At 44.6% G+C, this 70218-nt stretch overlaps 3 protein-coding genes across 10 annotated transcripts; 1 reads left to right on the forward strand and 2 right to left on the reverse strand.

Moving 5' to 3' along the window:
- Positions 1 to 1274: 1274 nt before the first annotated feature.
- Positions 1275 to 8853, reverse strand: ZNF394 (zinc finger protein 394). Of its 2 annotated transcripts, none has more exons than XM_060078675.1 (3): positions 8332 to 8853; positions 7427 to 7550; positions 1275 to 2671 (listed from the first exon to the last, which is right to left on the reverse strand). In XM_060078675.1, the coding sequence occupies exons 1-3, from the start codon at positions 8740 to 8742 to the stop codon at positions 1275 to 1277; spliced, it is 1932 nt and encodes a 643-aa protein (XP_059934658.1). In that variant the 5' UTR covers positions 8743 to 8853. The 2 variants fall into 2 exon arrangements, with proteins under 2 accessions (XP_059934658.1, XP_059934657.1); XM_060078674.1 differs by having other exon boundaries at positions 7427 to 7553.
- Positions 8854 to 14171: 5318 nt separating this feature from the next.
- Positions 14172 to 34024, forward strand: ZKSCAN5 (zinc finger with KRAB and SCAN domains 5). Of its 5 annotated transcripts, none has more exons than XM_060078672.1 (7): positions 14172 to 14246; positions 15391 to 15907; positions 19359 to 19497; positions 23532 to 23614; positions 23888 to 24023; positions 28000 to 28608; positions 31711 to 34024. In XM_060078672.1, the coding sequence occupies exons 2-7, from the start codon at positions 15494 to 15496 to the stop codon at positions 32835 to 32837; spliced, it is 2508 nt and encodes an 835-aa protein (XP_059934655.1). In that variant the 5' UTR covers positions 14172 to 14246; positions 15391 to 15493; the 3' UTR covers positions 32838 to 34024. The 5 variants fall into 5 exon arrangements, with proteins under 5 accessions (XP_059934655.1, XP_059934654.1, XP_059934652.1 ...); XM_060078671.1 differs by having other exon boundaries at positions 14180 to 14246; positions 15388 to 15907; XM_060078669.1 differs by lacking the exon at positions 14172 to 14246 and adding an exon at positions 14731 to 15128 and having other exon boundaries at positions 15388 to 15907.
- A 7147-nt stretch (positions 34025 to 41171) lies between these two features.
- LOC132476619 (zinc finger protein 789-like) lies at positions 41172 to 54743 on the reverse strand. 3 transcript variants are annotated; one of them, XM_060078697.1, is made up of 5 exons: positions 54667 to 54743; positions 52051 to 52128; positions 48112 to 48238; positions 45438 to 45551; positions 41172 to 44322 (listed from the first exon to the last, which is right to left on the reverse strand). In XM_060078697.1, exons 2-5 carry the CDS (start codon positions 52117 to 52119, stop codon positions 43310 to 43312), a joined length of 1323 nt encoding a protein of 440 aa, XP_059934680.1. In that variant the 5' UTR covers positions 52120 to 52128; positions 54667 to 54743; the 3' UTR covers positions 41172 to 43309. The 3 variants fall into 3 exon arrangements, with proteins under 3 accessions (XP_059934680.1, XP_059934679.1, XP_059934681.1); XM_060078696.1 differs by having other exon boundaries at positions 54525 to 54729; XM_060078698.1 differs by lacking the exon at positions 45438 to 45551 and having other exon boundaries at positions 54525 to 54729.
- Between the last annotated feature and the right edge of the window lie 15475 nt (positions 54744 to 70218).

Raw genomic sequence — 70218 nt, forward strand, 5'->3', positions numbered from 1 at the left:
ATTGTGGCTTAATTTGCATTTTTCTTATTACTAATGTAATTGAGTATGTTTTCATCTTCATGGGCTTAATTCCTATTTTGTCTTTTCCTACTATAGTGTAGTTAAATTTATCAATCTTTTATAGTTAGTGCTTTTTGAGTCTCGCTGAAGATTGCTACCAGTTTATCAAAAATGTTTTTTTTTCTTCCTGGGTACACTCATAATAGAATGTAATTTGGCACTTGCTTTGGGGGAAAGAAATTGGGAAGGTGTATTGAAAGCCATAAAATAACTAAAACACTAATCAAGGAATTCTACTTCTCTGAACCTAGCGTTAGATTCTAAAGAACAATCCAAATCCTAAAATTACACTGACATTCACTACAGCATTTTTTGCAACAATGAAAAATGAGACAGACCTGAAACTTCCAACAAAAGGAATTGTTACATCCACTTGATGGAAAATGACCAGCTATTAAGCATAACGTTTAGGAAAACCATGTAAAATCCTTAAGACATAATACTAAAGAAGATATAAAATATAAACACTGTGATTTTTGTTATATAGAAAAATATGCATAGAAAAAGGATCAGAAGGAAATACACCAAAATACCGGTATCAAATGGATTGTGGTGTTGGGATTTTGGGTAATTTTTCCCCTATTGTTTTCCCAGATATCCAATAATGTACTTGTAGTCCCTTAATTTAAAAAAAAGTTCCAAAAATTTGGATGCAATGCATATTATCAGTGGGTAGCACTAGAAAGATAATCAGATAGATTTAGGCTCTAATCCAAGTTCTTAGCTGTGTATAACGCAACAAGGAAAGAATGGGAAAGAAAAAGGGACTCTGCAAAATTAATTTTTAAAAAAGTCAAATATATAGAGTGCCTCTTGTAGGCACTGAACTGTACAAGGTGTTCTGGAGTATAAAATATCTACCATCTAAGTAGAAAGACAATTCTAGTGACTGCAATACATTCTCAGGGAAGCAACAGGAGGGACAAGATTTGGTCCAAAAGCAGAGGTTCCAGAAGAGTGACAAGGACAGAACTCTCATGGTTCCACCCTTGCTCTGCTGGAAAGTGTGTTCCGGTGGGGCTCCTGACTCACGCAGTCCTGCTTCAAGGCAGTACGCTACCAAAGGGCGTCCCTAGACTCTAGCTGAACTCAGTCTTTCTTGGGTGTAATGCCCAGGGCAGTATGACCCACGATTACTGAAATACTCCAAAAGCCAAAGAATGTAGTTTCTGGAAAGAAAGAAAGAGAAACAAAACAGCTCATGCAGAAGCATGTCAAAATGATGGGGCTTTATTTCTATGGATTCTTTGGTGTCGGATGAGGTGTGAACTCTGTCTAAAGCTGTCCCCACATTCAAGACATCTGTAAGGCTTCTCTCCAGTGTGAGTTCTCTGGTGTTTAACGAGGGTTGCACTCTGACTGAAGCTTTTCCCACATTCTTGGCATTTGTAGGGCTTCTCCCCAGTGTGGATTCTCTGGTGTTTGGAGAGGTCAGAACACCGTTTAAAGCTCTTCGCACACTCTTCACACGTGTAGGGTCTCTCCCCCTGGTGTGTCCTCTGATGTCTAAAATGGTTGGAGATACGGCAGATTTCCCCACACTCGTGACACATGTAGTGCTTCTCCCCCATGTGGACTCTTTGATGCCGGCTGAGGTGTGAGCTCTGTCTGAAGCTGTCCCCACATTTGGGGCACGTGTATGGCTTCTCACCTGTGTGTGTCCTCTGGTGTTTAACGAGGGTTGCGCTCTGACTGAAGCTTTTTCCACATTCTTGGCATTCGTAGGGCTTCTCCCCAGTGTGGATTCTCTGGTGTTTGGAGAGGTCAGAACACCGTTTAAAGCTCTTCGCACACTCTTCACACGTGTAGGGTCTCTCCCCCTGGTGTGTCCTCTGATGTCTAAAATGGTTGGAGATACGGCAGATTTCCCCACACTCGTGACACATGTAGTGCTTCTCCCCCATGTGGACTCTCTGATGCCGACTGAGATTTGAGCTCTGTCTGAAGCTTTCCCCACACTTGGGGCAGGTGTAAGGCTTCTCTCCAGTGTGAGTCCTCTGGTGTTTAACGAGGGTAGCGCTCTGACTGAAGCTTTTTCCACAGACAGAACACCCGTAGGGCTTCTCCCCGGTGTGGGTTCTCTGGTGTTTAAAGAGGTCAGAACGCTGTTTGAAACTCTTCTCACAGGTGTCACACGTATAAGGTCTTGCTTCATGGAACCGCCTCTGGGCCTCAAGTAGGCTTGAATGATGGCAGTTTTCCCCACTGTCAAGAGATTCATGAGGTTTCACGGTATCTAACCTGTGTTTGCAATTGCTCCCACATTCATCACCGGTAATGGGTCTCTCTGCTGTCTGGACGTGCTGAGCAGGAACACAGTTTGAACTTCTGGCACTAGTCCCAGATTCATTGTTTTTGGAGTCTCCCTCTTCTCTGGGAGCACTCTTGAGATCTGAGATGCTGGTGACTCCCTGATCTTCAGGAGGCTTTTCAAGTTTCAGCAATGAGGGGTCGCCTGATGGCTTTTCTATCCTGTCCTCATGGGCAACCCCACACTCAGAAGACAGGGGCCCCTTCTCCTGGGACCCTTGTAGCTGCCCTTGTGGCTCCACTTCTTCTAGAATTTCTTGCTTTAGAATCAACTCTTTGTTCTCAATTCTGGTTTCCAAACCTGAAACATTAAGATACAAATTGCTGACATTTCATCCTTGCGCAAGAGTGAGTAAGAAAGTGCTAGCAGAAAAACATCGCCCCCGCCAAAGCCCTTTTAATGTCCTCCTTGAAACCACTCCTGAAGTTAAATTATTTTAACTAACCTGTCGGATGTGCTCACATTTACCTGTACAAACCCCGTTTCTTTCCTTTTATACTTGTGCCTCTGCCGGCCAACCCGTCTCTCCTGCCCCAGCCCCACTGCGCTGTCGTGTGAATCACTATTACACGAGGCACTACTGGAGAAGGTGTCGACACGGACGGTACAACCTTTATCCCATGCATGCAGGATGCTTTACTAAGAGAGATTCGTGGGTGAGTTACAGTAACAGACACGCCAGGTGCCTCCAGTCTGAAGGCAGGCTCTGGGTAGGCAGTAAATCTAGGACTGATGGAAAGTCTGTGAAGGATTCCATCCCCCAGTCCAGAATTCTTGCAGTTTACTCTCCAGGAAGGCTGAACCAGATAAATTCGGGACTGGGGACATGAGGCACAGCTGAGAACAGGGGACAGGTACCACCTTCCCATGAGGAGAGTCAAGTGAAAATGGACACACTGACGGGTGGAACCTCCATGCACTGTCCTCTGTTCAGGCTCAAACTGTCAGCCCCAAGCCTGACATCCTCCCGGCAGAAAGGGCAGGGATTTCATAGGCTTTAGTCCCTACTGGATTCCCACCTAGAACTGCACCTGGCTTATCTGCAGACACGCAATGAAATATCTGTTGACTGAATCTCTCTATGGGAAAACTTAGCAGCTTGGGCCAAAGACCCAGAGACACTGACATGTGGGAATTCCCAGGTAAAATAGCGCCTGATGCCTGACCCTGTCCTGAAGATCACAGTTCACAAGTCCTTCCCAATAGAGTTTCCAGTCAGAATGCTTGGGTTTAACTGCTAAACACAAACAGAAAGTGAAAGGTTACCAGCATTTCAGGAAAACCTCTGATAGAAATGCCAATGAAACATGCAATCCATGAAATGAGAGAAAACTGAATAACCTATAATTAATATTCTCAGATAAATAAGAGACAATACTGCACCCAGGAAACAAGGAAGCTATAAGAAAAGGGATATGGCTTCCCTGGTGGTGCAGTGCTTAAGAATCTGCCTGCCAATGCAGGGAACATGGGTTCAAGCCCTGGTCCGGGAAGATCCCACATGCCATGGAGCAACTAAGCCCATGTGCCACAACTACTGAGCCTGCACTCTAGAGCCCCCAAGCCACAACTACTGAGCCTGAGTGCCACAACTACTGAAGCCACAGGCTTTGAGCCCGCGCTCTGCAACAAGAGTAGCCACCGCAATGAGAAGCCAGCGCACCGCAGTGAAGAGTAGCCCCCACTCGCCACAACTATAGGAAGCCCGCGCGCAGCAACGAAGACCCAACGCAGCCAAAAATAAATAAATAAATAAATCTATTTTTAAAAATAAGAAAAGGGATATTTCAGGACTTCCCTGGTGGTCCAGTGGTTAGGACTCTGCCTTCCAATGCGGAGGGTGCAGGTTCAATCCCTGGTCAGGGAGCTGGGATCCTGCATGCCTCGCAGCCAAAGAGCCAAGACATAGAACAGGGGCAGTCTTGTGGCAATTTCAATAAAGCCTTTAATAAAAGGGGTCCATATCAAAAAAATCTTTTAAAAAAAGAAAGAAAGAAAAGAAAAGGGATGTTTAAAGAACAAGAAAAATCTCTTCAAAATATTAATGAGAGCAGAAATATTTCAACCTAAGAGTTGGAAAATAAAGCTAAGGAGATTTCCTAGAAAGGGAAAGAAAAGATAAGGAAATGGGAAGGAGGCAGGGAACCCTACAGGATCAGCCCATGAGTTCCAACATTCAACTGGAAGAAATCCCAGAAAGAAAACAGGAAAAAATGAGATAAAAATAAATAGATAAAATGAAAGAATACTACAAAAAATTTCTCACAACTCAAAGACGCAGGCGTCTATATTGTCAGGGACCGCCAACTACTCAGAACAATGAATGAAGAAAGAAACCTCACACCCAGCCACACCCATTGTGAATTTCATACCAGCAGGAATAAAGAAAAGCTCCTAAAGGCTTCTGCACAGAACAGATCACACACCAAGGATAAAATATCACAGTGGCATCAGATTTCTCAATTGCAACATGGCAAGCTAGTTACAAAATCCACCGTCTTCAAAATTCAAACGTAGAGTCATTTCTAAAGTAGAATGCTACATACAGCCACACCATGATCTGGATGTGAGAGAGGAATAAAGGTGTTTAGACATGCATTGAGTTCCCAAGTATATGTTCTCTGTAATATACTGGAGGTCGTTCTATATCAAATGGAGGGCGTAAACCAAGGAAGAAAATTGTATGGGATCCGGGAAAGAGAAAAAGGTGAGAGTGAAGGAACGTTCTAGGACAACAGCTGTGTAACTGACCTGGAGAAGCCCATCCACCCTGGAGCAGAGGAAGCTTGAGGAGGAACTCTCCAAGGGGAGAATGAAACCGATGGTCCATCTGATGAATCTGAACTTACCGAGAGGGGTTTACATTTCTAACAGAGAGTCTGTGGGTGAACTAGTGCTCAGGAGTTAGAAAAGGAGGCACGTGTAGAATGAGGCATTATTAATTCTAGGAAAAACTAAAAGCTGTAAAGGAAAAGACTTACAGTCATATATATTAGGTGGGTGAATATAGATAATATTTATATAGGCATAATACTGAAACATTCCCTTAACAAAAACAGACTGATTTAACTATGCTGAGAGAATTATGGACTGCTAAATGTGAGCATGCTGGGGGGACAGGACCCTGTCTTCCTTAGCAGGCAGTCAAGAGATAATAACTGAAACTGAGAAAAAAAAAACCCAGCAGAATAAGCATCTTATTTAGAAATATGAAAATAAATACCACTGCAAGGGGTGAAAAGATTTTAAAGTTGTTGTCCCTGCAAAGTTGGAATCAGGATTGAGAAGGGCCTATTTTCCTAAGAAGATTCGAAAACCACAAACCATAAAGTAAAAGATTGAAAAATTTGACTATATTAAAATTTCAAAATTTTATATAACAAAAACGCCATGGTTAGAAAGACAAGCCACCTCTATAACCAATAAAATAACAAAGGATTAGTATCAAAAACATAAAGAACAGCCACAAAACAATTTAAAAGATAGTGGAGGAAAGGAGAGGAGATAAGGATACGCCATTCATTAATCCTAACAGTATTACTTATTGAGCACCCACTCCGTGCCAGGCACTATTCTTGGCACTTGGGATACAAATGAACAAAACAGACAGAAATCCTTCCCCCTGTGGAGCTGACATTCCAGAAGGGGTGGTCAGACAATAGATGAACATAAAGTCAAATATACAGGATGCCAGAGGGTAATAAATGCTATGGACCAGGTCAGGCAAGGCGAGGGATCTGTGAGGTGGCTGATGGCAGAAATCATGTATTAACATGACGGTCAGGTCAGGCCTCGCCGAAAAGTGAGATGTGAGCACAGGTTTGAAACAAGTCAGGGAGTCTGTTTGGTGGAGATCCGGAGGAATAATATTGCAGGCAGAGGGAGCAGTCAGAGCAAAGACCATGAGGCAGGATGCCCACCACGCTCAAGGAGCAGCAAGGTCAGTGAGGCTGGGGGCTGGGGGCTTAAGTGAGGGGAGAGCAGGCGGGAACAGGGCCACGTCCCATCAGGCACCACAGGCTTTTACTCTGCGTGAAATGAGGAGTATTCAGGTTCTGAGCAGAGGTGTGATGCAAACCAACATTCTAAAAGGAACACTTGGGCTACTGGGTTAAGACATCGTGCTGTCAGCTGAACACCAAATGTTGCCAAGGGTGTGGAGAAAGAAGAATTCTCATATACGGCTGGTAGGAGTACAAATTGGCTCCCATCATTTTGGACAGCAAGATGGGCAAACATCCCTAAGTATATTCTCTTCAGAGACTCCTACATATGAACACAGGGAGAAAGAGACAGGAACGTTTGGTATAATACTGTGTGTAATGGTGAAAAACTAGAAGCCTTAACGTCCGTTGACAGGAGAATGGATAAGTAAATATTGGAATAGTCATACAATGAAATATATAGATGTTAAAATGAATAAACTAGAGCTACACGTATCAACATGGATAAATCCCAAAAATGTAATGTTGAGAAAAAAGCCAAGGTGCAAAAGAACCATACAGTAATATAATTTAAAATTATATTACATGTAAAAATACTATATACATTTACATGTTTACATATTTATGTGTTTACATACATTTATATAGAGAGAGTGTGTATATGTGGCTACATGTATATGTAGAAAGAATATAAAACAAGCATGGAAATGGTAAGTCAGGATATTGGTTACCACTGGAGAAGGATCAAGGGAAGAGCTTTCAGGGAGGGTACACAGAGCTTCACCTATAGCTATAGCTGTAATGTATTATCTCTTCAGAAAAAAAAAAATGAAGCCATAGCCAATATTAAAATTCGATAAACCTGGGTGGTGAATCCTCAGGTGCTCATTATATGTTTTTATACTTTCTTATGTATTTTTATTAAAAATGAACCAAAATAAAAAGCTGACTCTATCACCTAACAATACAGAACAGAGAGGTCTTGCCTGGGTCACAAAAGGGACTCGAAGGCTCTCAACCTGTGTCTGAATGGCAGGCTGGCTGGGGGATTTACTGAAGCAAGCCCTCCATGAATCACACAGCTGGAAACAAGCAAAGGCAGGGCACTTACTTGGCGAGACTGCGTTCCCATAATCCTTCGGCGCACTCTCCCTGTAGAGGTCCCTCTGTGCTGGGCCCAGACGCTCCCACTCCTCCCAGGTTAGAGACACAGCCACATCCTGGACTGTCACCAACTCCTGAAACAACACAAGACCTCCCTCAGCACCTGCCGTCCCAGGATGGCGTCACCAACAGTGCCAGGATGAAGCCGGACTCCAGAGAGGAGTCTGCGAGCGCTGAGAAACCAAGTCACGACCAACGGAGTCTTTGTCAGTGAGCCTTGTACTGATGCGGGAGTTGCAAAGTGACCAAAACCAGAAGCTGGCATTCTCCTGCAATCCTGAAAAGCTTTTCTATGAACTGTCTACACTAACCTGGGGGGAGAGCAAAACATTCATTTGGGTTATACTGCTGTGATTTATCAAAGCAGAAACCTGATATGGATTGAAAATATACAGGTTAACCAGAGTCCCGAGTTGCAGTGCTGGCTCTCAGACGCTGTTTCCTCACCTGTGAAATGGATACAAAGATCTATCTTCAGAGGAAGGTACCTCACCAACAGCAGTAATGTGTTTTCCCCTGAGCCTCTCCTTTCCTTGTAAAGGAAAACCACACTCCTGTGTGTCTCCTCTGCTCTCAGTACTCTGAATATTCACTACCACACTCATTCACTTCTGACACCAGATGTGTGCATTTCCACAGGTCAGGCAATTCTGCGGCACCAGCTGGGTATCCTGCAGTTTAACAACTCTGACCCTACCTACCTGGAGATGGTGTGACATCCCATTAGGTTAAAGGGCTCATGTTTCATACACATCCTAAAGTTCACACAAAATGTAATAAGGAAATAACTTATGAAGCCCACAGCATCCCTCACACCTCCATTCCCACCACCAGAACACGTTCACTCCTCACCTGGCGTGAGGTCCCATCAAGCTCTCTCTGTAGAGCCCAAACCAAGGCGGCAGCCTCCTCCCCGCTCTCCGGGCAGTGCTTGCGCACCCAGGCCTGGAGCTCCTGGGGCAGGATGGTCAGGAACTGCTCCAGCACCAGCAGCTCCAGGATCTGCTCTTTCGAGTGCACCTCGGGCCTCAGCCACCGACGACAAAGTTCCCTGAGTCGGCTCAGCGCCTCTTCGGGTCCGCCCACCTCTTGATAACGGAACCGCCTAAAATGCCGTCGGGAAGTTTCGGGATCCGGACAGTCCCCTGGTGAGTCGGACTCCTCACCTCCGGGTGAATCTTCCTCCACTTTCACTATCCAAGGTCCGTCACTCAGGGGCAGAGCAGCGACCCTGCCTTGACTTGCGGTCCAGATCCAACTCATCCTTCTGCAAGTGCGCACTTTCCCGGAATTCTGCCTTCAGGTGAAACGACAGCAAACCCAGCAAAAAGCCACGGAGCTCATCGGATCTCCCCAAAGCAGCGGCTGCCCACCGTCCCGTCCCTAACAAGCCCCCACCTTGCCCAGCCCCCTCCTACCCGCAGCTACCCCTCCCAGAAGCTGCCAACTCCTGTGACAAAAACTAGCAGGAATAGCCCCAGCAGGAAGTGCGTCTCCGACTCCCTGCGGTGCCCACCCCTCCCGGGCATTTCCGGGGCCTCTCTAGGCTCCCCGGAGGAGTGAGGTGCATCTCTGTGGTTCGCTGTCCTCACCCCTCAGAGATACTCTGCACGAGTACCTTGCAGTGTGGCGTTTATTGTCCTTAAGGTTACCGAACTAAAGGATATTCTTCCTTTAAGAATGAAGGGGCTTCCCTGGTGGCGCAGTGGTTGGGAATTACCCTGCCAATGCAGGGGACACGGGTTCGAGCCCTGGTCCGGGAGGATCCCACATGCTGCGGAGCAGCTGGGCCCGTGTGCCACAACTGCTGAGCCTGCGCTCTAGGGCCCGCGCACCTAGAGCCGGTGCTCCAAAACGAGAAAGGGCACCGCAATGAGAGGCCCGTGCACAGCAATGAAGAGTAGCCCCTGCTCACCGCAACTAAAAAGAAAGCCCATGCTAATAAGCAACGAGGACCCAACGCAGCCAAAAATAAAAATAAAAAATGAATGTCGGGCCTCCCTGGTGGCGCAGTGGTTGAGAGTCCGCCTGCCGATGCAGGGGATGCGGGTTCGTGCCCCGGTCTGGGAGGATCCCATGTGCCGCGGAGCGGCTGGGCCCGTGAGCCATGGCCGCTGGGCCTGCGCGTCCGGAGCCTGTGCTCCGCAACGGGAGAGGCCACAACAGTGAGAGGCCCGCATACCGCAAAAAAAAAAAAAAAAAAAAAAAGAATGTCATTCTTTAACACATTATCTGTGAATAAAACATTATATGTGAATAAAGCTTTGTAAATTTTGTTTTAGGGAAAGTTCAAGTTCCAACTGTACAATAAGTGGTCATTCATCCACTGGGTATTCATTTAATGCAAGAAAGGTTTGTTGAGTATCTTCTACATGCCAGGCATCGTGCTTGACACTACAGACACAAAACTGGGAAGACATAGTCCCCGTCCTCCGTTGTTCAGTCTCCTAAGGGAGACAGACACTTAAACAAATCCTTGCAGGACAATGTGGTAAATGCAGTACTTTGAGGTGTATGCAGTGTCTATTTGTATAACCAGAGGTGGAAATAATCAACCATGCCTAATGGAGAGGGTACAGTGAAAGACTTCACAGAAGAGATTAAGCTTCACAGAAGAGATAAAGCTTAAAGAGTCCATGTGGACTGAGGACATATTTTAATTTAAAATTTATTATTTTAAAATTTATTTATTTATTTATTTATTTTTGGCTGCGTTGGGCCTTCGTTGCTGCACGGGGGCTACTCTTTGTTGCGGTGCGTGGGCTTCTCATTGCGGCGGCTTCTCTTGTTGCGGAACACGGGCTCTAGGTGCACGGGGTAGTTGCATTGCACGGGCTCAGTAGTTGTGGCTTGCAGGCTCTAGAGCACAGGCTCAGTAGTTGTGGCACATCGGCTTAGTTGCTCCGCTGCATGTGGGATCTTTCTGGGCCTGGGCTCGAACCCATGTCCCTTGTATTGGCAGGCAGATTCTTAGCCACTGTGCCACCAGGCAAGTCCCTTTAATTTTAAAATGGATTAAATTTATAGGCAATAAATCTATAGTGGATTGTATCATCCCCTCCAACTTTAGATTTCCTATGCCCAGCTTCCTTGCAATGCTTCACAGTTAGTATCCATGTTGCCAAGGATTTTGTCCTATTCTAAGCCCTACTCCCCTGTTCTATCATTTACTCCCTCTTCCTCCCTTCATTTTAAGTATCTGCATGGACACTGCCACCCCACCTCTTCTTTTCTGTGCCAGTGTTCAGAAAAATAAACCATGCAACTGAAATGAAGGATACTATACATTAGTATTAAATTAAATCATCTGCATTATTAAATCATCTGCATTATTTAACAAATGAAGAATTATCTAAGTTATATTATGGGTAAATTCATTTAAAATATCATTTATTTCAATAAGCGTTGTACAATTAATGTCCTGATTTATGAATGCAAAGTCCCAGGCAGGGTCAGGATTCCATATGACATATCTGTGGACTAAAGTTTAAATTATAAACTAATGATTTAACCATAGTTTGTGCAAAAGCACAAGCAATGAACCCCTACTTTAGGCTCTAGCAGGTAAGTGGCTGTATTAGTCTGTTGTGATCTGTTTTGATTGGACATTAACAGGACAAAAAAAACAGGAAAAGGCAGATTTTGGGGGATTAATTTTTATGTCAAATCCACTTACACAGAAATAATTCACTACTCACAAGGCTCATATTCATCATTTTACAAATTTAGAGCAACATGTAGTAATTTTTAAAGTATTTATTTGGCTGCGCTGGGTCTTCGTTGCTGCATGCAGGATCTTCCTTGTGGCCTGCGGGATCTTTAGCTGTGGCCTGCAGGATCTTTTAGTTGCGGCATGTGGGCTCTTAGTTGCAGCATGCATGCAAGATCTAGTTCCCTGATCAGGGATCAAACCCAGGCCCCCTGCATTGGGAGTGCAGAGTCTTAACCACTGGACCACCAGGGAAGTCCCAACATGTAATAATTTAATGACATAACTTGTCACATGTTTGCATCTGATCTCTCCAGGCGGTTTGAAAGTCCCTGGAGAGCAGAAACTTTGCACAAGTCTACTTTTTCATCTGTGTGGGAATGCTATCACAGTCTGGCAGGAAGTCAAAAGCTCTTTTCCCAGTATTGCAGGACAAGGCTTTGAGTAGGATCGGGTGGCCAAGGATGGCAAGGGAATTGGACAGAATGCAAATTCACAAATAAGAGAACCCTTTATAGTATAGGCAAATCTAGCTCCAGACAATATCCACCTATATAACTAGTAACGGAATACAGAAGAGAATATCATGTTCTATGAAGGCAGTACAAGCCTTTTTCATCTCCTCCCAGTGAGAGGAGATGTAGGTCTCCTTACTAGCTGATTACCAGTCCGGGCTCCACTAGTTCCTGCTTCTGGGTTGTGTGACTGTGGACTCTGATCATGATATAGTGATTTGCTTAGCTCTTATCTCCCTTTCTCCTGTAATGTAACTTTTGCCTTCATCTGCAGAATGTCAGGTGCTTTCATCTGCTCTCACTGATATCACTGAATGACATATTTCTCTGTTCCCCATGGCTTTTCTGATGCTTTGTTCAAAAAAGTTAATTGAAGAATGCTAGCTGCCTCATCTTTTAAAAATAATTAAGAGAGGAGAGAAAGTGAGAAAAGGAAAACAGGGCAGGAATAAATAAGATGGAGCCAGGGATAAGATAGGATTAGAAATTGCCCACTGTAAATTGCTGTTTACTGGCATAAGGTAGCCCACAGTTTGGCTTTGAGAAACCTCAGCAGCCAAAGCAAGAAGAAAACAAGATCAGTTACGTGATTTGCAGTGTATCTCGGGTAAAAGAAAACTACTATGGTGGCTTAGGAGAAATCCAGCTATTCTTGGTACCAAGAAGGAAGAGAATTTATACCCATAAGAGCAAAGCTTGGGCTTCCCTGGTGGCAAAGTGGTTAAGAATCCGCCTGCCAATGAAGGGGACACAGGTTTGAGCCCTGGTCCCGGAAGATCCCACATGCCGCGGAGCAACTAAGCCTGTGCGCCACAACTACTGAGCCTGCGCTCTAGAGCCCTTTCTCCACAAGAGAAGCCACCGCAATGAGAAGCCCGCGCACCGCAACAAAGAGCAGCCCCCGCTCGCCACAACTAGAGAAAGCGTGCACGCAGCAACGAAGACCCAACGCAGCCAAAAATAATAAATAAATAAAATTTTAAAAAATAAGAGCGAAGCTTAACTTAGCATACTTAATTTGCAAGACAAGCCAGGTTACAGTGACCTGGGTATTTCCTGCTTATGCCTCTGAAAATCATAAGCAAAACTTAAATTGTTACCCCAAATTGATATGAAGTAACCGCTAACCAATTCCCTTTCATTTAAGAAAATTTTAATATTGTAACCAATCGCTGTGAAGAATAAACAGTCACTGCCTCCACACTATATAAGATACTTTAAAACAATATACTTCTGAGCCTCATTCCTTGTTTTGGTTTGAGTGCTCCCAGCTTGCTAACTGTCTTTTTGGTGTGTGCACAATAAACTTTTACTAATTACCACTTCAATGATTCATTGGTTTTACTTTTTTTTTTGTCTGAACTTTTGACGATTCTAAATGTAAAAAGGGAAATACAGATACTACATTGCACCAAACATAGCGCAGTGTCAATTTAAGCGTCTCCAGGTCTCTCTGGAGATAGTAGGGGATTTTTCTGTATTTCTTCATTCCCATAAGGTAGACCACGGCGCGAGCAAGGCATTCTCAAAACTCCATCCCTGATTTGAGTGAAAATTCACAACATACGCTAAAAAAAACAACGCCTGGAGTATCCAAGGATATATGCCACTCAGAGTGGAGTCGGTGAGCCTCATTCATCTTCGTCACTTGTAAGACAGTGACTCTTGTGCCTGTCGAAGAGCTTTGCAAACGGATACAAAAATGAGACTATTGGGCCTCCCTGGTGGCGCAGTGGTTGAGAGTCCGCCTGCCGATGCAGGGGATACGGGTTCGTGCCCCGGTCTGGGAGGATCCCATATGCCGCGGAGCGGCTGGGCCCGTGAGCCATGGCCGCTGGGCCTGCGCATCCGGAGCCTGTGCTCCGCAGCGGGGGAGGCCACAGCAGTGAGAGGCCCGCATACCACAAAAAAAAAAAAAAAAAAAAAAATGAGACTATTAAAGATGGGATCCCGAGAGGGTAAGTTGCTTATCTCTAGTGAAAATCTGTGCTTCGCGGCTCCTCTTGCTGCAACCTGTTGGCTTCGGAGTTACCATGAACCTCAAATCCCAGCACCCGGCCCTCCTACCCAATAAATGCAGACGTCGCCGTTAAAATAATAAAAAGGATGGGATCCCCTTGGCTAGAGAGGGCCTGAATAGACGGCTTCTCTCACTTTGCAAGGATGCAGAGCTTCATTCCCCACTCTCCCCAGCCCGGAGGGGTTACTCTCTCTCCCGACGCGCTCAGCCTTCCACTGGGGGCGCCGAGGAAACGCCTCCCTGCTCTCCCGCATTCTGATAGGCCCGCAAGACTGAGGCTGCGAAAAGAGTCACGGCCCTATTGGCTGGGGGGCGTGGCCCGCGCGAGGCTTCCTGGGAGATGTAGTCCCCGGAGCGGCTGGGGACTCAGGGGTCTGACATCAGAGGAAACGGCCGCCTGAGCTGACGGCGGTGGTAAAGCGGTGGGTGTGTCTGGAGACGGGGTGAGGGGAGTGGCGAGGATTCAGGTGAAGAAACCGAAGAGTCCATTCAAGAGAAGTGAGGGTTGCGGGCTCGCAGAAAGGTACGGACGTACTTCGAACTGGGGCGCAGAGCGTTGGGGGTGAGGGATCGCAAGTTCCACGGCCAATCAGACACTAGCAACTGTTGTCTTAGCAAGCGCTCCGGACACCTAAGACCCCGCCCCCTGCCCCCACTCTAAGAAAAGGGACGGGCTCGGGCTGTTTAAATGGCTGTGGGGTTGGGTGGGGAAGAGGGTGGCTGGGTTTTCTCCCCGGCTCTAGCGTTGTTGTACTTGCGGCTCGGTGGGCGGGGAATGGCCGCGTTACTGGAGGTTGGACTGGGATCCCGGGCCGGCGCCTCATCTCCCCGCCGGTTGGCCCACAGCCCCTCTGGGGCGGGGCCTGGGGCGGGCACTTTCCTCCCGCGGTGAGGCGAGGACCTCCGGGATTCCTAGAGAGGACTCGGAAGTGCTCTTGGGGGTGGGATTTATGGCTCTACCCGCCGGTCAGGGAAAGCTTGGACTTGCTTACTTCCGGCGAAGAAGTGTTGCGAAGTGTCGGCTTCGGCTTTCTCTCTGTTTGTAAGAAGAAACCCGTCTTCCCAGCCTTGGCTGCGGGAGCTTGGTCTTCCAGGGGAGCTCCCCGGGACTGTGGCCTTGAGGAAAGGGAATGGCCTTTGTGTACAGACGAGGGTCCTGTCCCTAACCTTGACCGGGCCGGTTTCCGTGGATCGGGGTCAGGAGCGATTGTGGGCAATCCAGGTGCAAAATCTGTACTTAAAACCTTGGCTCTCTTCGGGACCCATGAAGTTTCCCGTTGGTCTGTCAAGCTCTTAGGGCTTGAGGGACAGGACCAATTTTGACCATTGTAATGTTTTTGACCTCCGTTCTGACTTAAGTTTGGCTTGTGGTAGAGAGAAGGAGCGGCTGCGTCTGGACTAGTTAGTAAGTCTCGTCTTGTTATTTACATGAAATTTAATGTTCTTCACCACAAAAATTGTATTTCATGAGGCCGTACGTCAGAGTTTTATTGCTCTCCTTTACACTTTTTAAATGTTGGAAATATTCTCCGTTGGTCATTATTTTGTGGGTGGAGTGATGGCTGTCTTGTAATTTTTAAGGAAATTACTCTGTTGGGTGATCATCTTTAGGATAGATGACCTCTTTGTCACCTCTTTGCTAATAACGATTTCCAATATATCAGTAGGTTGCACGCTAAGGAAAGTGTCCTTCAGAAGATCTCAAAGAGCAGAAAACAAGTTTGGTCCGTGTAACCCAGTTTACCTGGAGAGAGATCCCTCTGAGTTGGAATGATAATGACAGGATCTGGGGAAGTTATAGACTTAGACCCTCCCGCGGAGACTTCACCAGAGCAAGAAGACCTTCTGATAGTGAAGGTGGAAGAAGAAGATTGCACCTGGATGAGGGAGTACAATCCGCCCGTGTTTGAGACTTTCTACCAGCGCTTCAAGCACTTCCAGTACCATGAAGCGTCAGGCCCTCGGGAGGCCCTCAGCCAGCTCCGGGTGCTCTGCTGTGAGTGGCTGCGGCCCGAGCTGCACACCAAGGAGCAGATCCTGGAGCTGCTGGTGCTGGAGCAGTTCCTGACCATCCTGCCTGAAGAGTTCCAGACCTGGGTGAGAGAACATCACCCGGAAAATGGAGAAGAGGCTGTGGCCGTGGTAGAAAATATAGAAAGAGAACTAGAGGAACGCAGACAACAGGTGAGTGAAAGAGGAGACCTTCGGGCAATGAGGAAGGAGAGGAAGAGAGTTGAGGAGCTGCTGAGCAGGGGTGAGATCCTGAGCGCCCTGGTGCTTCATTCATATTCTTTTGTTCTCCTGGGATTAGGTGCACTATGGAGATTTCCTGCCACTCCAGCAAAGAGAAGCAGTATGCAGTTTGTTAATCTGGAGAAGACAGTCTGCGATTTTATTTCTATTTTAAATTACTGTATTTATTTTTTGAGTGGTGACATAATACAAAATTCAAAAGGTACATAAGGTTATAATGAAAAGTAAGTGTCCCTCCCACCCCTAATTCCCCAGCCTCCTGAGTTATCCTCACCAGAGGTAACCATTGTCCCATGATACTTGTCTATCCTTACAGAGATACACTGTATTCTGTGTATATTAGAGTATATGTGTATGACTTGTTTTTAAAAAAACACAAATGTTTTTACATCATTGTGCACTTCTGCCTCTTGCTTTTTTTCTTATAGTATATCCTGGCTTGTTCTATGTTAGTGCAAAGAGAGCTGCCTCACTCTTTGAAACTGCATTGTGTTCTACTGTATGGATGTACCATAATTTAACTCCTGTTGAAGGCCATTTACATTGTTTCTTTAGATTGTTTCTGAATCTTTACTGCAACAGACTTTGCTGCAATGAAGATCCTTTATATACATCATTAGTTGTAGAATCAAAGCTTAGAAGTCAAATTGTTGGCTCAGAGCCCGTACGCGTTGCATTTGTAGTTTGGACAGCTGTTGAGAGATTGCTCTCTGCAGAGGTTATACCAGCTTATATTCCCAACAGCCATATATGAGAGAAAATTTTTGCTTGCAGCCTGATAACACGATGTTATCCAACTATTTGATTACTGTCAATCTGAAAGATGCAATATTTCTGTGCAATTTTAATATGCATTTTTTCTTATTAGTGAGTTTGATCACTGTACATATTTTAAAAGGCTGTGCATATACCCTTTTCTGTGACCTATCTGTTCATATTAACCTGTTAGAAAAAGTAAGCACTGTGTCTGCCATCTGAGTTGCAAGAGTTATTTTCCCGCTTTGTTGTTTGTCTTTGCTTATGGAGATTTTTGCTTTGCCGGGTTTTTTTATTTTTATGCAGTCAGTTTAAATCTTTTAATTTATGGTTTCTGGGAATTGTGCCATAATTAGAAAGCCCCTCTCCACTACAGTATTATAAGAAACTTATCATTTCTTCTCTATGTTTTTTTAATGGTTGTTGTTGTTTTTGTTTTACCCTTTGAAATGATAGATCCATCTGGAATTCATTTTGGTGTAGGGTGTTTGGTGTGGTTATAGCTTAACTTTTTTTCCAGATGTCTGTCCAGTTGCCCTAGCAACTTATACAGCAATCCCTTTTTTTTCCTTCTCTGATTAAAATGCCATCTTTATTACATACCAGATTTTTACATGTATTTGGGTCCATTTCTGGTCTTTTTATTCTATTTTATTGATCTGTTTACATATCAGTATTTCAATTATCTGAGTTATATAGAGTGTTTTGGTCAATATAGGTCTGCCCTCCCCCTTCCAAATTTTTTTTTCAATATTTTAATTTTTCCATATGAACTTTAGAATTATTTACCTTCTACCACTCCAAAAATCCTGTCGGTAATTTTTACTGGGATTGCATGAAATCGGATGTTAATTTAGGGAGGTTCCGTATCTTTACATTGTTACGTCTTCTTGTCTTTTCTTACTCATTTATCACCTGACTCTGTCTACCTCCCTCTTGTTGCTAGGCTCACATTTCTGAAACTTTAATTTTTTTTTTCATAGCAAAGAAACAAAAATCATGGGATCCTAGGTGTACAAGACTTTGAAGCTAGTTAGAGAATTTCCCTCATTCTTCAGAGCCATTGCCCTTCAGTGTAAGGTACCAGTCTCATTATTCTTCCCCTCTGGGTCAGGGGTACTTCAATACTCCAGAACATCCTCAGGCTCTTCAGCTGGGTTAGCTCACTCCATGAGACAAGGGGACAACAGAGGGAGTTGCTGGGGACCTGCCGCCAGACCCCGCAGCTGAGCTGAATGATTGTCTTGCAGACCGGAGTGTTTGAACCTTTCTATTGCTTCTGTCAGGACAGGAAGTAAAGGTTCCTGGTGCCATCTGGTTATTCCTTTTTTAAACCTTTTTGGGACATTAGCGGACAAACCTTTCCCTACTTTTTTATGGTAATAAATATTCAAAATCATAGTTTAAAACAGAAAGCATTTTTAAATGGATGACTTACAGCAGATATTACGCATTGACCCCTGTCATTGGGATATGCACCCCATCTGTGGAAGGAGCACAGAGATCATTTCTTGATGGTAGGTCAGGGATCTGAGGCCCAGAGAGGGGGGTTTTCCTGAGGGCCTGCACAGGGCCTGCACAGCTTTCTCTCTGCCTGCCCTCTGTATCCCTGGCATTGTTTCTCACCTTTATCTCCAGGTAGTTCTTGTCTCTAGCAAGCCTTTTCTCAGGCTTTATCCTCTACCCCTCCTCCTTGGTTTCTCTGTCCTACTTTCAGGGGTCCTCAAGGGCTGCTTTGCTTCTTCGTTGCCCAGGGACCCTTTGACGTACTTGGCATCATCTTAACTCTTGTCCTAAGCAGGTCCACAAGGACACACACACTTCCGTGTAGAGTCATATTTGCCACAACTGTGTTGCCTCCGCCTCTTAATGTAACACTCCTGTGCCACGTTTTGCCAGTACTGGGAGAGTTAAAACTGAAAGTGCTTTGAAACATAAGGGACGGCGGCGGGGTTGGGGGGGGCAATTCTATCTCAGAGCCGGATCTTACTACCTGCTAGGATGGCACTGAGCTAGTACCTTCCAGAAGAGGCAGATTTTAGAGACTGGTTGTGTACCCTAGGGTTGTGCAAGAACAAAGAGCAGAAAGACAGACACACCGCTCTTGTGGTTGGTCTGTCCTACTTGAACCTGGTCGTCTGGGACTTTGAGGGTGACTTCCTGTGTCCTGTGTTGACCTTTCCAAGCTCGTTTCTCACTCTCTCCCCCCTTCACTAAACTTGGCCCACACTGGCTTTCTGCCTGAGGGTCTTTGCTTATGTCATTCTGTCTGCCTGGGACACTCCTGACTTTTCCCTTGACTTCAGTGACACTTCCTCAGAAGAGCCTTCCTTGGCCACCCAGTCTAAAGTAGGTCTCCTCTGTTTTGCCTCATGGCACCACTTTCTTCTCCTTTTTCACATATAACACAGTTTGTAGCTGTGTATTTATTGGTGTGTCGATATGTCTAATGGAAGTCGTGTTCAACTACAACGTGTTTATGCAGCAATTGGGTAATTAGTCCTAGCTCGTTGTAGATGCACGTGAAATACTTGGCCAAGGAGTGAATGAAAGAGTAACGTGACCTTGCTGGGTTCCTTCATAGCCTTTCCTGTAATGTGCTGACTGGTGTGATTGTGGTTGTCAGATCGTGGCGTGTGCTGAAGTGCTTCCTCCGAAGGTCGTGCCACCTGGAGCCGGGCCCGAGTCCTTCAGTCACCAGCTTCTGCCCGTGGACCCGCAGCCTGAACACGAGCCGCAGAGGCCTCATCTTCTGGAGGAAAACGGTGAGGATCTGGGCTTTAGTGGAACGGGTGTGGGCTCCCTGGCCGTGTGGGTAAGCGGTATCTGTAGAGAGACCTGGGGCTGGGCAGCCTCTCCGCAGTCAGTGGATCTGGAGGTTGGGAAGGGCTGGGGGCCTGGAATCGGGTCCCTGGTCAGCTCACAGGCTGGCTAGGAGTCGTACCAGTAACCAGTGTCCTTCGAGAGCTATGCTGCAGATGACGACAGCTCTAAGTACAGGTACTGTTAAAAGATGTACAGAAGTCTTTTACAAAAGTATTTTCATGGTTTTGCAACAGTTTTCCAGCTCTATCTCATTCATTTTGTTGTCCTAAGGCTCAGGTAGACAAAGCTCTCCAGTTCCTCACTGCACTTCTGGCTGTTCAGCCATTCATGTGAAATCTGATTTTAAGCCATGCTTCATGAGGACCTGTAGAGTGTCTGTTCTCTCTTTCTCTCCTTCCCTCCCTCTTGCCCTCACTGTTATTAACCAGTATGAGATACATCAAGGAAGAAAAGTGCACAGCTGAGTATCTTATTTATGATGATATATGTCCACAAGTCTAATATCCCTAATCGGAAACTCTTGCTATCAGATATATTTTAGAATTTAGAATTATTCAGATTTAGTAAGATGATCTGATTTACATATAGTGCACTACCATCAGGATTTGAAGGGTGACCCCATAATCACACATTAATTTAGTATTTTGGCAGTGAACTGTATGCCTAGTTACAGTAAGTGGATTAAATAAAAACTTCAAATAGCTTCATATCAGTTCTGGTCAGGTTTTGCTGTCAAATTAGTTCAATGGCCAACTTAATGAAAAAAAAAAAAAAAACTTTTGGTATTTAAAGCTTTGGGATTTCGGAGTGTGGAGAAGGAATTGTGAACTCGAATTTCCTGTTTGGCCCCAGCCTTTCTTCCGGGCTCCTCTTAGTGGTCAGCCTTGAAGTCTCACTGCTCTAAGCTTTTGCAGCTTTCCTCTCACTGTGGTAACAGTAACTATTACTTATGTGGTGTTTACTGTGTCAGGAGCTGTTCTAAGCTGCTTTACCTGTATGAACTCATTTAACCCTCAGTGTAGTGCCAGGGAAAACAGTCTTCACCATTTAACATCTGGGGCCAATGGGTCCTTTCTATTTTTTTTTATATTTTTAAGTCATTTTATGAATACTTACAGAAGAATCAAAAGATAATGAAAAATAAATCTTAAAGGAACTTTAGTAAGAATTAAACCTCTTTGTATCAAGTATGTTTTGATAATATAAAAATCATAAAAAATGAGAGAATACCGTCACTCAATACCACCCCTTTAGCAAAATGAATATGTCCTTTTAGCAAGATGGGATGGTCCAGAATCTTGTTGCAAAATATTATGTGATGAAGTCCTTCCTGTTGAATGATCGGATAAGGTGTCATAGCTCCTTTTTGGAATTAGAAATGTAGCATTTATCATTGTTTCTTGAGTGTGGGAAGATTCATCTAGGATACTGTCATTGGCAGACTCTGTCAGCTTTCTCCTGTGCCTTCAGTTTCATACTGTCTTTAGCACCTTGCTCTCTGTGTCATCTTATCATTCACCTACTAGTAATGAAACGTCTTCCACGGCACATTTTCTTCTCTTTGTCGATATGGGTGGGTGGAAAGTGAGAAATTCTGAATTCTCGACTATGGTCAATGAAAACTAAAAAACAAGTGTCAACAGCCTTAAACTTTCTTGAAGATAATGCAGAGCTCTGGGGAATGTATTTAATACTTTGAGAACAGTGAAGAACAGTGGTTTATTTCACTATTGCCTGATCCTGAATATTTCTTTCATTCTCCCATTTTCTTATAATTTTAGTCTTTTCGTGCTAACATTAAGACTCATTAATGAATAATTAGTAAAAATGAAAAAATTCCTAGGATGATGAACTAGAAGAGTGCTTCGATAGAAGATCATTCAGATCCCAAAATGTATCCTAGATTTGTAAAAAGGTCCAATGGATCTGTATGGAAATTACAAAATAAGAGTTTTCTTTTATTTTGTAATAATACTAACATTTTCTTTTTGTTCTTCAGAAGACCTCTAAAAGAATAAAAGTCACGTCATTCCAGTCTTTAAAAATAGTTGAAACTGTCCAAAAAAAGGGAACCCCCAAACCCAAAATTGTACCTAGTAGACCTAGCTGGCATTCCAAGGGTTAATGCTCACAGTAACCCCATGGACTAGGTATTATTGTTACTCTCATATTAGAAATTAAGAAGCTGAGGCCCTCAGAGGTTAAATAATTTGTTCAAAGTCCCAAAGCTATTACACGGCAGAGCTGGGATGTTACCCCAAGCAGTCTGGCTGTAAGTCTGCACGTTTACCCTGTCCTGAGCTGCGCTGCCTGCTTTACCTCCAGGCTCTCCCAGTGCAGAACCGTGTCCCCTTCTGATCATTGTCATCTTCCTTCACACGCAGAGTCTCGTCGGATCAGGCTGCTCGTCTTTGCTCCCTCAGTGCTGCTTCTCTTTGCCCTGTTAGCTAGACCCTGGCCACTTTCCTTATTCCAACAAAAAAAATACTGGGTTGGTTTGTTTTACACCCTGGAAGATGCTGCATCCTTCATGCCTTTGATGGCACTGAGAGCCGGCTTTCCATCTTTGGGACTCATTTGATCTTGAGAGGGCCAAAGTTGTTTACTTAAAAGTTAGAAACAACAGGTTTCACAGGAACTTCAAAAAAAATAAGTGGGATTATTTAGAATGTAATTATTCTCATTTTTCCAATTATGACTGGAACATAATTACTGTTTGTGTATAGCCTATGTTCATCCCTCTCTTTCACGTCTTACTTTGACTGTAACCACACTCCCGGGTTCAGATCCTGTGTCTGTTTTCGGCTTTCATTTCTAACCACGATCTCCTCTATTTTGGGTCTTTGCTCCTTACTTCCTAGTCCTTGGACACAAGCAAGCTACATATGCACATACATCTCTGGGACCGGGGACACCATAGAAAGGTCTAAATCGTCGTGTTAAAGGTTGATACCAGGTGGATCTCCAAGTCAGGGTGCATGGAGACAGATCCAGATGCACCATGAATCTTGGACAAAGGAGAGCAGAGGTGACAGCAGAGGGTCAAATGTGCACTAGCATCTAGAGACCAGACCCTCCGGGCCTTGCACATGTGATTCACTCTACCCAGAAAGCACCCTCATCCCACCTCACCCCACCCCACCCCTGCTTCTAGAGTCACTTCCTGTGGAAGGACTTTCCGGGTGCTCTCACCTCCTGCTCTCCACTCTGTAGATGCCCCTACCTCTGTGTTCCTGCAGGAACTTGGGTGAACTTTGAGGATAATACTCTTTACCCTGTGCCAGGAGTAAAGCTTCCATGTCTGCCCTCCCCATCAGACGGTGCGGTTTTGGAAGGCAAGAATTGTTTTATCTGCCTGTTCTTAGAACACACAGAGTAGACTTAATACAAGCTAGTTGGCTGACTATAAACCAACCGCAGTCATTTTTTGAAGGGAGAGAACGTGAACTAAGGCCTTGCTGATCAAAGTGTGGTCCAAAGAGCTGCAGCACCAGCATCACCTTCGAGCTTGTTAGAAATGCAGAATACGGGGGCCACCCTGGAACCACTGAGGCAGAGTCTGCCCTGTACCAAGACCCCCAGGTGATTTGTTTGCACATTAGAGCTTGGGAAGCCCTGGGCTCTAGGCAGCGCTTCAGCTTCACGGAAGAGTGGGCCTTTGGAGGTTCTTTGAGGTGACTAGGTTTGACCTGGGCAGAGCAGAGAGCATCCTTTATAGGGGAATGGTACCATCCCCAGTCAGCAGCAGGATTAGTCTGGCCATCACAGGGAGTCTAGTTTTTTTCAGGGGAAGGGTGAGTATAGGGTAGATGTGGGGGGCCCAGAATGTAGAGGGTCTTGAAGGCTGAGCAGAAGAATTTGGTCTTGATGCCACAGGGCGCCATTGTGGATTCTTGAGCAAAAGCGGAACATGATGGCAGTTGGAACTGGGTAGAGAGATTCTCACTGACACCTCTTTTTCTCCCCCCCTCAGCCCTTCCTGCTCTCCAAGTTCCCTCCCTTCCCCTGAAGGACAGCCAGGAGCTGACAGCCTCACTTCTCTCAGCTGGGTCCCAGGTGAGCCGGTGTCCCTGTGCCCACATTGAGGACCCACGTCTGATTTTGGACAAGTAGCTGCCTTAAGCCTGAGTCTTTATCAGGGTTCCGTCTCTTTAACCAGAGACCGGGCCCATCTTGGGTTTGTGCTTTTCTGTCTTTTTCTGTTCTGCTCCCCCATCCTCTGTGAAGCACAGTCCCTCCCATTTTTCTTTCCTTAAGGCTCCCAGTTCCTCCCCTCGCTCCAAATTTGAACGTAGGGAATGGGAATTTAGTGGAGATCTCGTGTTTCAGAAGTTGGTGAAAATTGAAGATGTGGCTGACGTAGCTGTATCCTTCATCCTGGAGGAATGGGGACATTTGGACCAGTCCCAGAAGTCCTTCTATAGGGATGACAGGAAGGAGAATTATGGGAGTATTACTTCCATGGGTAAGAATGATTTCGTCTGCATGGATTAGGACATCTCCATTTTGTTTTTAAGAATATTTATAGCACATCCTGTAAAAGCATGTATGTTTTAATCACTGTGACTTTGCATATTTTTTTTTTGTCTGTGAAAGAGTAAATCACCCTTCTCTCTTTTTTTCTTATTCAGCTTATTCTGATTATCTCCATCATAATAAGAGGAAGATTGAGGACTGTTAATGCTTTGGGGATAGTATTTGCAATCCAGCAAATGTTATATTTAGCTTAAAACTAACAGGATTGGGTCTTAACAGAGTTGTAGTAGTGATTGTACTCTGTTCCTTGACAAACTGAATCATTGTTAACTGAATAATTCTCATTTGTGAAAGCATCTCAGACTTTGCTGAATAACCGTTCAGTGAAGTAGTTATTACAGTGTCTCAATAGCATTCATTCTTTTCCTTTCCTCTCACGCATGGGTGGCAACTTGTTCACTCTATTACCATTCTCACATCACCGGTACTTGTTTTATGATGTTTGCCTTGGCATCTGCATTTTACATGTCTTATCCCTTCTTGAATTTTGCACCCCAGATAAGATTCTGAACCTATTTCTAAGTTATGATCTTGGAAACTAATATTTGATTGTGCTGCCTGGAGCAATTGTAAAAAATCTCAGCACTGTGGCAGACATTTTGAAGCTTATGAATTTTATCTTCTTTTGAGTGAATTCTTTTGGAAGAATCACTATCAAGCACACTGGTAGACTTTAGATGGAATACATATACTATAATGCCAAATTTCTTTTGAAAAACATCTCAGTTTGTATCGTTAAGGGTTTAGTTCACTCACAGGCTTTTATTTAAAAAGTAAAATTGACTTCTCTCTCAAATATTTCCATTTCCTTTATTACTGTTGATATATATTTGTATTTTCTTTGATTTATTTGCATATGCCCTCTGCTTATTTATCTATTGGGATCTTAGTGGTGGTCTCAAGGAATTATTTATGTAGTATAAATATTATCATATTTAATGCAAATTTTTTTCATTCTCTTTTAAAATTAATTTCAAATACCTTTCTTGTCTGATTTGAGTTGATTAGTATTGTTTTATCTTTTCCAATTACTTTATAGGTATTTAATGGGTTTCAGAGTTGCAGAACTTGGCGCAGTTTTTCTGTACTAGTCTCCAAGGGGTTTTGAATTGTTACTTTCTGATTTTTTTTTTTTTTTTTGGCCGCACCACGCGGCATGTGGAACTTCCCAGCCCAGGGATCAAACCCGCACCCGCTGCAGTGGAAGCGCGGAGTCTTAACCACTGGACCGCCAGGGAAGTCCTGATTTTTTGTTTCTCATTATTCATCTTTTTCTTACAATATCTTTACAACTTGAGTAAACTCTTCTACACTAAGAACATGTTCAGTGGTTTCTGCCTCTTCAGCTTCTTTGGGAAGACCACATTCGAGAATTTTCATGCTGTGGGTTCCTAACAGCATCAGAGATGGTCACGATTTTTAAAGTATCCATCAAATTTAGAAGTGAGATTTTTAAAAATTAGTGAATGAATCGTGGAGACAGCCGTTTCAATGGAGTGGCTGGGATGTTGGGGAACAAGAGACAGTTTCTTGGAAGATTGCACAGGAGAGAATTTGAGAAAGCTATTGTAGATAAACTTTCAAGAACATTGTCTGTGAAGGTGAAACAAAAGAGGGCTGGTCACCGACAGCATACCTGGAGTAGATGGATGGGTGGTTTTTGTATGTTGTCTTTGTTAATGGGAGAAGTTTTAAGCACACTGAAATGTCACTGGGCGAGAGCTGGTGGGGAGTGAGTATGAAATACTAGAGCGAGGAAGAGCAGGTAATTGGTGTAGGGAGGTCCCTGGAAAGCAGAATGGCCTGGTGAGGCCCCATGGGGAGGAAAGATCGACCTTGGTGAGGGGGAGGGTCCGCTCTTCAGCTCTGAGGCAAGGGGAGGACGGGAGAATCAGGCTGCCAGCACGCTTACACTTGTGGTTGTAGGATGTTCAGGGAGGTCTTGACTGGATAGTTTAGACTCTCCCTGAAATAGGCGACAGAGTCACCTGTTGCGAGTGAGCAGGTGATGGTGTTGGTGGTGGAGCAGAGGTTTGAGTGCAGAGAGGACTTTGGTTCGCACGCACGTGGTAAAAATTATCCGAATAGTTTAAGTGGGTTTAAAGTGAGAAGTGAGTCTCCCGACCCTCAGTCCCTCAGTTTCCCGCACAGAGGCAGTGACTGTTACGCTTCCTGATTGCAACTCTAGACACAGTCTGTGTGTAGACAAGTTTATGCCAAAACAAACACTCTTTTATTTTTAAATACAGTGATCTATCTTGGAGATCACGATGAAGACGTTTTGATGTAGCTGCTGAGAAGAATGAGTGGGAAACCAGCCAGCCTTAGAAATGTAGGATGCCAGTGTGGGGTACCAGTGAGGTTGACAAGCGTGAATTTGTAAAGCACCGAATCTGCTGATTGGGTGTTTTGGAACCAACTGCCTCCTCACCCCCCGCCCCCAATGCGTTACTAAGCAGCCGGGCATCGTGTTGAACAAGGAACACAGCTCTCTGTCAAACATACAAATAAATCAGGAGAATCAACGGAAAGCTCCTCATGTACTCAGAGAAGGGGAGGGGAAAGAGGAAAGAAACAAATCTGTAAGCCAACTGGCATATCAACCTGTATCATCACCTTCTCTGGAAAAGGGCGATTGTGAATAGTCCCAAAGAGATACACAGAGCTCATCTGATTTTTTTCAAATTCACCCCTGGAAAAAGAAAGCCATGAGCTTATTTGCCTTGCTGAACGGGAGAGAGCTCTAATAAGAATAAAATGTGTGGACATAAGTAAATGAGAATAAAAGAAAAAGAAATATTGTGATAGCTGAGATTACTTGCCTAGTTAAATGCAGGAGGAAAAAACATCTAAAAAGTTTGGTTTTGTGATAGAGTTCTTTTGCTTATATGTTTGTTTCCACTCTTAAAATGTCTCTTTAGGAAGGGAATTAAGTAAAAATAGTTAGAAAATAAATTTAAAGTTGCCTTCATGATACAAGAATTACAACTTCTCGCTATATCAAAAAACGGATAGTAATAGTATCTCCCTCAAAGGGTCATTGTAAGGATTAAATGCCATAAAACTGAAAAACACTTGAAGGGATAGTGTCTGGTCCATAGTACACACTCTGCAAACATTAGTGGTTAATACCATTTTTATGTAATGTTTGAAAACTACTTTTCTTTCTACAAAACAGCCTTACTGGAAAGTTCTCAGTAGGCCATGATCTATCTCTCTATCCTTTAAAAAGCATTCCCTATTTTTTGTTAACTACTGAAGGTTTGTCCTTGCTAACTATATTAAATGTCAGTGTTTTGAGTGAAATACATGCTGCTGATCCAGTTACACAGGGAACCGATTGCAGCCTCTTAAATGTCTCTGTTCATCAGTGACCACTGAGTGGTGAGCTAGCTCTCGACAGTTGTAGGACTTCTCTGGGTACAGAAAGAACGCCTTTTCCCCTTTAGACTAATTCACACCAAACTGAGATTCTTTGGGGATTGAAAAAGCTAGAAAGATCCTCTTTCTTCTCCAGGCTATGAATAAACAAGAAGAGGAAGGTGAGGACTGGGTTAGCTGCATCACCCAGTATCAGATTTTACTGAGAACAGTTGACATGGCACAGGTGTTCCCAAACAGGTACTGTACGGATGTACTGTACCCAGAGGATGTGATTGTCATTAAATGGAATGACTGCTCTCCCAGTCTCATCCCCTTGAACCATTCTTGCCGGCTCTGTCTTCCCTAACCTGTCTCAGTTTCCTGCTTCAGTGTTCTTCATCCCATCCGTGTATTGTGAAGTCATTTTGCAGATGGCTTTACAAAGTCACTCCTTGCTTGCACGTGTTGGTTTCATGTAATTATCTGCTATATCTGAATGCGGGGAATAAGCTAATGTTTCCATTTTCCCTCTATTATCTCAGATTACGAGTCCAGGAACAACAATGTGGAACTCATAGTAAAGCAGATTTCTGAGGAAGCCAAATCGCCCTGGATGACCTCAGGAAGCCCTGAAAGAAATGTCCCCCCGAGTCAAGAGTTTGGAGGAGTTAGCAACCCTCACAGCGTTGTAGAAAGGTGGCAGGTCAACCCCCCCATGGGGAAATCAAGGCAGACCCCTTCCCAGAAAAGAGATCTCGGCGCCATCACAGACGTGAACCGGAAGCCAAACACCAACGGCGAGAGAGGGCACCGATGTAATGACTGCGGGAAATTTTTCCTTCAGGCCTCCAACTTCATCCAGCACCGGCGAATCCACACGGGAGAGAAACCGTTTAAGTGCGGGGAGTGTGGGAAGAGCTATAACCAGCGCGTGCACCTCACCCAGCACCAGCGCGTGCACACCGGCGAGAAGCCTTACAAGTGCCAGGTGTGCGGGAAGGCCTTCCGTGTCAGCTCACACCTGGTCCAGCATCACAGCGTGCACAGCGGGGAAAGGCCCTACGGCTGCCCCGAGTGCGGGAAGAGCTTCGGGCGCCACTCCCACCTGATCGAGCACCTCAAGCGCCACTTCAGAGAGAAATCCCAAAGATGTAGGTGTGAGCAGTTTGTCTTCGGAGCATAAACGAGGCAGAAATTGCCTTATCAGCTTAGAACTGTCGGACAGATGGGTGGTGATCCTAGCAGCAGTAGCAGGAAGGGACAAGAAGTTACTGTCTATTTTATTATCACGTACTTTATGGGGTTTTAAAAATTCTTATTTTTTTACTGAAGGTAGTTGATTTACAGTGTTGTGTTGATTACTGCTGTACAGCCGAAATTCAGTTATACATATATATACTTCTCTTTTTGATATTCTTTTCCATTATGGTTTATCATAGGATATTGAATATAATTCTCTGTGTTCTACAGTAGGACCTTGTTGTTTATCCGTTCTCTATATAATAGTTTGCATCTGCTGATCCCAACCTCCCAGTCCATCCCTCCCCCACCCCCCTCCACCTTGGCAACCACCAGCCTGTTCTCTATGTCTGTATCACTTGTACTTTAATTAATTGTCAGATTAGTTGGCAAAACTCTATGCCATCCCCACCATCACCACAACTTTTCTTTCCCCAGAGGTGCTGCTCTCAGCAATCTTACCTGTTTCTTCTGATAATTCCACATTTTAAAATAATATGGCTGTTGCTTGACCCATCAATTTTAGACATTATCTTTTGACTTTCTATTTCATAAATGAGGACTTTGGCTCTCTTACATGCTTCTTCCCTCTTCCCCCTTTTCCCAATTTAGTTATTTCACTTACTTTAAAATGATAAAGTAATAATAGTATGGTTGACTCTTGAAGAGCAGAGGGATTAGGGGTGCTGACCCCCTCGCAGTCCAAAATCCACATGTAACTTTACAGTCAGCCTTCCGTATTGCTGTTCCACATCCTCGGATTCAACCAACTATGGGTTGTGTAGGACTGTAGTACATATTTATTGAAAAATATCTGCATATGAGTGGACCTGTGCAGTTCAAACCTGTGTTGTTCAAGGGTCAACTGTACAGGAAGTTTGGGGGAAAGAAAGTGGGAGGGGAAAAAAATCACCCATAATCCCACCATCCTAACTAGTAGAACTGTTATTACTTAGTGTGCTTCCATTTTTTTTTATAAGCCTTTTTTATATGGGGCTACTCATAGGGTACAATCAAATATTAGACACACATATTTTCTAGCGTTGCTTGGCCCTCCTGTTTGTTATTTTTGACAACCTGGCATTATGTAGAAACATCATGGTGTACTCAACTGTTCCCTAGCTGAAATTCTAATTTTTTTTCTCTTGTCCTGATAACTGTGCTTATGCCTTGTCCTATACTTGGGAATATTTCCTTATAATAGATGCCCAGAAGTGGGACTAGTGGATGAAAGGTCAAGGACATTTTTATGGTTCTTGATACATATGGCCAAATTGCTTTTTTTTTTTTTTTTTTGCGGTACGCGGGCCTCTCACTGTTGTGGCCTCTCCCGCTGCGGAGCACAGGCTCCGGACGCGCAGGCCCAGCGGCCATGGCTCACGGGCCCAGCCGCTCCGCGGCATGTGGGATCTTCCCGGACCGGGGCACGAACCCGTGTCCCCTGCATCGGCAGGCGGACTCCCAACCACTGCGCCACCAGGGAAGCCCCCCAAATTGCTTTTTAAAACTATTATACCACATATGAGAGTATCAGTTGTACTAAATTTCTTCCAGGGCTATCAAACTTTTTTTTAAGCAAATTGTGTAAGCAGAAGAGAATTCTTTGCTGTATTCATTTTCAGTAATTTAGTTATGAATCAGGCTGAGTAATTTTCCTGCTTGTACTTACTTTTTTATCTGCTCACATGACTTCTGTAAGGATGAGATCACTGTAAACTGTGCTGTGAACTTAAAGGCTTTTATTAATATTCTTCAGAAAACTCGAAGATTGGCCAAAGTGTTTATTTTTAAATTATGCCTTTGGTGTCCCCAAGCCCAGCTACTTGTCATTCACATTAACAGCTGCTGTCACCTATTCCAGCATGGAATAGAAGCTTATGAAGCTCATGGTGTCTTTATGGTCTGGGTCAAGCTCAGCCCTCTCCTCAGCCAGTTTGATCCCATTCTCCTTGGTGACTGCCTCTTGGCGGAAATCCATCCAATAGCACTCCAAACCTGGGAAGCAACTGCTTTAAAATAGTATCTTTTATATCTTCCCTGTAATTGTTCTTCGGCCTAGTTTCCTAGTTAATACTTCTCCCATTTTTTTGATCGAAGGAGGGATACTTTGTGTGCTCATCCAGCTGTATTTATTGAGCGCCTCCAGTGCTAGGTGCTTGGGATTCAGCAGTAAGCAGAACAGACACTGTTCGTGCCCTTGTGGAGCTGACGGTCTGATGGGAGGAGCATTCAAGGTGATGAGCATTCCCAAAGAAGTGTCGGGTGCCCTGGGAGGGAAAAGGAAGCTGGGGTGTTGGCTAAGGGCATAGAGCAGAGGTTGATGTGTCACCCTTCGTATTGACAATATTTTCTACTGGCTCATTTCTCTTTTTTCCTGGCTCCTAGCCGGGTATTCTTCCAACTCTGTATCCTCTTCATACTCCTTTCTTGTAGTTTTCATCAGTTCTCACTGTTCACTTGTGTATCTTCATTTTTAAAATTTATTTTTTATTAAAAAATTGTTTTTTGGCTGCTGCCACGAAGCTTGCAGGATATTAGTTCCCCAAACAGGGGATTGAACCTGGGCCCACGGCAATGAAGGCACGGAGTCCTAACCACTGGACTGCCGGGGAACTCCCCATTTTGTGTATCTTTGTTCTGTCTCATTCTGTCTCCCTGACTCATGTTGAGGTAATGATCCCTTCCACATTTCCTACCTCCTCTCCCATTTCAGAATTCCCTTCTCTCTTTCCTATGTAATAAAAGTGTCTGGCTTTCCCCTATGATTCCCTAACCTCAGTCGTTCTCACCACCCTCCCAAGTAAGCTTTCTCTTCACTTTGTTCTTTTCACTGGACAGGCACCCAAAGGTTCTTTTCATTTCTGTTAGCATCAAGCACGTCCATGCACCCATCACCCTGCCTTTGTTACTCCTATTACAGCGTAGTTTCATTTGATTATCCTCTTTTGCCTGATAGTTTATTTTTCTTCTGTAAAAGAACTGATAACGTGTGTGTTTCCTCTTTATCTTTTCAGGCAATGATAAAAGAAGTAAGAGTACAAAATTGAATGTTAAGAAGAAAATTTCAGAATTTTCAGAAGCAGACCTGGAACCAACAGAAATAATCCCAAGAAATGTTTCTCAGGTTCAAGATTTTGGAGAAGGCCATGAACACCAGGGCAAATTGGATAGAAAGCAGGGAATTCCCATGAAAGAGATACTAGGACAACCCTCTTCAAAGAGGATGAATTTCAGCGAAGTCACGTATGTCCACAAAAAGTCCTCCACCGGAGAGAGACCGCATAAATGTAACGAATGTGGGAAAAGCTTTATACAGAGTGCACATCTTATCCAGCATCAGCGAATACACACTGGGGAGAAACCATTTAGGTGTGACGAGTGTGGGAAAAGCTACAATCAGCGTGTGCACCTAACTCAACATCAGCGGGTCCACACTGGGGAGAAGCCCTACACCTGTCCATTGTGTGGGAAAGCATTTAGAGTGAGGTCCCACCTTGTTCAGCACCAGAGTGTGCACAGTGGGGAGAGGCCTTTTAAGTGTAATGAGTGCGGGAAAGGCTTTGGGAGACGTTCACACCTTGCTGGGCATCTCAGGCTCCACTCAAGAGAGAAATCCCATCAGTGTCATGAATGTGGAGAAATCTTTTTTCAGTATGTTAGCCTCATTGAACACCAGGTGCTCCACATGGGCCAGAAGAATGAACAAAATAGCATCCGTGGGGAAGCATACAGCTGGAACTTAACGGTGATTGAGGATAAGAAGGTTGAGTTGCAAGAGCAGCCTTATAAATGTGATGTGTGTGGCAAAGCCTTTCATTACAGTTCAGAGCTCATTCAGCATTACAGAACTCATACCGCAGAGAAAACCTATAAATGGGATATGTGTAGAGAAAGCGTTGGCCAGTGTTCCCACACAAAACAACATCCAAAAAGCTATTCCAACCTGAAGGCCCATCAATGTAACGAATGTGGCAGAGGCTTTGCTCTGAAGGCACATCTTAACCAACATCAGAGGATCCATACTGGTGAGAAACCCTTTCAATGTAAAGAATGCGGAATGAGTTTCAGTTGGAGTTGTAGCCTCTTTAAACATCTGAGAAGTCATGAGAGGACAGATCCCATAAATACCTTAAGTGTCTAAAGGTTTCTATTGTAGAACAGCTCTTACACGATTTTAGAGAAGCCTTCCTGAAGACAAACCCTACTCCTATAATGAATGTAATAACAACTTCAAGCATCTCCTCCAACTTAACCATCAAACCTATGGATCTGTTGAGATCCTTCAGTTAGAACTTAGGACACTGGAGCATCCACAGCAGATAGATAGCTGCTTTTCCACTGAGAAATGTGTTCGTTTGCATCTTCAAGCTTGAGAGTCTAGACAGGAGAGAACCTAAGGATACAGTGGACGAAGGGAAGCCTTCAGATGGCAGTCATTCTTCATGCGACTCTCAGAACATTGACAGTGGGAAAAGCCTCACAAATGCAGTAGGAATAAGCTTCATTTGTAGTTTCTGCCTTGTTTGACAGCTTATCTATTCAGGGAAGAGCACAGTGAAAGACAGAATCCTTCAGCATGATCTTGGTTTTGGTACCTCAGCAATGAACCTTTTCTAGATGTGGTGATGCCAGCCACTGGAATGCTCCAGGCGACGTTCTCATCTTGAGTATTAAACCTTTTCAAAAGAAATTGACTTAAGGTATTGATATTTTGGCAAAATTGAGGTTCAGAGCCTGGATGGTATGTGTTTTCGCTGCCTTATTCAACCTACAACTTCTCCATGAAACACAGTCTACCTTTTTGTTTTGTCTTGATTCTCCTGGCATCATGGTTAGCTAGTAGAAAGAGAAGTTAAGTTTGTAAATTCAGGAGAAACTGTGTTGGTCAGTCACAGCCTGGGGAGAGGGGAGCGGGACCTCAGGGGAATAGAGAAGAGAAGACTGGCCAGACTGTGGACTGGTTATTCTATTACCCGCAAGAATGAGGGCAGCTGTATCCATAGAAGGAATTGGACCGAGTTGAATCAAGAATTGTCCAAGCAGTAGATGTACCAATTCCCAGTTGCCCGGGAGATAGATCTCCCCCATAGGATAATGGCATAGAGAAGGAGTTTCAACTTGAGTTGCAGCTGGATTTGAAAGTAAACGTTAGTAGATACAGGGAGGTCCTGGTCTGGTGAGCCCTGCCTGTGGGAAGGTCCGGGTAGGGGTTGTGGGGGAAGGATGATGACATGGAAAAGAGGGTAAACTTGAGCCTGTTTGCCAGAGAGGGAGAGGCGCTTCTTGGCGCCACCGAAGTCCTGCTTCCGCTGACTGCCTGGCTTACAAATAAACACCCAATAAATACCTGTTGATTTTGTGTGCTGTACACTGGTGCCTGGTCCAGATCCCCTTTACTAGGCTGCCATACCCATCCCCCAGCTGCTCTGAGTTTTGTCTGCCAAGTGCTCACAGCTCACCCTGTTCTCCGGAGACTCTGAGGGAATTGCCCTCAGGTGATCAGAGCTGCCCCATCCAGGAGTTAGCTGTCCTCCCCACCCCCAGCCAATGACGGATTGATATGGGGGTACAAAGGGCTGATTCATGTGCCTCAAGGAGGGAAATTGGTGCAGTTTATGCTTCAGACCCACCCACTGTGGATCAGGCTGAGGCTAGACTTTATTAGGCTACATCCATGCTCCTGTACCATCCCCTCATCCCCTCCACGCCCTCAACAAATCACATGGCTCTGAATCCTTGTCTCAGGCTCTGCTTTAGGGAACGTGATCTGTTGTGTGGCACCATGAGTGGTCCTGTAAGAATGGACTATGGAGCTAGCCACTCACCATGAGGCAACGAGGACCGCGTCACTGATGGTGGGCACTGGTAGTTTCAGGCGTGTGGCGGCCATTCAATTGGGAGACATTCACTTTGGTGAACTGGGATGGAATTCAGGTAGAAGGGGATGCACTGACTTGGGTAAGGTTTGGGGAACAAAATGAAAATAATGTAAGGATTGTGGAATCGAATGGCTCTTGCTGAAAGCCACTGATTGCTTGAAGAGAGAAAATAACACACTCAGGACAAATATCCAGCAACTTAATGCAACCTGTGAATGTCAGAGGGCCTCGTTGGTAGCCCTCAAGGGGACTCTTGTTGCCTGCAAACAATTACAGAGTTAAAGGTGATTAAGACTTAAAGGTGTTATAGGACTTGAATGAGAATGACAACTTCAGTGAAGCCTGGTGTTAATGTCTGTCAAGCATTTACTGTGTTCTAAACATCATGCTTAGTGCTTTATGTGGATAACCTCAATCCTCACATTATGAGGTGGTTTCACTTTTTAGCGCCCTCATTTTACAGTTGGGAAAAACTTGAGGTTCAGAATAGTTAATTCACTTGCCCGAGGTCACACAGCCAATAAGTGGCAGAACAAGCATTTGAACCAAGGTCACTTTGTCTCCAAAAGCTAAGCTCTTAAGCACCAAACTTTACTATGTCTTAGATAATTAAACATCAAACATTACAAAGTGATGAAACGCTGTTCTTTTCAGTTTATGTGACAGTTTTGATCCAAGATATGATAAAATCATACAGTAACAGAATCTTAGAATTGTAAAGGGTTAAATCATTCCTCCCACCCAATGGAGGAATCGCCATTCAATTGTAGGTATGTGCAGGCACCAAGTGCATAATTACTTTGTTGAGCTGGAGAAAACATTTCCTGGCATCTGATTATCCAGTTTCTGCATGAAATCCTTCCACTGATGGGGAGCTCGTTGCTTCCCAGGGCAGCCTCTTCCATTTAAAAACAGCTCTGATTGCCAGAAACTTCTTAGTGAGCTGAAAACTATGCTGATCCGGGATCTTACACCTCCTGGTTGCAGAAAAAAGAGTTTTATGATTTGAACATTCGACTGTGAAGTTCTTTTCTGCCTTTCAGCCATCACATCCATCATCACCTTACCTTCTAAACCTCTGAAAGGAAAGGGAAACAAAACGTTAGGGTCATGTATTTTGTTTCCTCAATTTTGCGGCAAGTTAGAGCAAGATCTGTTTGCTCAAGACGCTGTTTCGTTATCGTTTTTTAACATTAAAATATTGTAAAGGACTAAAGGCAGGAAAGGAACAGGACAGTAGAATCTGCATTCCAATCACATCAGTAAATGCGTGCCCGGAGCACGTTGGTTGAATTCTACAGAAATGTTTGCTACGGTATTGGGGCTGGGAGGAAGCCTGTGATTGATTCTATCAATTTTTTGTTGTTGTTTTCACAAAAGTATCAGAGCCATCTGAGTGCGACCAGGTCAATGTCATCAACTTGGAGTCCTTTCCCTGCAGAAGGAACAATTAGAAAGAGACACCAATGTGCTAGTTCTCAAAACTTGTGACTTGCACCTTCCACCCAGGAGGCTAGACTCCCCATCAATTCCTTACTTCTTTCCCATTAGTGAGGACGTGCCGCTAAATCTTGGTCTTTTTCCTCAACTGAGGAGGAGGTTAAATTCCCTAGATTTATAGAGGAACCACCGAGACAGCGAGACCTCCTGGATTCCTAGAGAACACCAATAGGGTTGGAGTTCCGGAACCGTGACGAGATTCCGGTAAGCTTTCCGGAACTCATTCTATTTGTGCTACAGGTTGTTGTATCGTCTGCAGGTTCTTGGTTCCCGCACCATCCCCGCGACTCGGAGTATCCGGCTGCGGGTAGCGTAGGGGACAAGAGATGCGTAGTTACTACCCCCGGCAGGATATGGGGAGATGCTCCTCTCCCACATTTCCCTCACCCACTCCCAGCCCAGCTTTGTGCTTTGACTTAACCTAAATGATGAGATCGATTAGGAAAGGAATTGGAGACAAAATCAAGACACTAGCGTTTTCTGAGGTGTCCACAGGGTCGGTTTCTCTGAGCCCTCTCCTGGGCTTGCCTACGGCTGACTTCTCACTGTGGCCTTTCCTCTGTGCCTGTGCTCTCCTGGTGTCTTTCCTCTTCTTATAAGGACACCATTCCTATCCTTGAGGACCCCACCCTTATGACCTTATTTAACCTTAATCACCTCCTTAAGTGCTCTGTCTCCAAATACAGTCACACTGGGGGTTAGGGCTTCCAGTGAATGGATTTTGCGAGGGGCACACAATTCAGTCCAGAACAGCTGGGAACTATCTTGTCACCATATTTTCCCATAGCACCTAACACAGCGCCTTGCAAAATGGTAAATGTAGGTTTTTGTTAACAAAGTGATAGAAGACCTGATGGGAACTGGGAGAGGAGTTATAAAGTCATTTAAATCTATTGTCTTAGCTCATCTTTGTTTATAAAATTTCTGAGCTCTATTCTGGAAGGTCCTAGTTCCTGCTTGGAACTTTAAAGTCTCCAGGACAATGGCACAGAGGTAAAAGGGAAGATCCTGGGGCCTCTGGGGTGGGAACTGCAGGGGCAGGGTCTGTGCTCTCCCAGTAACCCCAGCAGTGTAACAAGCATCTGTGGTTCCTAGAGAGGGTTCCGGGTGGGGCTGTCTACCAGGCAGGTGCGGTGGAGTCAGCCGAGGTGGAGCGGGTGAGCCCTTGCTTCGCACAGGCTTACCTTCTGGCAGGATTCTGAGCAGTCCGCGGTAACCGGTATTGCCCCAGCGGGTGTCACAGTGGATGTAGGATCATTGGATGATCACAGCATGGCTTGGGGGCCTCCGTGTCTATTCATCTTGGTGAGCAGATATTGCATTGCCACTTTGAATGATTGGACTAGAACATGTCTTGGCATCCTGTCCCCTTCAGAACCCACGCTGGATTCTTTTTGGTGAGCAAAGGGCTTATCATAATTGGGCCCCCCATTTTAATGATTTTTAATTGTCCGAGCCCAACTTGCCAGATTATATCGCTTAGCTTTTGGTTACAGCCCAATAATCCATCCAGTTCTTTGTTGAAATTCTTCAGTTCTTTCGGAAAAGAAAATGCAGGAAGTATTGTTCTAATCTCAGATTTAATGAAGAATATCTTAAACATGTATTAAGTCAGTTTAATGATAACAGCTCTAACAAATAGACCTACAAAGGTCTAGCTGCTCAAACACAATAGCAGTTTTCTTTTTTTAATGAATTTTTAAAATATTTGTTTATTTTATTTATCTATTTTATTTTGGGGGCTGCATCGGGTCTTAGTTGCGGCATGGGGGGTCTTTGTTGAGGCGTGTGGGATCTTTCGTTGTAGTGCGGGCTTCTCTCTAGCTGTGGCGCAAGGTCTCCAGGGCGAATGGGCTCTGTAGTTTGCGGCATGCATGCCCTTTCGCTGTGGCGTGGGCTTAGTTGCCCCGTGGCACGTGGGATCTTAGTTCCCCAGTCAGGGCTCGAACCTGCGTCCCCTGCGTTGGAAGACGGATTCTTTACCGCTGGACCACCAGGGAAGCCCCTAGAAGTTTACTTTTTACTCCTATAACAGTGTAAGGCAGATATACATGACTGACAGGAAGGCTCTCGTCTGAGCAGTCAATCTGATGGCAGCCCTGGCATCTTCAGACGTGGCTTCCGAGACCTCCTTGGGGATTTTCTAACCTAGTCAACTGGGAGAAGAGAACACGGACGTGTGAGAGGGCTTTATTGGGCCAAGCCAAGAAGTGGCACACATCATCTTCACTATAGTCCATTGGTTAGAACTCGGTCACCTAGATGTATTTAACAATACAAGCTGCAAAGTGTAGTCTAGCTGCGTGTCCAGGAAGGAGAAAAACAAATTTTTGATAAACTGCTAGCAATCTGCAACAAGACTCAAAAATTACTAACTGTAGAAGATTGATAAATTCAACTACACTATATTAGGAAAAGACAAACAAAATGGGAAGCACAGCCCAGGAAGATGAAAAATGCTCAGCTACATTAGTAATAAGAGAAATGCACATTAAACCACAATTGGATACGATTTCACAAAAGATTATCAAATCTTTCAAAATCTGTCAGTACCAAGTACCGATAAAGATATAGAATAGTGGAAACTCTCATCTGCTGTTGAGTGTGTAAGTTGTTACATTTATTAGGGAAAACAGTTTGCCATACTTTTTTTTTTTTGGCTATGCCACATGGCATGTGGGATCTTAGTTCCCCAACCAAGGATCGAACCTGTGCCCCCTGCATTGGAAGCATGGAGTCTTAACCACTGGAACGCCAGGGAAGTCCCTGGCCATACTTCTTAAAGTTGAACATGTATATATCTTATTTCGAGGTCTTTTCACAGGGAACCAAGAGGCATGTTGACATGCTGTTTTATAAAAGCCCCAAACTGGAAACATCCTGAAAACCCATCAACAAAAGAATAGATTCATAAATTGTGCTGTATTCCTGCAGTGGGATACTTATTGTCAGTGAATGTGGTTGAACCACAGCTACACAGAAAGATGCATGATTCTCAAAACACATGTGCAGTGAAAGAGTATGACTCCATGTATGTAAAGTTCTGAAAAAGCAGAACTAAGTAATACATCATCCAGACATAGATAGGTGGTACGTCTACATAATACAAGGGGATGATTAACATAAAACTCAGAATATTTGTTAACCTTTGGAGAAGAGGGAGGGAGAGGAGATTGGACAGAATATAAGAGGCTTTTGTGATTCTGAAAATGATCTATTTCTTACCTAGTATGAGGATGCATGGGTGTTCTTTTTATTATCATTTACTGTCATGTATCCTGATACTTTTGAATTATGATATTATTTCACAATAAATATGGACGTTTACTGTAAAATATTGCTAACACACAGACAAGTATAGACAACAGAGATTGATTTTAAAGAACATTCACATATGCACCAGATTAATCAATTCTTAACATATTTGCTTCATACCTTTTTAAAAAAAATATATATATATATTTATTTATTTGGTTGCACTGGGTCTTAGTTGTGGCAGGCAGGCTCCTTAGTTGTGGCTCACGGGCTTCTTAGTTGCGGCTTGCTAGCTCCTTAGTTGCAGCACAGGGCTCCTTAGTTGTGGCATGTGAACTCTTAGTTGTGGCATGCATGTGGGATCTAGTTCCCTGACCAGGTATCGAACCCGTACCCCCTGCATTGGGAGTGTGGAGTCTTATCCACTGCACCACCAGGGAAATCCCTCATATCATTTTAAGAAATAAAATAATGTGTACTGTAAAGACTCCCATTCCTTTCCCTCATCAGAAGGAATAACTATACTGAAATTGTGTCCTTCTTTTCCCCATTTTATACCACAAGATCTTGTATCCATAAACAATATATGTAGTGTTGCAGGATTTAAAATTTTATGCAGACATATTGTATTCTGTCATGTTGGAACTTGATTTGCCATTTTAAGATTGATTTATGTTTCTGTATATAAATAGATCCAGTTTATTCAAACTGCTGTAAATTAGTTCCCGAGAGAGACTTGGAAAAATGTTAAATTTGGTAAATCTGGGTAGATGGTGTAAAGGATTCTCTGTATTATTTTTGCAATTTGGAAATTATTTCAGAATAACAGTATCATTACTGAGTCATTTATATTGGCAGTATGTACTTGGAAATGGAAGTGGGGGAAATATCCATTTATGACAATGACACAAATAACTGACCATAAATTTACTTGAAAAAAATCTAAGAACTTACCTGAAAATGTATATTTTGACAGGAAGTCATTACTATTTTATTCTAAAATGTAGAATTTCATGTAGTATTTTCCTTTATGCTTCCCCTCCTCATTTCTACCAGCTAAGAAATGTTGTCAGAAAGAGAAGCCACCTTGATAAAAGTGTGAACTTGAACAAGATCTAGACCCACACAGGTATTGTCAAAGGTGAGCTGCATACTAGTCATGTGACCATGTTATGTGACATTATAGTGAACTGTAATCCAAGTGTGTAAAGAGGAGAAAATGAAAGCACTGAACAATTTTTATATCTTATTTTTAGTCATTTGAATTTTAACAGTCGGTTTTTTAATTTATAGTTTAGCATTATTAGCTAAAGAAGGAAATAACATTTGTATTATTTTTCACCTTGATTTAAATATGGTGTAAAAAGCTTCACTGGTCTTGTCAAAAAAAGGTGCACCTTTTCTAGGCCAGTGGAGTATTCTAGACTCTTCTGACCTTTGCAGTATGAGCTAATGGTTCTCCTGTGTGGCCAGGCATGGAGGACAGTGGGTCCAGCCCATTAGCTAAATAGAAAAGCCAAAACTTGAGCGTTTCTTCTCCATTACCTTCCCTGGAGGGCTAGTTTGGAGCTCCTGCCCTACTGCTAAATAGTGACAAACATGACCATACACTGACGATGACATCGCTGATCTGTGCTCCTGGCCCGGTGACCATCTAGCCTCTGCGGAAGGCAGGAAACCTGCCCTGCACGCCGGCACTCTTGAGCTGGGGACCCCTTTCTCCCAAGGCAAATTAGTTCAGCAAGGCTTCCAGACCAGCCCCACCCGTCCCCTCCTTTGTGTCCCAGGAATTCTACTGAAAAAAATATTTTCAGCAAATAAAACATTTTATAGGGGCCATTTATAAAGGGAAAGGAAGGCCATTTAATTGAGTTGTCGAGAAGGAAGTGGCACCAAATACAAGCTCCCTTGTTCCTCCATTAAGAAGTCCATAGGGTTTCTCCAGCAGTGCTGTCCAATAAGCCTGGGATGATAGGAATGTTCTATAATTGTGCTGATCTTGAAATGTGGCTTTTGATTTGAGGAAGTTTTTTAACTTTTTAAAATTTTAATTTAAATAGGTTCATATGGCTAGTGGCTGCCATATTGAAGAGTGCAGCTCTTTTCTCCTCCTTGGGACAGATGTGGCTGAAGGTAGGCATTTCCATGTTACCTCTGGATCCTTAGCTATGCCCTCTCTCTTTCTGGAAAGCTGGAAGCATGTACATCATCTACACAAAATAGATTCAGTAGTCTGAGCTAGACTGTGTACTCAAGCCTGGATCTGCTTTCACAGGTCCTCAACTCCAAAGGTGGTTGTGAGCAAGAATTCTCTCATTGGCTTATTTCCTCTTGTCAGAGGCCTCGACTTCTTAATTTTGTTCGGGGAAATACAGTTTGGCAGCCTTTCCTTCCCGCCAATTCCTGCCGCTTGGTACCAAAGAACTGATACCGAATCCAGTATATAATCTAACACTTATTATTTTCCTCCTGCAAAGCTGAAGTTTCCTTTATTTTATGCGGTGCCACTTGCTTTCTTCTCATTCCCAATAGAACTTTGTTTTTATGTGCTGGGTAAGAAATCATGGAACTGGTAAGGACAAGAAAATAATAAAATCAAGGGATTTGATTAACATGACAGGGTCTAACAGCAGCAATTTACTCGTGGGGAGAAGAGGTGTTGAAATACTGGTAGGGGAGTTAGAAGGGACACAGAGAAGGGCAGACAGCTAATAAAGCAGCTACCACGGAGAGTGAATGTGCGTCATCCCATGGAAAGGCTCTGAAAACAGTGTGCAACACATGCTTCACAGCTGTTCCACCCTAGGGGAGAGGGAGATCTGGTATTCGCCAAAATCCCATCAAGCGTGGTTGAGGGCTGCCCCCAGAGCAGTGGTCTTTCGTGGTTTTCGAAAAAGCCCGCAGCCCAAGAGACACAGATAGTGCAAGTCAGATGAAGCACACAGCAGGGGCAAAGCCGGGGTGGGGGGGCAGGGCACTAACAGCATCTGCTCTGAACATTGACTTCGAACTCTCAGTAGAACCTAGTAGCACACTAATTTTAGTTTCTGGGTAAATTTCGGTAATTCTTCATATCTCAGTAGTACTAGTGGGTAGCCCTTACTTTATTTTTAAAACGTCTATACAATCTCAGGTGATTTTTCAGTATGAAACCAAGAAAGGCATTCTTAGATCATTCACGATCCAGAAAACGGTCTCCAGCCTGGGGGACCACAGAGTAAAACTTCTGTGCCTTCCATCTGCCTTGACTTAACTCGGGGAAATGAAGGTAAAGGGGACCCAGGGAGACTGGACACGACAGCCTATGACATTTCTATTAAGTAACTTTTTTTAAAAAATTTAAATCCAGTTCAATTGTTTTGTTTTTTGGCTGTGCTGCACAACATGTGGGATCTTAGTTCCCTGACCAGGGACCGAACCCATGCCCCCTGTGTTGGAAGTGCAGAGTCCTAACCACTGGACCGCCGGGGAAGTCCTCTATTAAGTAATTCTTTTATTTCTTTTATTTTATTTTTGACTGCGTTGGGTCTTCGTTACTGGGCACGGGCTTTCTCTAGTTGTGGTGAGGGGGGCTCCTCTTCGTTGTGGTGCGTGGGCTTCTCATTGTGGTGACTTCTCTTGTTGTGGAGCACGGGCTCTAGGCGGCAGGCTTCAGTAGTTTTTGGCTCGTGGGCTCTAGAGCGCAGGCTCAGTAGTTGTGGTGCCCAGGCTTAGTTGCTCCGCGGTATGTGGGATCTTCCCAGACCAGGGATTGAAACCATGTCCCCTGCATTGGCAGGCGGATTCTTAACCACTGCGCCACCAGAATTACCTATTAAGTAATTCTTGACTGTAGCAAGAAGGTTAGCTACAAAGAGAGGGTCCCCACAGAAAAACCATTTCAGTTCCTGTTTATTAATTTTCATAGAACAATTGAGTTACACCTACTTACAAGAGTGGTTAAGTTCTGGTCTTTAAATGGTAGCTTTTCTGATTACTATCACGTAGGTATCTGCTCTCTGTGAGTACCCTGATGCTTAATAAAGCTTGTGCGCCAACTGAAAGATTTTCCACATTTGTCACATCTGTAGGGTCTCTCTCCAGTATGAATGACCTCATGTCGATGAAGATTTGCCTTAAAACTAAAAGTTTTCCCACATTCGCTACATTCAAAGAATTCCTCCTTGGTATGGATTCTTTGATGCTGAATGAGATCTACATTCCGACCAAAGGATTCATCACATTCACTGCATTTATGAGTGTTCTGTTTATTGTGAATTTGTCGATGGATCATAAGGGTTGAATGCCGGCCAAAGGCTTTTCCACATTCAATGCATTTATGGGGTTTCTCTCCACTGTGGATTAACTGATGTCGAATAAGGGTTGAATTCTGACTAAATGTTCTTTCACATTCGCTACATTTATAGGGTTTTTCTTTGGTATGGATCCTCCTATGTTCAACAAGGTACGCCATCTGACGGAAACACTTTCCACAGTCATGACATTTATATGGCTTTTTTTGTGAGTGACACTGTTTGTGGACAGTCAGAGCAGACTTCTGTTTGAAGGCCTGCCCACATATGTCGCACTCAAAGGGATCCTCTGAACTGTGAATTCTTTGATGTCGAACAAAATTTGCCTGACGCTGGAAGGCTCTTCCACATTCGCTGCATTCATAAGATTTTGCATTTGTAAGAATTCGCTTATGCCTCAAAAGCAGTGATCTCTGATGGAAGGGTTTTCCATACTCATCATATTTGCCCTGCTTTGTCCTTGCCTGAGCTTTCCGATCTTGAATAAGGTTAAGGTTTTGAAGGAAGTCCTTACAGCATTCATCACCAATAGTAGGGAGTGAAAGTCGGTAAATGTCCACAAATTCGTTACATTCAAGTAACTTTTCTAAGGGTTTCCTGGCCATTTTCTGCTTTACCAGTGACATCTTACATGACTCTAAATCTTCAGAAATGTTCTGCTTTGGAGTTAGCTCTTTCATCTTGAATCTGGCTTCAGGACCTAGCCAAAAAAAAAGAAAGTATACAAATGACCTAACCGCCATAGAAGGAAAAAAAAAGGAAGTAAGTCAGGAAGGTTGTGATACGAGAGACTCAAACGAGGCTAAGAAGTGCTCACCTAGTTAAATCATCATACTACAGAGGCCAGTATTCTGATTTCCTTCCATAGGACCCACAGCTTTCATATCAGAAAGAGCTCTTGACATCAGCTAACCAGCTAAAATGTGCACAAGAGTGTATGTCAGAGAATGTGAGAATTGAATAAATCCATCACCATTAGTGGGATAACAACTTACTCTCAGTACCCAGCAGTGTCACATAACTAGGAGAGAGGTAGCATCTTGTACTTTCTAGATAAGCATGTTTTTAATAATTCTGGGAGAAACAACTTCTTAAAAATGGAGAAAGTGTATAAGATCGATTAGAAAAGGAAACAAAGAGAAATAAGTACAAAACCAATGGACTAGAGCAGTGGGTTTTCAACCAGGGATGGTGTTGCTGGAACCTAGAGGGTGGAGGCCAAGGACGCTGCTAAACATCCTAGGAGGCACAGGACAGCCCTCACCGCAAAGAATTAAACAGCCTGAAATGTCAACGGTGCCAAGGCTGTGACACCATGGAGGGAGGCATGTGAAAAAGGGTAGAAGCAGCGATCAGGACACAGTACGTAGGAAAAAGGAACATCAGTAAACACCGAGAGAATCTGGAAAACAAAATGAGAGCAAGGGAACAAGAGCAAGTATAGAGAAAGGGTAAGTGATGAGGGTAGAAAAAAGGAGCATCTAGGATAGCACAAGAGCTGTCAGAAAACACCAGACAGGCTGCTTCAGAGAAGCACTTTAACTGCAGTAGAAAGAGGATGAGCTTTGCAGACGTGATGTCAAATCCCAACTATCAACCTACTAGCCGTGTGACAGACATCACAGTCCCTTAGTTTCTTCACCTGGGAATGGGGCTGATGATCACACCCACCACCTGCAGGGGGCAGAAGGGATAAAGAGCAGGAGAGACGCCAGACACCCGGCTCGGTATCGGCACCGGCACAGGAAGGGCCTGGAGAATGGGGGTCCCTCCCTCTGCGTGACCCCCACAGGCCCGGGGCTTCTCCTCACCCACCTGGGCAAGCACTACTGGAAGCCTTCCTAGTCCCAGCTCTTGGTAGATCCAGGATCCACGGCTCTTCCCACTGCTCCAGCTGACAGATCACCTCAGGTTTGGGAAACTGAACTCCTACTCGTGGGGAAGTAAATGGGATGTGCTGGTTAGTGAGCAGCAGATGTCCCAGAGCTCATTTTACCCCTTGGGGTCTAAGCGGTGGGGGGACAGTGACAAGCAGAGATCAGGACAGTAATGAACAGGGCTGGTGAGGAGAGGACTTGGCACAATCTTTATTGAAAGCCTGAACAATATTCACACTCTGGGATGTGGTAATTTCACTCTTAGAAATATAGCCTAAGGAAAATTAGAGATGTTCAGCAGAGTTCTAACAAACAGTGCAAACTGGAAATAAAGTAAATGTCAACAGTGGAATGGTTAAAGTGTAGCACGTGAATATAACAAAGGCAGAAGTATTAGGCAGATACTGAAAATCGTGTGTTCAAAGAATATTTCTTTTGGGCTTCCCTGGTGGCGCAGTGGTTAAGAATCTGCCTGCCGATGCAGGGGACACGGGTTCGAGCCCCAGTCCGGGAAGGTCCCACATGCCGCAGAGCAACTAAGCCCATGAGCCACAACTACTGAGCCTGTGCTTTAGAGCCCACGAGCCACAACTACTGAAGCCTGCGCACCTAGAGCCCATGCTCCACAACAAGAGAAGCCACTGCAATGAGAAGCCCACGCACCGCAAGAGTAGCCCCCGCTCGCCACAACTAAAGGAAGCCTGCGCGCAGCAATGAAGACCCAATACAGCCAAAATAAAGAAAGAAATAAAATACATTAAAAGAAAACTGAAAGAAGTTTCATATTAAAAAAGTATATATATTCCCCCCCCCCAGTGCATCTGATACATTTTTCAAAGAATGTTTCTTAAAATAGGAAAATGCTCCCTAGATATTTTAAAGCAGAATACCAAACTCATGTAAATTATGATCCAAATTTTGTTTTTAAAAACTACGTGTGTGTCTGTGCGTGTGTGTGTGTACACATCTTCCTCTACTTACAAAAGGGTAACTTCCTGATAAACCCAATCTAAACTGAAAATATCCTAAGTCAGAAATGCATTTATTACACCTAACCTCCCGAACATCATAGCTTAGCCCCACTGACCATAAACACGCAAAGAACACTTATATTATGCCACAGTTGGGCAAGATCATCTAACACAAAACCTACTTTACAATAAAGTGGTGAAAAGCTGTTGTAACTTACTGAATACTGTACTGAAAGTGAGAAACAGAATGGTTTTAAGTGTACTGGTTGGCTGCCCTCGTGATGACATGATCACATAGCTGTCTGGGAGCTGCGGCTCTGAGCCCAGCATCACCAGAGAAAACGGTCCTGCGTATCGCTACCTGAGGAAAAGATAAAAATTCGAAGTGCACTTTCCACTGAATGTGTATTGCTTTCACACCATTGTAAAGTTGAAAAATCTTAAGCTGAACCATCATAAATAGGACTGTCTGTATAACATACATAAAAGTAAACCAAAATGTTAACAGGGTTAATGCTGGGCAGTGGGCATGCAGATGATTTTAATTTTCTGCTTTATGAGGGTTTTTAATAACATAGGGAAAATGCTGATACTATAATGTTAAGTTTTAAAGGGATTACAGAATTATACATAGACTATGCTCAGCTAGCTTTTTTTTTAAAAAAACAGCACAGGAAAAAAAAACCAAGAAGGAAATATTCCAAAATATTAACAGTGTTAGCCCTGAATGTTTTCCCCTTCCCTTTATGCTTTCCTCTATCTTCCATATATTCAAGTATGCTCTTGTAATGCTTTTAAAACAAAAATAAACAGTAAAACATCCAGTGGTGGGTGGACAGTCTCACAAAAGGTGGTCAAGACTCTGTGCCAAGAGTGTCAGCATGGGAGCCAACACTCCCCAGAGAGAAAAATTCATTCAGGAACCTCCCACCCTAGGGAGACTCTGCATCAGAGTAAGACAAAGGCAGGCTCCTGGGAAGATGGAAGCTGTGAAGGTTCAGAAGTGAAGTCAATGAAGAATCATTTCCTGGGTACCCAGTGATGTTGTAAACAAGGAGGGAAACCATTTTCAAACAGAAGGAAGAAAAAGACTCTTCAAGGGAGCAAGATGCTAGACTTGGAATCTGCAGTGACCACAGTCTTTTCAGCTCCTAGGAGTCTTAACAGGTGTGGAGGATTCAGGTCGGGGTGGGGAATGGGCTAATTGTCTCTGAACTCTAAAGCAAAAGGAAACTATTCATTGTCCACAATCCCTCATTTGAAAACTCTGAGGCCAGATGTGTTTCATGACTCAGAATTTTTCCAGATTTCTGAAAGGTGCCTTGGTGGGTATATTTTCGCTTATGCACCGCCCCCAACAGGGGTTGGAGCTGAAACCTTAATCAAACACACTGATATTTCTGATGCCATATATATATATATATATATATATAAAGACCAAATGAGAAAAAGGATGATAAATAGCTTCCTGTACAATAAAAATCAGATTTAACCACCTGATGACTTCAGGTTGGGTCTTATAGCCAAATGAGTTATGAAAAAACGTCTGGTTTTCAGAGCTTTTTCTGCCTCTGGAATTGGAGATAAGAGACTGAGGAGATGTGCAGACACTCAAAGTGAAATGTTAAGCTGACTCATTACCCAAGGAGAGCACGCTTCTGTAGTTGTCCAGCATCACGTCTCTGTAGAGGTCCTTCTGAGCCCAGTCCAGTGTGTCCCACTCTTCCCTGGTGAAGTACAGAGCCACGTCCTCAAAGGACAGCAACCCCTGGAAACACAGCGACTAACTGCAGCTGCAATTCTTACAATAACTTTGTGAGCTACAGTATTATAATTACAGATGGTCAGTATCTGAGGCTTCTCTGGCCGTTTGGTCTCTGCTGCAGTCACTCAGCTCTGCTCTGGTAGCACAGACGCAGCACAGACAACAGGAGAGCAAACGGGTGTGGCTGTGACCCAATAAAACTACTCCCGGCTCCAGATGAGTTTGCCGACCCTACTCTGTACAACCCTATCTTCCACATCCTGCATTTCTTCTGCCCGCATCTCTCAGGAAAGAGAAGGCTCACTCCCATGAGGTCACTGAGGACGGGGCAGCGTGCAGGCCATTCACACAGGGATGGACAGGCTAATGGGACACCGGGATGGGCAGGCTAATGGGACACAGGGATGGACAGGCTAACGGGAACCAACCAGGCGGGCTGGAGCTCGCGGGGCTGGCTGTCGTAGGCACTGCTACCCACTAGGTGTGAAGGGGGAGGACGGGAGGGGACACTGGGATCCAGAAAGTTGTTGGAGAAGCAAGACCGGAGCAGGGGGCAGCGCAGCAGGGAGGGACCGAGGGATAAACCCCCAACAGCGATCCCCTCCAGGCCTCTGGTCCCCACCCCATCCCCCTGCCAGAAGCCAACCCGAAGCAAGAGTAAGGGAACCCGCGGATGGAGAATATAAAGGCCAGCCTCCCAGGGCGCAGACAAAGTGGGGAACGGTGGAGAGTGTCTCCACGGGGCCAAACACAGACCGCTGAGCACCGTGCCCACGGCAGAAGTTTCCACCTGCAACTGTGTATCCAGCTCCTGGGGGCCGAGAGGCCTGGCGTCTGCCCCCCACACTCGCTGTGCTTCAGGGGGTGTTCGTGCGGAAGGGCTTCAGCAATAGGAACACCGGCCCCACCTGAGATGCTTCACGCCGCTTCCCTCTGCAGACAGACCCTGAGTCTCCCAAACAACAGGCCTTTCTTTCCTCCTGCCCACACCTGGTCCAGGGTTAGGGTCTCAAGCCCCCTCCCCCATCCCGAATATCCTCTGTCCCTAGGGCTGCCTGCAGACGCCCTCATCTGCCACACCACCCGCTGCCTTCTCTGCACCTGCGTGGAGGCTCCCAGGTGCTGGGATACAACGGTTCAAACCCCCAGAGTTATCTCTGTGCGTGGGGTTTTCTAGCTGGGTCCTTCGTGTGGCCCCACAGTTCTCGCCCTCATGGTCCTCACCAGTGGTCTTCTCCCCCTTTATCACTCCCGTTCCTTCAGGAAGCATTTACTGAGCACCAAGAAGTCGCTGGCCTCCGTGCCACACGCCAGTGACAGTACACGCACAGAGGTGACAGCTCCTGCCGGGCCCAAAGGACCAGCCCCTCGGGCTGAGCACTGCTCGACTCTAAGGGCCACTGTTCACATGGCAGCTGTGACAACGGGGCCCCCAGAGCTGCTAAGTGCACAGCCTGTGCGGCCCACGGAGCCCAGCCCCGCTTCAGGGAGTGAAGGGTCCAGTGGGGAAGCGGGGGAAGTCAACACGGGGACGATCCAGGGGTACACGGGGGGCGACGGGGGCTCACCCCACCCCCTCCTCTCAGGAGGCACTGCCCGTCACATCCCAGAAAACAGCGCCCGGGGCACATGGCCCTCACCTCCTCCCGCCTCCCCACCGGCTCCCAGACATTCCCTGCATTGGGCCTCACCCCTCCCCTCTTCTCCCTCCTGGTGAGCCCTCCTCCTCTGCCCGATTCCATTCTCTCCTGTCTCCTGCGGGGTCTTAATCCAATGACCACGACTCTCCTGTCTTTGCCCTTTTCCCCCTCGTGATACTGTGATTTAAATAAGAAATATATATTTGGTCTTCCTCCCTACTTCTGGCAGAGTTCCTAAAAACCCTTGGATTTTCCTAAGGGATAAGAACAGAGGAGCATCTTCTAATATTTGGGCTTTTGTCCTCGGTTTCGGAAATAGCTCCAGGGCCATACAGGTGAGAGGAACGTCTTGTTACTCTTAACAAATCCCTCAACCACCCCTGAGTTCATGTTAATGTGGAAAACTCCTAAGGATGGGGCTGGATGTCAGGGGAACAAGCATGCGATGAGAGGGTTAGAACCTTCACCCCTAGCACCTGAGGGGCGGGGAGAGGCTGGGGTTCAGTCAGTCACCAAAGGTCAGTGACTCGACCCATCAGGCCTACGTAATGAACCCCCATAAAAACGCAGAAATGGAGATGCTGGGGGATGTCTGCCTGGAGAGGAAAGCCCTGCACCCCTTCCCCACTCCCCCTGCCCTGTGCCTCTCTTCCATCGGGCTGATCCTGAGTTGTCGCCTTTTACATGAACCAGGATCTGCTCAGTAAACCGTTTCCAGAGTTCCGTGAGCCACTCTACCAGATCAGTGGCATCTGCGGAGTGGGTCGTGGGAACCCCGATTTAGAGCCAGTGGGTCAGAAGCACAGGTGACAGCCCGCACTTGTGATTGGCGTCTGAGGTCGGGGCGGGGGGCGGTCTTGCGGGGACTGAGCCCTTACCCTGTGGGTCCGATGCTAACTCCAGGGGGACAGTGTCAGAATGAGTTAAATTGAGGGCACCCAGCTGGTGTCCGAACAGTCAGAAGTGAGGCGTCATGAAGCAGAACAACACAGCCGCGTTCCTTCCCAGACTACCACTCCTGCCCGTGGCCCGCAGGATGCTGCCGCCTCTCCTGCCTTTACAAAGATGCTCCTGGTGCCTTGCTCCCTCTTGCTTCCGTCCTCTCTCCTTCCCTTACTGGGCCTTTTCTGTAAAGAAAACCCTACACACTCACCTCCAGTCACCCCACACCCACCCAGTGGCTCTTCTGAAGCTCTCCTCCTGAGCTCAGCCCTCTGCCCACATGGGAACACAAGGGAGAGTAACGGGGTTAATGCAGGACCTCAGAGAGATTTCACAGAGAGGAGTTTTGAGCTGAGTCTCAGCATATGCAAAGGTGGGTGGCCTGTGGACAGGGAGAACAGGATGCACACAGGCCGGGGGACAGAAGGGAGTCCACATCTCTGCGGGCGGGTCCTCTGGCCGTCAGGGAAGGCAGGAGATGCCACCAGAAGGGCAGACAGAGCTCTGTGATCCCTCAGCAAATGCGGACACGCTGGGCCAATGGGTCAAAGCGCTGCCCCTCAAACTCCCTCTTGCCTCCCTCCCGTCCAAGACTGTTCTTTCCAAATGGTCGCGATGGTTCCTCACGTGTCTCCTCACTTTTCTCCTCAGCTTCTCACAATCGCCCTCCATCATGTTACGAGTTCAGTAACTAAGCTTCCAGTGTACCCTTTGATGACAACAGATCAGAATTTATCCTGTGTTGTGGGACTTTGTTTCCATAGCTCCCTCTCCAAGTGGCTCGTAAGCGCCTTAGGCGAGAGCTTCTCTCCCAGCACAAAGGCAGTACTATCTGGTATACAGTAGGTACACAATAATGCTCACTGACAGAAACAAGGAGCAACTGTGGTGACAACAGCTAAAACTTACAGAGTGCTCCACATGTCACTAGATACCCTGCCGATACTCCACGTGCCCCGTTTCATTGAATCCTCACAACTCTGTGACAGCTACTATCATTATCCCATTTTCCAGATAAGGAAACCGTGAGAGATCAGGTATCACATCTAAAACAGAGCCTGCATTTGAACCTGTCTCGCCCCAAAGTTCAAGTTCTTTACATCCTACCTTCCAAGAAGGAAAAACCTCAGCTGATAAAGATGGCTCAACCTGAACAGAGGAGTTAAAGCCATGTGAACGCCATGGCCCGGCGCTGAGACTACACCAAGGAAGGGGAGGAGGAACCCTGCTCACCTTCCACAGGACTGGCAGGAACACGGCTTCCATGGCCTGGCCTCTGAGGTGGTGCAGGCTCCCGGCCATCAGGCTGAGCTGAAGGAGAGGAAAAGAGCACACGTAAGGCCAGCCCCGATTTGATGCTCTCTCACCAGGCAGTCCTGGACAGGGAATTCCAATGGGGCCAGTGAACCTCAGCGAGCAGAAAGTCACTGTGTTTGGTGTTGGAATATGTGATAAAATGAAAACAACTGCTAGAATACTCTTGTTAGGAATTTCCGAAGCTAAATCAATTTCCAATCTTTATCCAAGGAAACCTGTGGCTCTGCCCTCACCCCCTCCCTAGAGTATATTCAGCAGCACCTCGTTGAGAGACTCAATACACCAAGGGACCAGACTGCAGGAAAAAAGAGAACTCTGACCTGCAACCTGCAGCAACCCGCCTGGAACCCAAACCACAAGCAATGCAGCAATAGGCCCTACATCAGGACTTGGTCTACAAGTACCAGCTTATCTCTAATATGTATCCCTGTCCTCCATCCAGGGCTGACAGGAAAAGCCAAATATGCTCCCGTACCCAATCACATAGAATGTTCCACTTCTTTTATTTAACCTGCCACCAGCTTTTCCAAGCCAATAACCTCCAAACTCAGCATATTTGAGTCTTCCCTCTTTTCCAATATAAAACTTCCCCTGCTTGCCTTTGAGTCTCTGCCACACACACGTGATGGTGGCCAATTCCCTTGGCCATGAAGGGAATGAAGAGCCTTTGCTTGTTCTCTTTTGGGTGGTCTTCATGTATTTCTACATCACACAGAATCAGCTCAGATAGTGTAAAAATGATTTTAGGGCAGTTAGAGATTTTAGGCTACATATGATATACAAAGAGCTAATTGTGGTCAAAAGAAAATTCAGAAGACTTTACTTGATATGAACATTTTATGGAGCAAAACCCAAACTCTGAACAAGGAGACTTCAAAACGGAAAGTCTTGGGCTCTCAGCAGTTACCGCTCAGTCTATAAAGCCAGTGAAGGGGTGGCAGAATAAGCCACCCCAAAACATACCACTTTGGAATACTGAGCTGTGGGACTTAAAAACTGGCTGTTTAAAAAAGAAGCAACAGGGCCTCCCTGGTGGCGCAGTGGTTAAGAGTCCGCCTGCCGATGCAGGGGATACGGGTTCGTGCCCCGGTCTGGGAGGATCCCATATGCCGCGGAGCGGCTGGGCCCGTGAGCCATGGCCGCTGGGCCTGCGCATCCGGAGCCTGTGCTCCGCAACGGGAGAGGCCACAACAGTGAGAGGCCCACATACCGCAAAAAGAAAAAAAAAAAAAAAAAAAAAAAAAGAAGCAACAGGGGAACTTCCTGGCAGTCCAGCGGTTAGGACTTGGGGCTTTCACTGCAGGGGCCTGGGTTCCAACCCTAGTCGTGGAACTAAGATCCTGAAAGCTATGTGGACTCACTCATGCTAAGCCCCATGTCAGCAAACCAACACTTAATACTTAACCTAACTGCCGTTTCAGCCTCTTCCAGGAATAGAACCTCCCTCCACTTTCCCTATGAAGATAGTATTTAGGCCTGAATTCTACGCCATCTCAGGGGTAAGTCATTTTTCCTTGGGTATCTCCCATGTTTACATGAGGTATACATGTTAAGAAACTTGTTTGTTTTCATCTTTTATTCCGGGGGTCTCAACTAAGTACTCAGAAGGGTAGAGAGAAAATTATTTCCCTCCTATACACATGAATGAGGAAGTACATTGTTTTCTATTGGGACTGGTTACTAGAAACTGACATTCCTTTTAGAAGAGTAGCACCGGACAAGTTTACTTGTTTGTAGGTGATTGGCTAGGAAGCTGCAAGGTCACCCTGACATGAAGAAAGCTTGTTTCCGTTAAGGACAGAGCCAGCATTTTGGGGAAACTAGGACAGTTTTTAAGTTTTGGTTCCGCAGCTATGGGTGGTTGGCCAGGGGACATACCCAAACTGTGGCCTCCACTTTGCTTCTTTTTTAATATAGTAAATTCGGTGTTGTTTCTCTCAGGGAGTACACAAATGATGGGATACGGAGGATCTTCCTTTTTTAATTGTGCTTCTCTGGCTACCGGCGAACCTTGCTTTATTTAAGTACATCTTTAAGAAAGTCCCTCACACACCGTTCACGTTCCCTAAAAACACTGTTCCTAAGCGCTCCTGCTTCTTAAGCAAGGAGGCACCCCCCAGACGGTCCTGATCAGGGGAAGGGACCTCGACCCTTTCATTATCTGAACTAGATTATCTTCTGTGAGCATTGTGCATTTCGAAGTCAGAACCCATAATTCAATTTGTTAATCTATAACAATACAGTGCCCTGAAGATCCGGGTGGGATGGGGGGGGACGGCACGGGGGGGAGGGGGGTGTCTCTCCATCCCTCACACCTTCTATGGCGGGGCCACCGAGGCTTCCCCGCGGCACCCAATCCTCCCATCACACTAGCTCCTTTCTCCCCAAACCTCGCTGCCTCCGACTCCAGCCGCGTCGCCTCCTCCAGGAAGTCCTCAGGATGCACCTGCGGCTGCCATTGGGGCTGGGATCCCCTCTCGAGGTGCTGGGCTGGACCCGGAATCAGGTCCGAGCCTCTCAGCTAACCCGCACCTGAGGGCGCGACGCGGAAGGTCCCTGTGCCTGTTGGCCGGATCACTGGCGCACGCCGAGCAGAGCGGCCCCACCCGAGTACCTTCTAGGAACGGCGGAGGCTTCGCAACTCTCTGATAGGGGGTAAGGGGTGGGGCGGGGGGTGGGGCGGGGGGTGGGGGGAGTGTGCGAGTAAGGGGGCGGGGCGCTCATGTCTCTCGCAACCTCCGCTCCTGGCCGAAGCTAATCAACTGCCGCAGAGGGCGTTGACTAGGCCACGTGACTTCCAGGCCCCGCCCCAACCCGTTCCAGCTTACCCTGGAGGTCTGGAGGCTAGGGGCTTTAAAAATGCCAATACCAAGTCCTTCCCCTTCGCACCAATTGTAGCAAAATCTCTAGGAGTGAGCCCTCGTGCAGTTGGGTATTTTTTTTTTTTTTTTTTTTTTTTTATTTTTTTGCGGTACGCGGGCCTCTCACTGTTGTGACCTCTCCCATTGTGGAGCACAAGCTCCGGACGCGCAGTCTCAGCGGCCACGGCTCACGGGCCCAGCCGCTCCGCGGCATGTGGGATTTTCCCAGACGGGGGCACGAACCCGTGTCCCCTGCATCGGCAGGCGGACTCTCAACCACTGCGCCACCAGGGAAGCCCCCAGTTGGGTATTTTTAAAAGCTCCTCCTGGTAGTCTAATGTAGAGTGACCAACTTTTTAGAGAGCCGACCCTGGACACAGCCCTACCAGGCAAAAAAAATATGTTAGTATAATGAATTTTAATACACATATATGTTATTAAGATAAAAACATAAAAATAGATACTTACCTGAAATTATGTTATTCAGAATTGTTTACTTTTCTGTGACATGAATGCTGTTATTTAAAGCAACAGAGGACTTAGTGACAATTAATTGTAATTGATAGTAGGACTAATTAACCCTTTATATGATTCCATATGTTTAGTAAAGAAGTAAGAGAGACTACAGATTAAAAAAAAAAAAGCCCTTTGAGGTATTGTGTGAAATCTCCGTTTAAGTCCTGATTTCCACGGGATATACATATATATATCTCCGGTATCATACTAGTTGTTTGACCTAGGACAAATTACTTAGCTCCTGTGTACCTTATTTTCCATAGATGTAAAATGAGGATACCAGTACTATGAATTTCATAGAGTTATGAGTATTAAATGAGTTAATATATGTGAAGTGCTTAAAACAATGCCTGGCACATAGTTAATGTTCCTCAAGTATTAGAGTGAAAACCTTCAGTTTTCCAAACATCTTTAGATGAATACAGACATTCATTGACTCAGTGTTGTAGCAGTTTGAACTTCCATAGGAGAATTTTAAAAATCAGGAAATACAATGAAATTCATTAATTTGATTAATGTTTATTGAGTGCCTAGAATGTGCCAGGCACTGTTAGATTTTAAATATTACACATTTAAATGTTACTCAAAGCACTTAGGGCTTGGTCCAGGCAAAAAGCTGCTGAACTCAGACAGAAAAATGCTCACACAGTTGAGCTTTTGACAATCATGCTGTGCTAAATTGACGACATTGGAGACCTGGGGGCCTCAAACTCAGGGATAGTTTCCCTATCAAAATATTTACTGATATCTGAAGCTACATGGAATAGAAGGCTAAAGAGCTATACTAGAACATTGGACAAGGAAGAGAGGAATTTTCCAGTCTCCCAGTGTTTATAAGATAAAGACCACTATGGAGAGGAGATCAATAATTGTAAGTCTTATAAGCAATATTTCCTATTGCTACTCTTTAAGCTTGCTGATCCTTTCAGATATTGGTGCTTTTAAAAATCTCTACAGGGCCTCCCTGGTGGCGCAAGTGGTTGAGAGTCCGCCTGCCGATGCAGGGGATACGGGTTCGTGCCCCGGTCTGGGAGGATCCCATATGCCGCGGAGCGGCTGGGCCCGTGAGCCATGGCCGCTGAGCCTGCGCGTCCGGAGCCTGCGCGTCCGGAGCCTGTGCTCCGCAACGGGGGAGGCCACAACAGTGAGAGGCCCGCATACCGCAAAAAAAAAAAAAAAAAAAAAAAAAAAATCTCTACAAGTTCCATTTATTTATTTTTATTATGTTGTATTTTTCTGTTCATTATGTTTATGCTTTCTTTTAAATCCTTGAGCAGCATATCCATAATAATTATTTTAAAGTCCTTGTCTCCAAACCCCATAATTTCTGTTCTTTCTGAATCTGTTTCTACTGACTGGTTATTTTCCTGGCTTTGGATTACATTTTCCTGCTTCTTTACGTATCTATTAATTTTTGATTGGATGCTAGACATTATGAAGTTTACATTGCATGTTAGAGTTTGTTGTCTTCCTTTAAAAATCATTAGAACCATACAGTACAGAAATTCCACCTCTGGGTAAGTTCCACAAAGAATTGAAAGCAGCAACTCAAACAGATATTTGTATACCCATGTTCATTATAGCATTATTCACAATAACCAAAAGGTGAAAATAAGTGACCTGTACAGATGAATAGATAAACAAATGGTAGTCTACATACAATGGAATATTGTTCAGCACTAAATAGGAAGGAAATTCTGACAAATGCTATAACATGGATGCACCTTGAGGACGTTATGCTAAATGAAGTAGGCCAGACATAAAAGGACAAATATTGTATGATTCCACTTATATGAGGTACCTAGAATAGTCAAATTCATAGAGACAGAAAGTGGAAAGGTAGTTGCCAGGTACTGATTGGAGGGGGAAATGGACAGTTGGTGTTTAATGGGTGCAGAGATTCAGTTTGTGAAGATGAAGAAAGTTCTGGAGATGGACTGTGTTGGTGGTTGCACAACAATGTGAATGCTCTTTTTTTTTTTTTTTTGCGGTACGTGGGCCTCTCACTGCTGTGGCCTCTCCCGTTGCGGAGCACAGGTTCCGGATGCACAGGCTCAGCGGCCATGGCTCACGGGCCCAGCCGCTCCGCGGCATGTGGGATCTTCCTGGACCGGGGCACGAACCCGTGTCCCCTGCATCGGCAGGCGGACTCTCAACCACTGCACCACCAGGGAAGCCCGTGAATGCTCTTAATGCCACTGAACTGTACACTTAAAAATTATTAAAAAGGTAAATTTCATTTTACATGAAATATAAATATAAATAAAAAATTCCCCCCTGGCCAATAGTTCAAAGTACTTTTATATCACCTGGATTCTTTCAAGACTTATTTTGAAGCTTTGTATGGGTGTATCGCCGCCTGGAAGAGTGTGATCTTGGCTTGAAAGCTTGAGCTAATCTTGAAGTACCCCAGGCCTGGTTCAGTCCTTTTATTAAGGCATTATCCTTGCAGGATCTCTACTGGCTGTCTCAGGTATTCAGTGAGGACTCCATTATAGCTGGCCAGGACATGAACATCTCCCAGCTCTGTGTGAGTTCTGGGAATTACTCAGCTTACAGCTTCCTGCTTGTTCTTTGCCTGGCTTGATTCTGCCAGGAACAAACTCAGGAGGACCCGTTATGGAGATTTCTAGAGCTTTTTCTCTGTGCAGCTTCTGGCTTTCTAGGCTTCTGCTACCCAAATCCCAGCTCCCTCTGCTTCCTTGAACTCAAATCTCTGTCTCCTCATCTGAGAGCCTGCTGTGGTCTGTTTGGGTTCCTCCTCCCCTGCACTGGGGCCTGGAAAGTGCCTCCAGTTAGAAAGTCAGGGCCATATAGGCCTCACCTGATGTGTTTCCTTCTTCCCAGGGATCACGGGTCTGCAGTGCCTGTTGTCCAAGGTCTGAGAACATTTTTTCATATATTCTGTCTAGTTTGAGAGTTTTTACAGTGAGTCCCATAAGTCAGTCCAGTCCTAGAAACTGCATCACGGCCAGAAGAGGAAACTCAGTATAGTTTTAATTGTGTTTCTTTTAATATGAGTGCACTTGAAGTTTTTATATGATTAAATTCCATGTGCATTTTTTAGTGAACTCTCTAAAATTGTATTTGGATGTTTTTCTCTTGGGGTATCAGGTTATGGATTTTGGTCTCAACACCCCTTATGTTTGCTCAGTATTTTGCCCCCCTCCCCAACCCACTGGCTGAAAAGTAAAGGTAGGGAATGGGAAGTGAGAAGACACACTTGTATGTGAGGGTTCCTGGGCTATCTATCCAACACCATGCCCTTTATCTTGGGGTAAAGGAAAACAATAGACAGCTTTGCTCCTGTGGTATTTTATTCACAAGTCACCTTTGGGTCGTGGATTCTTTCCTTTGCCCAGTGTGGTTGCTTATGACCAAGGAAATCTAATCTTATAGAACTTTTCCTTGTCAAACCATTCCTGAGCTGTGAGTTTTCTGATATCTCATGTAAACGATAAGAGCTTCCATCAAACCTCTTCTCCTGTGCACGACACTGGTAAGTTTTCTCTCCCAGGTAGATTCTGTAATGTAAAATCAAGCTGGTGCCATACATCCATGATTTGCAGTGTTTCTCTCCTGTGCATCAAAAGGTTATGTTGAGGTTGGAAGCCTTCGCACACCCACTGCACCGTAGGGTCTCTCCTACAGTTGGTTTCTCTGGTGCATGGTGAGGCATGAGCTTTACCTGAAGCTTTTCCCACAATTCCCACAAGGACGGGATTTTGCCTCAGTGTGGCCACCTGGTGGTGATGAGGGTGCTGAGCTCTGCATGAAGCTTTTGCCACTCTCACTACCTTTTGTGGTTTAGTGTGGATTCTCTGATGCACCTTCTGGGTGGTGCATGTAAGGTTTTCTCACAGTCAAGGCAATGATGTGGCCACTCCCTCGTGTGGGGTATGGTGAGGCATGAGCCAGAACTAAAACTATTCCTGCGCTCACCACACACTCAGAGCCTTTCCTGGGCCTGGACTCCCAGCTCTGCTCTGGCTGGAGCTTTCCCCACATTCCTTACACTGGTAGGACTTCTCTCCGGCATGTGTCTTCTGATGGCACCAGAACTCTGCCAAAGTTCTTCCCACTCTCCCCTGTGTGGTTTATGAAAACAACAAACATCTTGTTTCTGGGTTATTTTCCCAGGTGTCTCTGTAAGCATCTGCACATTGCCGAAACTTTCACAGTCTTGCCCAACATCATTGGCATATTGTTTGATTTCTCCTAATCATGTCCTGGAAGTTTCACTTTTTTCCCACAGTTTTCTGCCTTGAAGGCTTTTCATTCCTTTCTTTCTTTCTTTCTTTCTTTGTCATTTTAGAATCTAAAGGAAAATGTAAGAAGTAAAGGTGTTAGTCTTGAAATAGGATTTGGAACTGGAGGGAAAGGATGGTTGGAGCAATTACATTAGACTAAGTTAAAGTACAAGTTCCTCTGAATACAGGAATTTACAGAGGTCAAAGGCAAAGATAGCAGAAGGGATGCTTGGGTGACTCTGTCCAAACAACCCCTGAGTAAGGTTTTTCATAGGCTGTGTTCATATGGACGGTTCTGAATGTTCATTTTATAGTCTGTTTTGTGTTCACCTCTTCTATGAAGCCTTATTTGGTTAGTTCCACCTCACTTTGCTCTACAGTGTCTCATTTAATTGAAATTACTCATTTGTAATCCTTTCTTCTTCTCTTTCTTTTTCTTTCTTTCCTCCCTCCTCCCCTCCCTCCTCCCTCCCTCCCCTCTTTTTTTTCTTTCCTTTCTTTCTTTCATTCATTCACTCTTTCTTTCTTTCCTCTCTCTCAGACATGTGTGTAGCACTTACTATATGTCAGGCACTCTCCTAGGTGCCATACATATATATACATATATATATATATATGTATAAATTCAGTTCATTCTTATGGCAACCTTATTAGGTAGGGCCTACTATTGTTCCCATTTTATGGAGGAGAAAACTGAGGCACACACATGGTTGAGTATCTTGCTCAAGTACAGGCTAATATGTGTTAGAGCCAAGATTATATCCCAAGCAGAATGGCTTCAGAATCTATACTCTTCAAACTTCCTGTTTGGGTGGTTTTGATCTCTCAAGCTTAGAAAGCAAGTTTTGAACACCAAGTATCATGCATCTGATATTTTTGAGTGCTTTATAGAGTCTAAATATATATCTGCAGAAACCCTAGGGAAAAAGGTATATTATGTGCTTAACAGGAAGGGTGCAGAATCCTTCAAATTGGTTGAAGATGAGATGTTCTTCTGTTGGCTGAAATTGAATACTTAGAAGCAATGGAACAAATCAGGCTCTGGCAACCCAGCCTGGGACTCCTGATTACCTTTTTTCCCTCAGGAGAGAGAGACTCATGGGCCCTCTCTTAAATCTATTGAGAATCATCATAAAGTTAAAGATCTATTTGAAGATCTGGCATTGTGAACTGGTCACAGTGTTCTTTGTTCTGCTACCAACCTGAGGTCTCCAAAGTCTGACTTTTCTAACTGCTCTCCACCTACTTTTCTACCCTTTTTACCCGTTCCTCAAAGACCCATATCTTTCCTCTTATCTTCCTACTAATTTTTGTGTGTGTTTACTTATTTATGCCAATTTCTCTGTACATTCTCACAATGTACATCTCTGGGAGATACATACCTTGGGGCGGGGGTGGGGCAAAGACATAAAATGTGACTGTAACTGTATTTATTTATTTATCAAGAGGCATTATTTTTCTTCCATGCAGAGATGAGTGGCTAGGAAGTGACTGGGCTTATGAATAAATATAGTTGCATATGTCAGATCTTCAGCTATTTCTTTTTATTTTAATGATAAAACTAAAAGCAGTAATAAGCCCAATTGATTTTTCGGTTATACACTAAGCCATCAAGTTATATGCTAATCAATTAAACTATGGTATAAGAGAAAAATGGAGATAATCGATGGTCTGGAAGATTGTTGTAATGTGATTTTTGACTTGTATCACTATGTATTTCCTGGTCCTTGTTATACCGTAATTTCCAGGTGCTTTCTCGCCATACAGCGTAGGCTTTTGCATCAGTTAGACCTTGGTCTGAATCCTATCTCTGCCATTTGGTAAATGTGACAGTGGACCAGTTACTTAGTTTCTGAGCATTTTCCTCACCTGTAAAAATACAAAAATCGTAGCTTCCTACTGTGTTGCTGTGAAAATTAAAAAATGAAAGCACCTAATGTAGTGTGAGACACATAGTAGGCACTTGAAAAATGTGAGTTTTCTTCCTTCCCTCCTACCTTTCTCCCATGGTTGTCCCCCTTCAGCTTCTGGTTTTGTTTCCATATCGAAACAGAGGGGCACTTGTTGCTGCCTTGTATCTGCCATCACCCTCAGTTGATTAGGGAGTGAATCTTGGGCAGTGGGGCATCAGTACTGAGATTGTTAGTTTGGGAGGAGATCTCATGTGTCCCAGAGGGAAATATGTTAGAGAAATATCCTATAGTTGATTCTTTCCTCAATCCACAATGGTGACCCTGTTTACCTTCTCAAACCCAGAGGGTCATGACAAACCAGGGAGGACAGAAACCCCCAGGCTATGGTCTAGACAAGCCAAAAACCTTACCTAGTGAGCACAATTTTTGGGGTGCTCATCCTGCATGGTGACCCTGATAAAGTCCTTGTGAGGGAGAAAACCGAAGCTCCTGACTTCAAAACCTAGAAAAACTGGAGACAGATTACATGGCAAATGGCCTTTGGAATTACAAGAATCTATTTTCCCAAAAAGTAACACGAAACCTAACAGGAACTGGGAGCCAGTGTGGTACAGGGGGAAGGATGTCTGTATTGTCATCAGATTTTAACACTCTTACTTCCTCTCCCCCATTGTTATGGTCTACTGGCCCGTGTATCATTTTCTTTTATTTCTCCTTGATTTTAGCTCCTGGATCCCCATCACTCTTTAAAACTAGTTCTGTCTGCATTCTTGGTAATTTCTATACAGACATGAATGGTTCTCTAACATCCTGGTCTGTCAGTCCTCTGAATTTTCTCCTGCAGAATCTTGTCCTCCATCCTACAATACATACTCCCATAGTCACACTCCAGACCTGGTCATTACCTGAAACGGTAAGAATGTAAGAAGGGTTTGCACACGTGGTAGACTCATCCCCCACCCCCACCCAAGACACAGTGTCGGTGTCTGGTGATGATAACAATAATCATTACACCATATAATGTATAGAGACCATTTGCAAAGCATCCTTAGATAAAAAGGATAGCCTCACAGCAAACCTGGGTAAGTTCCGTTAGAGAGTGACAGGCCCACAACTGGACTCGGTCTCCTGACTCTCATCTGTGGGACCTTCTGCCATCACTCACCTTCTAACTCCAATTCCATCTCTCGTGTTAAAAATCCTCAATTTCAGCACCTCGAGGCTAGGGCCAGATGCTTCACCACCACTTTTACGCGAGTCCAGGTGCAGGTGAGGCAGGTTTGGCTGCGCTTTGGGCGCAGCCGTTGTCAGCTCCCTGACTCGAGGCCCCGGAGGAGGGGGTGTGGTGGGCAGTGGGAGGGGGAGGGGGACTGGGCACGTGTGGGCGCACCGCCCACACTTGCTTTGTTCAGACTTCACTGGGAACTGGGGATCATGATGTAAAGCTGGCAGACCTCCGCGAGGTCCCCGGGGTAGGCTTGGGGGACCATCTCCCTTGCCCTGGAACTACTCACCTTCGGGGCTCTGGTTTGTCCGCGATTGACCCAGGTTTCAATTCTGGGCAGTTAGGGAAATGAAGGCTGGACCTCGCTGGTCACTCACAGGGCTGGACTGGCAGTGGCTGGGGACCAGGAGGAGAAGTGCCTACTCATACCCCAGGTGCGCTGCTCCAGGTCTTTCTGGTCTACCTCAGAAAGGAGGCCTGTAGTTCACTGATTTGCATCATCATGGTATTATTTAATATGTTTTTCTATCCCTGGTGTTTTCTGAATATGTGTAGTTAGAACTAAAATCTTAATTCAATTTAATTCTTTTGGCAAGAACACTTCCCACTGAAGCATATCAGGAGGCATATAATATCCAGTTATATCTCTTTTTTTTGTGGTATTAAGATTTTTTTTTTAGTGGGTCCAGGTGTTGTCAGCTGGATACATCCACTATAACGTTCTCAACTAAATTTTTTACAGTTTTAGTAGCCACTGATGATAATTGCCTAGATCCATTATTTCATTAAAAGTTGCAAAATGGTGAGTGTCTAATTTTATCGTTCCTTCTGATTTTACCTGGAATTCTATAACATAGAACATTCCTTCATCAACCAGATGGTTATCTTTAAATACAGGTTGTACAGGAGTGCTCAGTGCTTTTCTTTCATTTATTAATTTTCAGATTCTTGAGTTGGTACCCTAACAATATCCAAGGGTGACCACTGAGGCTTGTTTTTGTTTGGTTTCATTTTAAACTCAATCTTTTTGTTTGTTTTATTTGTTGAAATTAAAATAAATTTATTTATTTTTGGCTGCGTTGGGTCTTCGTTGTTGTGCGCGGGCTCTCTCTAGTTGTGGCGAGCGGGGGCTACTCTTCCTTGCGGTGTGCGGGCTTCTCATTGCGGTGGCTTCTCTTGTTGCGGAGCATGGGCTCTAGGCACGCGGGCTTCAGTAGTTGTGGCATGCGGGCTCTAGAGCACAGGCTCAGTAGTTGTGGTGCACAGGCTTAGTTGCTCCGCGGCATGTGGGATCTTCCCGGACCAAGGCTCGAACCCGTGTCCCCTGCATTGGCAGGCGGATTTGTAACCACTGCGCCACCACAGAAGCCCTATTTGTTGAATTTTTAAAGTAATGCAAACTCATCTTAAAAAGTGCCAGGATTGGGCTTCCCTGGTGGCACAGTGGTTGAGAGTCCGCCTGCCGATGCAGGGGACACGGGTTTGTGCCCCGGTCCGGGAAGATCCCACATGCCGCAGAGTGGCTGGGCCCGTGAGCCATGGCCACTGAGCCTGCACGTCCGGAGCCTGTGCTCCGCAACGGGAGAGGCCACAACAGTGAGAGGCCCACGTACCGCAGGAAAAAAAAAAAAGTGCCAGGATTAAAAATTATATAAAGAGAGAGCAGTCTCTCTCTCCCATCTTACTTCCATTTAAATTTATTATTAATTAAAAATTTTTTAAGCTTACAAAAATTTTGCAAAATACAGAGAAGTTTCACACAACCTTCAAAAAGTTTAATCAATTTATTAACATTCTGCCACATTTGTTTTTATCATTCTGTGTATCATATACATATACATATTTATGATATTATATATGTGTGTGTAAATATATGCATACTATATATACTCTATATATTTTTTCCAGAACATTTGAGAGTAGGTTACACACATTATGTCCCCTTACCTGTTAATACTCAAGTATATTTCCTATGAACAAGAATATTTTTTAAGGTAACCACAATATAATCATTGTGGGAAACGGTCGGCCTTGAGAGCAAGCTGCGGACATGCCAGGCATGCCGCCGCTGCTAGAAGGGACTGTGCCTACTTGTTCCCCTCCTTGTTTCATTCCACGGGAGATAAATCACCAGGGCCCAGAAATCAGAAAGAATGTAAAATGAGACAAGCAAAGCTGTCTCCCCCCTGCACATGCAGGTTATTTTTGATGATTCTGGGCTTATGGGTTTCCTCCCAGGGAAGTTAACCTTGAAGCCGAGACAGTCTGTAGATGATGTAACCCACCATCTGGCAACCAACCTCCCTTTTTCTAGTCTATATAATCTGCAACTGTAGCATAATAAAATTTGCCTTGCAACCATCAGTTGTCTTGGTCCTTCTGACCCCATTCGTCGGTGCTATTTCAGTTCCTTACCCCTTCCCTTCTGACCCTGGGCGGTGAAATCCTCTTTCTCTGGCTGGTCCGTGGCAAATCATAAATTCAGGAAGTTTAACAGTGATAAAATAATCTATTCCCATATTCCAATTTTGACAATGGGCTTAATTACACCCTTTATAGCTTTTTTTCTCTAGTGAAGGATTCAATCCAAGGTAATGCATTGCATTTAATTGTCATGTCTCTTTAGTCTCCTTTAGCCATTTACAATAATTATCTCAAAATGCATCATAGACCTAAATGTAAATCCTAAAACTTCTATAAAACATCTGGAAGAGGGACTTCCCTGGTGGCTCAGTGGTTAAGAATCTGCCTGCCAATGCAGGGGACATGGGTTCGAGCCCTGGGCAGGGAAGGTCCCACATGCAGCAGAGCAACTAAGCCGTGCGCCACAACTACAGAGCCTGTGCTCTAGAGCCCATGAGCCACAACTACTGAGCCTGCACATCACAACTACGGAAGCCCGCGCACCTAGAGCCCGTGCTCTGCAACAAGAGAAGCCAGCGCAATGAGCAGCCCACTCAGCGCAATGAAGAGTAGCCCTTGCTCGCTGCAACTAGAGAAAGCCTGCGTGCAGCAGCGAAGACCCAATGCAGCCAAAAATAAATAAATTAATTAATTTTTAAAAAAAATCCAGAAGAAAATAGGAGTTTGTGACCATGAGTTAGGCAAGGATTTCTTAGGCAGAACACAAAAAGAATGAACCATATAAGGAAAAAAAAATTGATAACTGAACTTCATCAAAATTTAAAAATTTTGCTCTTTAAACACTGCCAAGGAACTGAAAAGACAAGCTACAGTCAAGCTAAAGAATTTGTATCCAGAATATATAAAAATAACTCTTATTCATCAATAAGACACTTGAATTTTTAAAATGTGCAGCAGATTTGAACTTCACCAAAGGAAGATATGGACAGCAAATAAACACATGAAAATATGCTCCCACAATTAACCATTAGGGAAATGGAAATTAATGCCATAATGAGATACTATTATACTTAATACAATGGCTAAAATAAAAACCTGACAATACAAAATGCTGACTCAGATATGGAAGAACTATAACTTTCACATATCACAAGTGGGAATGCATAAATTAAACATCTGTTTACCATATGATCCAGTAATCCCACTGCTAGCTGTTACCAAGATAAATGAAATATATGTCCACACAAAGTTCTGTACACAAATATTTATAGCAGCTTTGTTCATAATAGTAAAAAGAAAAAACACAGAATACTAGAAAAAACTATACGTGTCCATCAACTGATGAATAGATAAGCTAATTGATATTCATCCATACAATGGAATACTACTCACTAATAAACTGTTGATATATACTACAATATGGACATATCCCAAAAGCATTATGCTAAGCAAAAGAAGCCAAATACATGACATTCTGGAAAAGACAAAACCATCAGTGGTATGAGAGAGGCACTGACTACAAAGAGCCATGAAGGATCTTTTGGAATGAAGGAAATGTTTTACATCTTGTTTTTTTGGCCACACCACGCGTCACATGGGATCCTAGTTCCCTGACCAGGGATCGAACCCATGCCCCCTGCAGTGGAAGTGTGGAATCCTAACCACTGGACCGCCAGGGAAGTCCCTGTTTTACATCTTGATTGTAGTGGTGGTTCCATAATTGTATAAATCTGTCAAAACTCAACAAACTGTACACCAAAAAAGGGTGAATTTTACTGCAAGTAAATCATACCTTAATAAACCTGAATTAAAAAAAAGGAAAATAATAGCAAAAACTCCACTGAACGACATAAAAGACAGCTATACCATATTCCTAGAAAGTGCTCAATAACATGAAGATGTCAATTCCCTCCTTAATTAATCTATAAATTCAATATAATCTCATTAGAAATTCTATGTGTGTTTTTTTTGTTTGTTTGTTTGTTTTTTTGTGGTACGCGGGCCTCTCACTGTTGTGGCCTCTCCCATTGCGGAGCACAGGCTCTGGACGCACAGGCTCAGCGGCCATGGCTCACGGGCCCAGCTGCTCCACGGCATGTGGGATCTTCCCGGACTGGGGCACGAACCTGTGTCCCCTGCATCGGCAGGTGGACTCCCAACCACTGCACCACCAGGGAAGCCCTATGTGATTTTTTTTGGATGGAACTTCACAATCTATTTCTAAAATTCCGCCCAGAGAGCTAATATGTAAGAATTGGCATGAAAGTTTAGAAAGTCTAGTAGTGAGGTTCTCAGGCCACTAGATATTAAATGAACTATAAAGACACAATAGTTAAAACATTATTGATTTGTTATTGAATCAGGTACAGTTAGAACAATGGAACAGAATAGCATCAAGAAATAGACTTCCCAAACAAACTTATGGTTAGCAGGGAGTAAGGAGGTGAGGGATAAATTGGAAGATTGGAATTGACGTGTACATATACTATATATAAAATATATAACTAATAAGGACCTACTGTATAGCACAGAGAACTCTACTCAATACTCTGTAATGGCCTATATGAGAAAAGAATCTAAAAAAGAGAGGATAGGCGCTTCCCTGGTGGCGCAGTGGTTGAGAGTCCGCCTGCCGATGCAGGGGACACTGGTTCATGCCCCAGTCCGGGAAGATCCCACATGCCGGGGAGCTGGCTGGGCCCGTGAGCCATGGCTGCTGAGCCTGCGCCTCCGGAGCCTGTGCTCCGCAACGGGAGGGGCCACAGCAGTGAGAGGCCCGTGTACTGCAAAAAAAAAAAAAAAAAAAAGGAGAGGATATATGTATATGTATAACTGATTCACTTTGCTGTACACCTGAAACTAACACAACATTGTAAATCATATATACTCCAATAAAAATTAAAAAAAAAGAAATAGACTTCCCATGTACATATGGGGACCTACTTTATAACAAAAGTGGGACTTCAAATCAGGTTTTGGCCGGACTTTGGTATGAGTTTGGAGAAGAATAAAATAAAATTAGGTCTATACCTCAAACTGTATGTGGTTTTAGTTGGTCTTAAGGTAGCCATGATTAAGTTGAGAGAAAGCCATGGGGAAAAAAGGAAAAGAAATAAGCAGGCTTAAAAGCTATTACCTATAAAAGAATTTGGGGTCTAATAACTGACACATGGGAAACTGGAAGCAAACAGATGATAAGCTTACTAAATCTGGGAGCAAATTATACAAAGAAACCAATAGTCTTTAAGCCTGAAAAAGCCCAGCTGTGTGAAACAATCATTGAGTCTTTAAACTCACCACAGCAGGAGGCAGGTGGAAAGTTTCCATCCCTTAGGAAAGCATTACTCTCCCTTAGGAAAGCATTACTCTCCAATATCGTTTTCAGATGTGGCCATGGAAGATGGACAGGTATTAGAATCTCCAGAAGGCAAACCCAGGGGCCATAGAATTCAAGGAAAGGGAAATTACACTCAAGCGAGTAGAACGATGGTGTAATCAAGGAATGCCTTTTGTGCCTAGCACGATTCCATGATTGTTCTGTGGACCAATGATAGCTGTGTTTCTCATTGTCATCCTTTTATTTTATTTATTTATTTATTATTTTTGGCTGTGTTGGTCTTGGTTGCAGTGCGCGGACTTCTCATTGTCGTGGCTTCTCTTGTTGCAGAGCACAGGCTCTAGGCACGTGGGCTTCAGTAGTTGTGGATCACGGGCTCTAGAGCGCAAGCTCAGTAGTTGTGGCGCATGGGCTTGGTTGCTCCGTGGCATGTGGGATCTTGCCGGGCTAGGGTACGAACCTATGTCCCCTGCACTGGCAGGCGGACTCCTAAACTTGCACCACCAGGGAAGCCCTCTCATCCTTTAAGAATGGGAGTTTTTAATTGCAGTTATTCTGTCCCTGTTCCACTGTTGTAAATTGAGTATATGCTAGGGGTAAGGAAAGGGGAGCAGATAACCTGTTTTTTAGTTCATAGTTTGTTGGACCCAAAGGAATCCCATGCAGACCTGCCGGAGACGACTGTCCATCATCCAGAGATCCTGAACTTTGTGCTGAATGTAGTAATTGGATTGGACTCTGGGTTCTCTCTTGGGGAAGAAGTAAGCCTATTTCATGCATGGGACAGATGGGAAGAACTGTGGCAGAGAATGCTAGATTTCTCTAATGCATTCTCCCTTCTTTCATGTATCCAGCTTTATTACATTTCTCAGCCTCCCTTGCAGTTAAATGTGGTCCTATGATTAGGTTCTCTCTAAAGGAAGGTAAGCAGAAGTTTGTATGCATCTCACAGTTCTAGCCCATAAAACCTTCCACGAACATTTTTCCGTGGCCAGAGTGACTTTGAAAACCATATGTTGAAGATGACAGAGCTAGTGTCAGTCTGGGTCCGTGAATGACTGCATTTGAATGCAGAAAACTTCTATTTTGTTTGGGCCATTACATGTTGGGCCTATCTATATTAGCACTTTAGCCTCCTCTGACTAGTACATTTGGTCCTTCCTATTATGACACAAAACCCCAAAGTCATAAAGGAAAAGACTGACATAGTTCACTATATAAAAATGTAAGACTTCTCTATGGGAAAAGTAAGATAAAAAGTTAAAATAGACATGAAGAAAATGTTTGCACAAGCACTATTTACAACAGCCAAGACAGCCAACCTAAATATCCATAGACAGATGAATAGATAAAGAAGATGTGAAAAAAAAAAAAAAAAAGAAGGTGTGGTACATATAGACAATGGATTACTACTCAGCCATAAAAAAGAATGAAATAATGCCATTTGCAGCAACAAGGATGGATCTAGAGATTATCATACTAAGTGAAGTAAGCCAGAGAAAGGTAAGTACCACATGATATCGCTTATATGTAGAATCTAAAAAATGATACAAATGAATTTATATACAAAACAGAAATAAACCCATAAACATAGAAAACACACTTATGGTTACCAAAG

This window comes from Mesoplodon densirostris, chromosome 16, assembly GCF_025265405.1.
Source record: "Mesoplodon densirostris isolate mMesDen1 chromosome 16, mMesDen1 primary haplotype, whole genome shotgun sequence".
Classification (NCBI taxonomy): Eukaryota; Metazoa; Chordata; class Mammalia; order Artiodactyla; family Ziphiidae; genus Mesoplodon; species Mesoplodon densirostris.

Excerpts from the sequence above, each read along its gene's own strand:
- ZNF394 (XM_060078674.1), bottom strand. The coding sequence starts at position 8,742 with ATGAGTTGGATCTGGACCGCAAGTCAAGGCAGGGTCGCTGCTCTGCCC. Across the intron at positions 7,554-8,331 it reads TTGATGGGACCTCACGCCAG|GAGTTGGTGACAGTCCAGGA; the intron begins GTGAGGAGTGAA and ends GTGTTGTTTCAG. Across the intron at positions 2,672-7,426 it reads TGGGAACGCAGTCTCGCCAA|GTTTGGAAACCAGAATTGAG; the intron begins GTAAGTGCCCTG and ends TTAATGTTTCAG.
- ZKSCAN5 (XM_060078672.1), top strand. The coding sequence starts at position 15,494 with ATGATAATGACAGGATCTGGGGAAGTTATAGACTTAGACCCTCCCGCG. Across the intron at positions 15,908-19,358 it reads TAGAGGAACGCAGACAACAG|ATCGTGGCGTGTGCTGAAGT; the intron begins GTGAGTGAAAGA and ends TGTGGTTGTCAG. Across the intron at positions 19,498-23,531 it reads TCATCTTCTGGAGGAAAACG|CCCTTCCTGCTCTCCAAGTT; the intron begins GTGAGGATCTGG and ends TCCCCCCCTCAG.
- LOC132476619 (XM_060078697.1), bottom strand. The coding sequence starts at position 52,119 with ATGGCCGGGAGCCTGCACCACCTCAGAGGCCAGGCCATGGAAGCCGTG. Across the intron at positions 48,239-52,050 it reads TCCTGCCAGTCCTGTGGAAG|GGGTTGCTGTCCTTTGAGGA; the intron begins GTGAGCAGGGTT and ends CTGTGTTTCCAG. Across the intron at positions 45,552-48,111 it reads CAGAAGCGTGCTCTCCTTGG|GAGTTCAGTTTCCCAAACCT; the intron begins GTAATGAGTCAG and ends CCCCACGAGTAG.